Source organism: Lissotriton helveticus, chromosome 9 (assembly GCF_964261635.1).
Source record: "Lissotriton helveticus chromosome 9, aLisHel1.1, whole genome shotgun sequence".
Lineage (NCBI taxonomy): Eukaryota > Metazoa > Chordata > Amphibia > Caudata > Salamandridae > Lissotriton > Lissotriton helveticus.
This window is the reverse complement of record NC_136070.1, coordinates 311,072,170-311,144,258: the sequence shown is the minus strand read 5'-3', so window position 1 is coordinate 311,144,258 and position 72,089 is coordinate 311,072,170.

The window sequence follows — 72,089 nt, the reverse complement described above, 5'->3', positions numbered from 1 at the left end:
GCTGCCACGCCTCGGCCAGGAGATCCTAACGTAGGGTGTAGCCGGAGGAGAGGCCGAGACCAGCGGGACCCGGCCAGGGGATTGCCTTTACAACGCTGAACAGTTGCAGGGGGGGGGAATGTCTCCTCGACCCTCCCCTCTCTCTCCCAGTCCGGCCGCGGTGGCCCTTGAGAGTTGCAGGTAGTCCCGCCACATGCTCTTCCGGTCCGACCACCAACGGTCGGGGGGCCGAGGCCGACGGGATCCGGCTGCAGCCGATAAACCAAGAAACCCGTTCATGGGGCCAGAGCCAGGGGCGTCCGGCCGACATCCACCGGAAGCCCGGCCCGAAGACGGACGGGACACTTCTTTCTTTTATAATGGCTGCGACAACACTGGAGGGGGATGTCTTGCACATGCCTCCGACCCCCCCCTCGTCCTCATCGCCTGGTCCGGCCATAACAAATCTCAAGCGAGACGCCGTGGGGTGCACTGGGAGGGAGAGACGGTGCGAACAGGCCTCTCCCGCCTCCCCAGGTGGAGGCTTCCCAGCTGCACCCTCAGCGCTCCAGGCGGTGGCATCCTAACAACTACAGTGCTGCACAGTTTCGGAACGACCTAGATAACGGTTCTTCCACTGTGGCCATGCTGCAACGTCTCGCCCGGCAGGGTGGAGCCCGTCCGCTCATGTGACCCCGCGATCGCCGGTAGCTGCCGAACTCTCAAAATGGCGGTCGACCTGGCAAGAGCGGGCCCAACATAAAGAAATGGCCCGGTCACTGGTTGACTCCACCACCGTAGTCCTCCACGACCTTGAAGATTCTAGAGGAGCCGCGGGAGTCTCCGACCCCCGATGGGGAATGACTGCCATGATCGCCCGTGGAGTGACGAAACTGTATCCGCGGGACGTCGGCGCTCCCATGCTGGCGCCAGCCTCACTTTGAATTACTACAATCCTGCAGACCTCACTTCCGGTGAAAGCACAGTGTGACCCGGTAGGAAAAATTATTGCACCCCCTCCCCTTTTTGACTGATAGTTCAAACCACCGATCCTTTCCTTTGCCCTTTTAACGGAACTTTGGACTGCCTCCCCCTCTTTTACATTTTCTAGAGAAAACAAAACATTAACCACTACATTAGCATAGCAGTTGACACCAGAACTGTTTTCAAATTGAAAACCAACAACATCTTCAACAGAATCCTTTTTGTTTCTGCTGTGACCCTGCTACAGCACAGGCATTGTCCCCAGCAGTAATTCTGCAATGCCGGTAAGAATAGCTGTGGTGCCTACTGGACTCACTCACCCCCGCGGCGCCCCACGCCGTTTTTTGCTGGGCGGCAACTTACTAGACATCACTTTTGTGCCATCTAGATTTCAGCGCGTTCTGCTGCCTTGGAACTATTCGCACAACAGACCGCTACTGACAAGAATATTTCATTATTGGTGCTGTCAATTTCAATAAATCTATTGGATAATTAAAAAGAAATTGCCACGGTCTCTTCGTTGTTTAAATGTTTTTACTGTTTTTGTTTTGTTGTATATATTTATATGTTATTAAAGTTTTATATTCCTACTACTTTGTTGGAGTGCTATATATTTTTAATGTGACACATAATTGTAAAAACTTTGATGTACAAAGAGTCATTCCTGGAATCTTCCGCTTCAGGCTCGGTCCCCTCCCCAATCACAATACAGGATGGTTTTCAGATAGTAGGAACGCGTGTGCTGTGACGGATCACATCGGGTGTGGGCCTTGATCTACTATAACTCCTTTGAAGAGGGGTGATTCTTTACAGCTGGGGCCATAAACTACATCTGCAGGGCTAGCTGATAGCCTAGGACCGGCCTGGACATTCGGACACAGAGGAAGAGGAGTGTCAGAGGGTGCGGTAGTGAATAGGGCGAAAGGGAGGTGTCGGGCGGGCACAGAGTGTGATTCTCAGGGAAGAGCAGCGCAGATGGGGCAAGGTTTATTGCCCATGCATAAGACAGAGAGCGGTGGTGACCAGTGCCTGGGGTAGATGCTTACGAGGGTGAGGAGCCATGCTACGAATCGACAGCGTGCAGAGAGTGGGTCTGGTCAAGACATCTAAAATGGCTGCCGTGCACGACAAAAGTGTGGCATTTCAAAAAAGGCAAGATGGCGCAGACAATGTTTTTCAACACTTCCTCATTTCCTTCGAATCGAACGTTAACAGACGTTGGGGCATATTACCAAAGTTAAGCGATATTTATCGCTAACGATGCTTACCAACCAATTTTTTACCACTAAGCATCGTCAGAAATTATCGAAGATAAACCTTACTATTATCAAGGTTTATCGCAAATGCGATAATAAACGGCCGCAATGCATGAATATCGCTAAAAACTCAGCGATATTCATGCATTACCGAGCTAATACTCTTAGCCATGTTATCCACCTCCCATTGGATAACATGGCTAAGAACTGCTCAGGGCAGGTGTTACTTTTTGGAGATATTCGCGCTTAGCGCGAATATCTCCAAAAGTTGGTAATAGGAGATAGATATCTTGCATGTTGTAATGCAAGTTATTGTGGTATATGGAACTCATACCATAATCTCTCAGGAAAGCAGAAACTGATCCTTTTGGGACAGCCTAAAAAGGCCTAGGGGGGGAGGAGTACTCTACTTTGCCCCCTTTTCACGTTCCGAACTATTTTATTTTACTCTCTTCTGTAATTACACAAAATACCAGCGATAAGATGCATCGGAGACACACACTGAGAGAAAGGAGGCCGGAGATGAAGAAGACATGTCAAATACACATTGGAGATAATATAGTGGCAGAAGGGAAGTAAATATGAGTAAACTTACCATGTAACATAAAAATGTTGCACTCTATACTATAAGTCTCATTTTATACTACAATCACTTCGCTACAACCTCATAAATTAAAAATAAAAATAAATAATGTCTCAAACAATTTTTGATTTCTAAATATAAATTTATTCTTCAGAATTTTCTAAATTTGAAACAACTAGTAACATGTCCTCATCAGTAATTTCCTCTTCAATCATCTCATCTGGAATCTCCTCATTAAAAGTCTGCAATGATGATTCTTGTAACTCTATGGTCTCCAAACACTCGATAAATTCGCCATCAAGAGATTGATCAAAAAAATCATTCAAGTCATCTCCTCCTTCTGACAATATTTCATTATTGGTGCTGTCCATTTCAATCAATGTAGTGGAATCATTCAAGTCATCTCCTCGTGACAATATTTCATTATTGGTGCTCTCAATTTCAATCAATGTAGTGGAATCATTCAAGTCATCTCCTCCTTGTGACAATATTTCATTATTGGTGCTGTCCATTTCAATCAATCTAATGGAATCATACAAGCCATCTCCTCCTTGTGACAATATTTCATTATTGGTGCTCTCAATTTCAATCAATGTAGTGGAATCATTCAAGTCATCTCCTTGTGACAATATTTCATTCTTGGTGCTGTCCATTTCAATCAATCTAATGGAATCATACAAGTCATGTCCTCCTTGTGACAATATTTCATTATTGGTGCTCTCAATTTCAATCAATGTAGTGGACAATTCAAAAGAAATTGCCACGGTCTCTTCATTGTGAGCCATTTTATTTTGAAATTGCTTGCTGTAAATTGCAGAAAAAAATAATCACTTTCATTTATCGTTTTTAGTAATACATAATATAAAACTAACTTCATCAAGTATTTAGTATAACAGAAGGACTGCAAATAAATAACAGAAAACATTTTTCAAATTATCTTCAAGTGTACAACATAGTTCCCCTTACAAATTAACAACTCACCTTTTTAAAAGTAGCAGAAGTGTTAGTACTGTGTAAATCAAACACCAGAAATTCACCACCAAAAATTCCTCACAAATGTACCTCAGACAGTAGTATCACAAAATGGCTGTGGTTTCCTCTCATTTGACATATATACATAACCAATTAACTTTCATCACACACAAATACAAAACCAAAGTAACATTTTAATTGGTTCTAAATTTCAACACTTTCAAATGTGTTTTCCCCATGCAATTTTCCATAGGACATTTACATACGTCTACAGCCTGAATGGCTGAACGGAATTACACCAAACTTGGCAAAATGGTACATCAAACCTAAGAGGTAAGGAAGGATCTACTATGCCCCCTTATGGTCATTTCCCCCTTCGCTTTGGCCTCCTCTTGTCTCTCAATCCTACCGAGGGACAAGATGGCGGCCGCTACGGACTGTTTGGAATGTTGACAGACGCCGGAGAACCAATCAGCTTCGCAAAGCTCCGTAACGCGAAAAGTACGCGAAGCGGAGCGCTGTTACAGATATATATCTTTTTTTCAACGTTAATTTCTCAAAATCCACTGGAGCACATATATTGAGACCTAGCAAAGGCACATCGGGCTACCAGTCCCTAATATTTTGCCAAGTTTCGTGCAAATCCATTCAGCCGTTCGATTATTATTATTTTGTTTTTTTTTTGCCCCGCGGGGCCCTTTTAAAACCTCCACATCAAACCTAGGGGGTCAGCGAGGATCTACTATGCCCCCTTATAGTTATTTCCCCCTTTGTTTTCACCTCCTCTTGTCTCTCGATCCTACCGAGAGACAAGATGGCGGCCGCTACGGACTGTTTGGAATGTTGACAGACGCCGGAGAACCAATCAGCTTCGCTTCACAAAGCTCCGTTGCGCGAAAAGTCCGCGAACCAGAGCGCTAACCGGTCCGCTGTTACAGATATATATCTTTTTTTAAACGTTAATTTCTCAAAATCCACTGGAGCACATATATTGAGACCTACAAAAGGCACATCGGGCTACCAGTCCCTACAATTTTGCCAAGTTTCGTGCAAATCCATTCAGCCGTTCGGGCTAAAAGTGAGGCCAACCGCCCTATGGAAAACTCAATGTTAAAAACACGTTTTGGGACCCCCCTTTTTTCTCGGCCCCCACTGGACGAACCCCCCCCAAATTTTCAAGGGCTGCTCAGAAACAAAATGTGCCATTTTCCTGATAATTTCAGCCGATTCCGTCCACAAACGCCAAAGTTATTAGACATAGAATTTTCAAAAAACCCATAGAGAAAAAATCCTAACTATATATACCTACTGGCGACCGCCAGTAGGTAATATATATATATATATATATATATATATATATATAAAGAAGGACAATTGAACATTGAAAATGTTTAAATGTTGTGTGATTATGAAGGAATTTGTCATTGGAAGCAAAAAACAGTTAATCAAATAGAAAGTAGTAAGGAGGATGAATGGTCTCAAATTGAATTTAGAAAATCTCCAATTCTCCCATTAGAATTTAGATTTGTTTATTATATTTGCTTGAGAATTAAATATTTCATCATTTGTATGTTAATGTGATGAATCATTGTTTCTGCATTGTTGTGTATTGTTTTGCAACTTAAGTTATTGATTTTGCTTGCACCGGTGTCCATGGCTTGCAGTAACTTCTCCGTGATGGTCCCGGATTCCAATAGTGATTGAGTGAGGTTTCCCGGACTCCAGTAATGATTAAGCGGGATCCACAGTAGTCAAAAAGTTAAGAAGCACTGCTCTAGATGAGCGGTCTTTGGGTATGTGATAGAGGGGTCGGTGCACTCATTAGTTTCTTGTCAATCCCGCTGGGGCCAGAAGCAAGAGTTAAGAGCATTGCCATTACAAGATTCACAGAAATACCACAGATCTATACTATTTTACACAGACATTCTGACTACTAAAAGTACGGAGTAGAAAGGTGCAAAGGTGAAAAAACTGGGAAATTGAACCCAGAATTATCATACTAATTCCTTGTTTCTAAGGTTTCTTAATAATACTCTTCGGGGCATATTAGCTAGAACCTTGTTAAAATTATCACCGTTTTAGCGGCAGGAAACTGGCGCTAAAATGGCGATAATGGGCTTGCTAATATGCGTTATAGAATTCCAATAGAAGCACAGGTTAGATGTGGAGGACATCTATCCTGGGCTTCTATTGGAATTCTATAACGCGTATTAGCAAGCCCTTTATCGCCGTTTTAGGGGCAGTTTCCTGCCGCTAAAATGGCGATAATTTTAACGAGGTTCTTGCTAATATGCCCCTTTATTCTATCCTACATATCTGGTGCCGCAGAATTATTGATGCCCGTGGTATTATAACAAGATGCTGGTGGGGACCGAGTGAGACACCAGGGACCTCATCGTAATGGGGCCCTGAGTCTATTTTATGATATGGCTCTACGGTACCTATAATAAAATATCACAGGGTCATGAAATCAACACTTGTTTTTAGTTGAGAGAGAGCAGATATCAGACTTACAGACTGGAAATTAATGCTCCTTTAACTTGGTGGAAATAGTATGCCTCTCTACTCAGATTAAAAAAATGCTTAGTTTTCTTTAACTTTGTTTTAAATAGTATAGAAGTTGTTTGAAATCATCCTTTCTCTGACTGTTCAAATATTTCACTGAAGCAATGTTTATAAATGGCCTTCAGCCTGATGTTGGGGCGAGGACTTCTGAGAACCCTGTTAAATTAGAATTAAAAGGCACCGGTTGAACCGCGCTTTGAAACATTCTGTTCTTAAAACACAATTATTATCTTTTCAAAGACACTGCTCAGCATTTCATAGTGTACATCGTCTCATTTTAGCTCCCCGAAGACAACTGTATTTCAAGGCCAGCTTGGCTAATGTGAAAGAGCTGTTCGGGGCAGATAGCAGAGTGAAATATGCATACTGCAGAGTAATTAAAAGTCTAATTCGGCATTTCCTGCGATCAATATGCTCCTGAAATCAAGAGAGCGTCTGTAGCTGTAATACTACAGCTCAGACTGATTTCTATCAGGTTTTCCTTATTGATCTGACAAGAAGATATTTCGCAAACTCTTGTTCAGTAGGAGTTAGAAGCCGCCCTGCATTTGGAGTGAAATCAACACCAAGAACTCTGTATGTTCTCAAATGTTGAAGACGAGTTTTGCTCTCAGTACGTCATGTTGAATTGCAGTATTGTGTCCGTTAATGCCTTTGTTGAAAATTCAGTTGAAACGTTTCTGTGCTGCAGCAGCCTCAGTGCCGGATTTTGATCATGGCGGTACTCCTGCCGTCCATCCGTGGCAGTGGTTTCAAGTGCACTTTGAGTTGACGGAGTCCTGCCCACCGTATTTAGATGTGTGCTGGTTTTGCTAGTTTTCTGGCACCCTCACCATCAGACCGGCACAGGGCCGGACTGGGAACCAAAACCGGCCCTGGCAAAGTGCTCGGCCGGCCCGCCTCCTCCCCCTGGGGGAGAGGGGGGAATGCCACCAAGCTCTTTACCAGGGCCGCTTTTCCACCGAATTTGTTACAGGGCCGATTTTACAGCTTTGCTGAAAAAACGGCCCTGTCACAAAAACGGCCCCCAGGGGGCCAAAAACGGCCCCCACCCTTGCGGCCGACCGGGGAATTGCCCGGTGCCCGCAACGGCCAGTCCGGGCCTGGACCGGCAGTATAGCACTGAGCCTATTCAGATGTCCCCGTTGTTCTGGCGTTGTCCCAAACAGCGGTTTGGTGATAAAGTGAGCCCCTGGTGGAGTGGAAACTGGTAAGTACTGCTTATTTTCATGTCAGTACACCTATATGTTATGCTTGCCTCAAAAACATAGGTAGGTAATGTGTGATGCCCATTTTTGTTACATATTACATGCCATACAAACAGTATACACATGATATTGAATGCACACCCACAGACACCACAAGCACAACATCTCCAAGCGCACAAAATGATTTTCTTTCAAATGCCAATACGGGTGTTTTAATTTTATCTTGATAAGTTGGAAAATGTAAAAGCAATGCAAAAATATACAAGGCTACAGCAATCGTCAACACATGATTTATAGTAAGACAATTTCAAAAGTTGCTTACCTTAGATCCCAGTGACAATGGAGTCGTTTGGCATCATGGTGGAGTCGAAGCTGAAAAGACTGGACCCTGACTATGGCGTTCAAGGTGGAAACGGGAGTGGAAAACAGTAAAAAAGGTATGTTCTTACCTCATTTACTTTAATTCCACCACCTCCAACTAGGAGTTATTCCAGACCCAGACTGAAAGGCAAATTGTGATTTCCTCAGCGGTCTTCTTGGCTGGACTCCCGCTGACAGACGCTTCTGCCTATGATGCCATTAACGCACATCATAATTCCTGGCGGAGTCTGTGGGATTCTGGCAGTCTTTCATTGATGGACCCACCGACCACTAAATGGAGTGGGTGGACCGACAACTAGGTGGACATAGAATCCATTGAAAAAGTGACAGCGGGACCATTGCCACCAAGATCTAAATCAGGCCCTAAGTATATGCGGGCTAGCTATAGATAGCTACAGGATACAATTTTAGTTGAAAAGAGCTTTGCTCCAGCTGCTGTCTCATTACTTCCTTGTCAATATCAGTTCCTTTTTATTTATTCAATGCCTTTCCTTCCTATTTATATTTGTTCCCCCCTTGAACAATTGTCCATTAACCCCTTCCACGCTCATGACGAGCTGGGCTCGTCATGCAGTAGCCTCCTGCTACGCTCATGACGAGCCCAGCTCGTCATGAATAATGGGGTTCATGGGTTTCCAGCACAGGGGAAAAATCCCCATAGCATTCAAGAGGTTAAAGTCAAATTTGTATGATTGAGTTGCATCATTCTAATGCTGTTTTATTTGTGCACACTTAGAATGTGCTCACTCTCTTTCCCTTGCTGCCAAACCTCCACACCTTGCTTTTGACTTTCCATGCTTTTTTTTTTAGTTCTGAGGCTATAATTGAGCTTGATACCTTTGCGAAGCACTATGTGACAGGAGATAGGATGGGGAGCACTTTTGATTGCGGAGGTCATAGCCATATTCAAGCAACAGTTAATATAGACAATGGTTCTGTCGGGTGAGAAGCATGAGTAATTCAAAAATACTGTTGTTGAAATTGAGGACCCCCTCTTTTGACAACACAATTCAAGAACCTCACAATTAATGACTCGAGGTCTTATTCATTGCATTTTATGTGTTTATCTGAATTAAATTCATTCAATTGATTTTGCATATAATACAAACAAGAGACTGTCCAAGTGAATTTAAAGTGCAAAAATAGTGACAATAGTGAATAGTGATCATGTGGTGAGACAATATGTACAGTGAGGGATCCAAATCTATACACTCAATCTATACATATATACACAGTTCAGTTTAAGTAGGCCGTATCCTGGTAGGTGTCTAAAGATTCACAATGTTTCTTTTAGTTTTTTCGGAATCCTAGAAGTAGTGGGCCTTTGTGGGATGTCGACGTTTCGACCCTACTGCGCCTGTGTGTGAGGTTGCGGCGGGTCTTTATCAAGACAGGGATGTGTTGCACGACAGTCCACGGGTTGCAGGTCGTGTTGAATCGCCTGTAAGGTAGAGGCTCAATGGCCGTAAAATCCACTTCCAAGTAGTGAAGGGATGGGATCGCTGGCTCAGAGTTCCATAGATCCGCTGCCTTCTGCCAAGCGGACAGAAGGCAGATCCCCAAAGACAAAGCACTGGATGTCATCAGAACCACACTAGACACACGGCCGAGACCACACTGAGATTGCTATGAAAAATAACTATTTCATCTTCAAAAGACAATTTTACTATCAGTGCAAGGGAGTGGCGATGGGGGCTACCTACGCACGTAGTATGGCTAACATCTTCATGGACCACTACTTGTACAGTCATGAAAATCCATACCTCAACCAGATTGCGGTATGGAACGATACATTGACGACGTCATAATGGTGTGGTCTGGTAATACCAATGAACTGAACGAATTCCAGAATTGGCTCAATACCAGGACAAGGGACATTCAATTCACAATGACAAGCAACAACGAGGCACGTAGAGGAAGGCTTACTGTATTGTGATCTCTACCAAAAACCAATGGAAAGAAATACATTGCTGATGTATCAAGCACATCATCCTCAAAGCCTGAGGGACAATTTGCCCTATGGGCAATACCTCAGGCTGAGAATAAATTGTACCAGGAGGATGGACTTCTTTAAGGAATCAGAAACCCTCACAAGCCGTCTGAAGGAAAGAGTATACCCAACTGGACTACTGAAACGGACAAAAACAGTGCCTGGTACTGCCCCTGTGACCAGCCTTTGGAGGTCAAGGAGAAATCCATGGAGTCAGACAATATTGTTTGCATAACAACATTCAATACCAAGAGTAATGGCATAAAGAAGGTTGTGAAGAAGTATTGGAATCTGGTTGCAAGTGAGTTACAGACTAACCGAGACCCAATCTTCGCCTTCAAGAGAGGCAGAAATATCAAGGACACTGTTATCAGGGCATTCTTGGAACCCCCCCAAGCAGCCAGACCTTAGAAGTCACCTGGGTCTCCCACCTGTGACCGGGCATCACAAATGTGGACAATGCAAAGCGTGTGATCTATGCCATGAGGGAACCACTTTCAAACATAACAACAGAAAGCATAAGCTACCACATTTTACCAACTGTAATAGCTCCCACATGATATACGCTATCCGTTGCCCCTGTGGTCTAATATATGTTGGAAAACCACCCAGAAAGCCAAAGCTAGAATTCTGCAGCACATGAGAAGAATAAGATGCAAGGTACAGGGTGCACCTATGGTCGAACATTTTGTGACACACAACCCTTCCCCTGACAATGTAAGATGGTGGGTCATAGAGAAGATCACTCCTAATGCCAGAGGAGGTTCACTTTCAAGGGTTCTGAATTATAAGGAGTGTAGATGGATCCACTCGCTCAACTCGGTACAGACTGGGTTGAACGAGATGGAGGAAACCGCAAGACAAAGGAGACAGCTCTAACTACCTAGGGTCCCCATTCAACCTTGACTCTGACCTTAACACTTAAAAGCTTACTGTAATGCTGGAGATAATTGAGAAATCAATCACATTGTATATATTGTGCACATAATGCCTAACGTATGCTCTCTATTACACTGTATAAATTGTGCATGTTAATTTTCCATTACACTGTACATACATTCACAATTTAGGTTATTGTGATTATATTTTCAAACATGCACGTAATGCGAGACATGATAAGGAACTATGCTAAAAGGTTTGACGTCATAATGCGCCTAGAGACCTGAAATATATGTAAATCCATTGTAGGGGTGCGTGAATTTATTTTAACTTGGACCTTCATACTGTGAATACAAGTGCTTTTTTCTCCTGATGATTATTGAAAAATGTATCATAATGTATATATTGTGCAAATAACCCCTAACGCCTGATGTATGTTCTTAACCACACTGTATATATACATACACTCTTTAGGTTAATGTGTACCTATCGCCTACCCATATGTCTTATGCATGCAAGTAATACGCAACATGATGAAAATATGTATGAGACCCGAATATATGCCAAACATATCCGTAATTACAAATCCACTGTAGAAATGCGTGTTCTCATTCCAATTGTAAATATGCACATTGATCAAGTATGATTAATCTTGGCCACTGAACCCATATCTAAGTAAACGCCAAAAGAGGTTAACGCGGTTCGCACTCACCGTTATCACCCCAAATAGTACTATTTACGAGGCTGTTAGTGAACAAGCCATGGCGCTTCTCCATAAGTTACCTAGCAACCAGACCTGCCCCCAAGCGCATGACGCAGGCACGAGCGACGCTCTGAATGTTTCCTGGCAGCCAGCTGCTGACGTGGTTGCCTCGCAAATGCGATACGTACATGCACACGTTCAACGTGCCCCGACTGGTTTATTAAGCAGACTCGCAAGGGAGTTAGCTGTCGCTACGAACCGGCAACATAGGACTAATGCTTGGGCTTGCTTCCGAGTAACCGGAGCCTCTACTAACTCCTTGAAGAAGGTGAGTGGAATATGAGTGTAATGGGACAATGTAAGCATGCCCTTTTTTACACAATCTGGTCATAAGAGGCTAATTAATTCCTCCTTCCCCACAGAGCCTTGCTTGAGCCCACGAAACATGAAGTGTGATCGCACCCACTGCTCAAGACTGGGTGAGTCATCACATCATGCATCTGGGTATACCCAAGATAGCGACCTCATTAATGGGACAGATTCTAATTTACCCACGCATTTCCCTTTTATCCACGTCTAGAAATCCTCACAAAGGAGGCCAAACAGTGTGGATGAGACTCATGCTCGCACAAGGGCATCTGCCACACCTAAACGAGGAGTTTTAAATGTTATCATGCCCTGCAAGCCCAACTGGGCATTCTTAGGTGAGTCTTTTATCACCATGTGTGCCCTGATTAGTTTTAGCATACTATGATTGGAACACACCTGACCAATGCATCTTACTACTTACAGGCTGTCACTTCCCTGTCCCTGTCCTGATGAAGACCCGCACTGACTAGATAGTAGATAGTAGTGCAGACCCTGGGTTGAAACATCGACAAATATCCCCTAGACCAGTTGAAAGACTCTGCGAAAAGACTTATTTATTCAGTCCGCAGATCTTTTTAAATATTCAAATCCTTCTTTCAAAAAAATCTTTCAAATCCTTGAATCACTAGTCACTCTGTATATATTGCGCACTATCAATGTATCACTAAGTACCACATGTCACCTAGTCACATATTATATTTCACTGTGTGCCTTGACAGCCCTGCAAATGTAATTTGAGTATTTATAAATGACGCAATTTATAAAACTGTTAAATACCCCATATGGTCTTTGTGTGAGTTGCTTATGACTAATTGTTTTCCTATGAATAAACCAATGATTGTTTCAATTGGAGGAGTTGGGCTAACAGCTAGGGTGCTCGACCTCGGACCTGGGGATCTGGGTTTGAGTCTCGGTAACGGCGCCAAAAACCTACTGCGATTCTGGGCAAATCACTTATCTCCCCGTGCCTAAAATGAATGCGTGTCCTCATGTAATGTAACTGGTGCTATGTAAAGCGCTCTGATACCTGATTCAGTTCGGGTCTAGTTCGCGCTATATAAAACTCTGCAAAAAAAAAAAAATTGTTTAAGAAATAATCTTCACCCGACAGAACCAACTGTTACTTTTGTATTCAAGCAGCAGGGCATTCCTCTGAGGAACCAAACAAGCCTCAATAAGAATGGAAGTCCTCTACAGTTTTCTGGTAAAAAAGGCAGCCATCAAGGAGCAGGACAGTCCCCTGGTAGCAGCAGGGAAGTCCTCTGAGAAACAAGGCAGTCCTCAAGCAGCAGAGCAGAACTCTGGTTAACAAGCAATTCTTTTGTCTTTAATGTACCCAGGTCCAGTTGTGTACTGAACAAGTGTTCTGAGGGTCCAATATTCTTACCTGGTGTCATCTTTAAAATGGGGAATCTTCCCTTCCTCTGAAAGGATCCAAGATGTCTAAGGGGACAAACAACTAGTGTCAGGTTCCTTTGTGTGTGTATGCTGGAGGCAACCCTTTGGTGCAGGAAACAGACTCATCCTGCCAACAGCTTGTCCCCTTTGTCTCGCTATATGGGAAATGCAAATGTTGCATACAGACACTCAAATCAGGATAAAACTAGGGGACGACTCCCATTTGTTCAGGCGCATACCAACAACAGAAGGATTAAAACAGGACTTCATGTTGGCCTGAGCTCAATTTAATCTGATTGTTAGATCTGGGGGTCTCTAATTGGCAGAGGTAAGTACCTTTGACCAAGTAGGGACCCTTGCTTCTAACATTAGTGGCAAGAGCGGAGGGAAGTGCGTGGCACCCCTCCAACCCTTTCCTGTGGTGAGCACCCCTTTTGAGCGGGTGGGCATTGACATCGTGGGGCCCCTGGACCCCAAGACAGCCTTAGGCAACAGGTTTATCCTGGTCTTGGTGGACCATGCCACTCGGTACCCGGAAGCCATCCCGCTCAGGAGAGTCACAGCCCCCGTGGTGGGCCGTGCCTTGATGGGAATCTTTTCCCGTGTGGGGTTCCCCAGAGAGGTGGTCTCCGAAAGGGGGACAAACTTCATCTCTAGGTACATGAAGTCCCTGTGGGAGGAGTGTGGGGTGACATACAAATTCACCTCTCCTTACCACCCTCAAGGAAATGGGTTGGTTGAAAGGTTCTACCGCACATTGAAGGGCATGATTATGGGCCTGGAAGAGCCCATGAGGCGGAAATGGGACGTCTTGTTACCATGCCTGTTGTTTGCCGACAGGGAGGTGCCTCAGAAATCCTTAGGGTTCAGTCCCTTTGAGTTGCTGTATGGCCACCCTGTCAGAGGACCTCTCACTCTAGTGAAGGAGGGGTGGGAGAAATCCCGTGGGAAAACCCCTCAGGATGTGTTCAGCTATGTGCTGGCCATTCGCAACCAGACCAAGCGCTTCAGGAAGCTCGCTCAAGAGAACCTGGAGGCTAGCCAGGAGGAAATGAAGAGATGGTATGACCAGAACACTTCTCTGGTTGAGTTCCACCCTGGTCAGAAAGTTTGGGTGATGGCGCCGGTGGAGCCTTGTGCGCTCCGTGACAAGTGGACCGGGCCATATGAGGTGGTAGAGCGCAAGAGCGAGGTTACCTACTTGGTTAACCTGAAGACTCCCAGGCAGCCCCTGAGAGTGTTACACGTGAACCGCCTCAAACCCCACTTTGAGAGGTCTGAAGTGACAATGCTCATGGCTACAGATGCTGGAGGGGAGGAGGATAGTGATCCTCTCCCTGACCTCCTGGCAGCCAAGGAGCAAGATGGTTCAGTGGATGGTGTGGTCCTCTCGCCCACCCTGACCCCAGAGCAGCAGAAGGACTGTCGCCAAGTCTTGGGTCAGTTCGCCCCCCTGTTCTCTCTGACCCCAGGTGTCACCAAATGGTGCGTCCACGATGTGGACACTGGAGATAGTCTGCCTGTGAAACAGAAGTTTTACAGGGTGGCTGACAAGGTCAGAGCTAGCATCAAGGAAGAAGTTTCCAAGATGCTGGCACTAGGGGTAATTGAGCCCTCCAGCAGCCCCTGGGCTAGCCCAGTGGTCTTAGTGCCTAAGAAAGCTGCTACCCCCGGTGGCCCCCCAGAACTCCGGTTCTGCATGGACTACCGTGGGCTCAATGCGGTCACCAAGACTGACGCGCACCCCATCCCCAGAGCTGATGAGCTGGTGGATCGGTTGGGAGCTGCCCAGTACCTGAGCCCCTTTGATTTGACTTCAGGGTACTGGCAGATTGCCTTAACTGAGGGGGCCAAGGAGAGGTCAGCATTTTCAACGCCAGAGTGGCACTTCCAGTTCCGTGTCATGCCCTTTGGGTTGAAAAATGCCCCTGCCACATTCCAGAGACTGGTCAACCAGGTATTAGCCGGGCTGGAGGAATTCAGCGCAGCATACCTGGATGACATTGCTGTGTTCAGCTCCACTTGGGAGGAACACCTGCAACACCTCTGCGCAGTGTTGAAGGCTCTGCAGGAGGCAGGCCTCACTATCAAGGCCAGTAAATGCCAGATAGGGCAGGGATCAGTGGTGTACTTGGGACACCAGGTGGGGAGCGGCCAGGTGGCGCCCCTACAGGCAAAGATTGATAGCATTCTGGCTTGGGAGCCCCCCAAGACTCAGACTGAGGTGAGAGCCTTTCTAGGTCTCACCGGGTATTACAGACGGTTTGTCAAAGGTTATGGCACCATTGTGGCCCCTTTGACAGAGCTGACATCTAGAAATCAGCCCAGGAAAGTGAATTGGACTGAGGCCTGTCAAACTGCTTTTGACACCCTCAAAGCTGCCTTGTGCACAGCACCGGTGCTTAAGGCACCTGACTTTTCCAGTGAGTTCATTGTGCAAACTGATGCTTCAGAGCAAGGCGTGGGAGCAGAACTCTCACAAATCAATGATGAGGGCGGAGACCAACCAGTGGCTTTCATTAGCAGGAGGCTACTCCCCAGGGAACAGAGATGAGTGCCATTGAAAGAGAAGCTTTCGCTGTGGTCTGGGCTCTGAAGAAGCTGAGGCCCTACCTGTTTGGGACTCACTTCCGTGTTCAGACCGACCACAGGCCCCTCAGATGGTTAATGCAGATGAGGGGTGAGAATCCAAAACTGTTGAGGTGGTCCATTTCCCTAGAGGGGATGGACTTTACGGTGGAGCACCGCCCTGGTACAGAACACGCCAATGCTGATGGTCTGTCCAGATTCTTCCGCCTTAGTGATGAGGACTCCCAAGAGGTTGGGTAGTTCTCCCCACTTTCAGCTGGAGGGGACACGTGTTAGACCTGACACCCTTGGCGTGGTTTTCCCCCATCTTTTTGCCTCTGTCTACTGTATTTTTGATGCTGTGCTGGATTTCGTTTTTGCTGGTTTAAATGCTTTGGACACTCTGCCACTGCTGATCAGTGCCAGAGTGTAAGTGCTCCCTATGTAAATTGTCATATTGATTGGGTATACCTGATTGGCATATTTGTTTCACCATGAAGTCCCTAGTAAAGTGCACTGTGTGTGCCAGGGCTGGTGATGCAGATGCTACTAGTGGGCCTGCAGCTCAGATTGCGCCGCCCACATGAGTAGCCCTAAAATGGTGTCTCAGGCCTGCCAGCGCAGTGCCTGTGTGCAGTCAGTGGACTGCCATGTCCGCCTGGCCAGTGTCCCCACTGGCTGGGCCTAACCCTTCCCTGTCTGTACACATCAGTCACCCCTATGGAAGGCTCAAGGTACCCCCCTGGGCAGGGTGCAGTGTATGGATAAGGTAGAGCATGTACTAGTGCAGGTCACATGCTCTGGCAGTGGGCAGCAGCCATTTTGTGTGCTCACTGCTGTAAGGTTATCTTGCTCCATAGAATAACATGGGGGAGGCTGGTCCCAATGGATACCAGCCTATCTTCTCATAGGAACAAGATGGGACATAAGTGATTGATATCCCTGAACTCAGAATTTAATAACACATCTTTTAGGAAGGGTTGTTTTTAAATTCTGTGTTTGAGAATAGTACTTTAAGAAAGTGGCTGTTCTCTTGTCTAACCTTTCTGTGTGCCTGGGCCTGTTTGTGGATTGACTGTCTGGCCTGAGTGTGACAGGGGCTGCAGAGCCCCCAGGAGGTTGTCTGAGTCAGCCCGTGGATGAAAGGCAACATCTGCTGCCAGGGAAGTGGTAGGAGATCGCACCTGATAGTGATAGGGCTGTGCCTGCCCGACCACAATGCTGGCTCCACCCCCCTGGTGGGCGACTGTCACCTCTGTCCCTGATACTGAGAGAAAGAAGGAAGCCAGGAAGCCCAAGGGCTCCAGCAACACCCAAGAACTGGTTTAGACCGGGTTCAGGGCCCACTTGCACAAAGACTTCAAAGACTTTTCTATGTATAAGAAGGGGCTGTGTCCCCTACCAAAATGTTCTTGTTTTTTGGACTTGAATCTTGCCAGGGGCGTGTTGCTGCTTGGGCCCAGGGGAATCCCTGGGCCCTGCCCAGCCCCTGGACTCCTGAAGGACTTGGTTGCTTTATTTTGGCATCTAACGCCTGGGAGCGCTTTCTTTTACTTACTGGGCAGAGCGCTGTCATTTTCCCTTAGAGGGAAGCGCTCCTGCCCCTTGATGCTTATTTGCATATATATTTTTTTGTATTTTATTGATGGGTGCCACCCCATTTATTTAATTGTCTAACGGGTTCTCACCCCGTTTCTACTCTTATCTTTTCAACAGAGGGTGCCCACCCCTCGTTGTGCCTCTTTGAATCACCGCCGCTGCCCGGAGATCGATATGGAGGCTCTGCGCCCGCCTCCCTGCCAAGGGCCGCGCTGCCATTGGCGGCCCTCAGCACAGGAAGTCAGGCGATCTTCGTAGGGACAGAGGTGGGGCTTCGCAAGGCCTGAGGGAAGTCCCGCCTGCTGACCGGAAGGCAGCCGAGCCTCGCTGGGCTCCGTGAGGGAGGAGTGCCGGGTAGGAAGGAGTATGGCGGCCGAGGCAGGCGGGGCTCCGGTGGTTGAGGAGAGCCCTGCGCTGCCCTAAAGAGACCGGCGTGTGAGGACGCCCGAGGAGGAGCTGAGCCCGACCGACGAAGAGTCCGAGAGGAGCCCCGCTCGAAGAGAGCAGCCGGTTAGTGAGATAGGCTGGGGCGGGCTCTGAGGTGGCTACGGCTGGTGCGTAGGACGGGCATAGCAGGAAGGACATGCAGGGCGGCCCCGGAGGGCAGTGGGCTGCCCCACCATTCTCAGTGCCCACATTTTTGGTATTCAGCTGCCCTCGTGTTGGCAGGGGTCAGCTGCAACGAGGGCCTGATTGCTTTGGGGAGCCAGAATGCTCCGAAGGGCACACTGTTCTAGAGCCCCGAAGGCTCCACCGAGGGCCCGTATTTGTTTCAAAAGTCCCTGTGAGGGGCTTGGGGACCATGCTTGTGTAGAGCCCGAGAAGGCTCCGGGGGCCATATTAGTTAGAGGGGGCGTTGGGGCACATTGCCGGTGCCTGCCCCCTCCTGCCTGCGAGGGATCTGTTCAGAGCCTCGAGGGCTCCATGGGCCATAATTGTTTAAGAGTCTGTGTGGCTCCAACGTTTGGGGCACGTGACATGCCCAGAGCCTGTGTGGCTCCAGCAGTGGGTGCAGTTTGCGCCTAAGGGTCAGTGAGGACTGTCGCAGTTTTGATTCACAGCTGCCCAGCAATTAGTGGGCAGCTGCACCGTTTAGGTATTGTAATGTTTCCAGGTGCCCAGCAAGTAGTGGGCACCTGCAATGTTTAGGTTTTGCGCCAGTGGCGCACCCCTGACTGGCGCTGCATGGCAGCGCGCCCTGACATTCTGGACACAGGGCTCTTTAGTCCCTTTATTAGATGGGGGCTGGTATGTGATTTTATTTAGGTGTGATGGTAATTGCCTAATGTGAGTTTTGTGCAATGTGATATGATGCTAGGAAATGTAATGCATTTAATATGATTACGCACCTTGATCTTACACCTCTGAATGTTTTTGGGCATCATGTGTTTTTGCGCTATTGAGTTATGTCTGGCACCTCTGAATGTTTTTATGCATCATGTGTCTTCCTGGATTTTACAGCTCTGAATGTGTTGGTTTATGCATCATGTGTTCTTCCTTCCCTGCACCTCTGAATGTTTTAGGCATCATGTGTTTTCTTTCCTTACACCGCTGAATCTGTTTTTATGCATCATGTGTTTTCTTTCCTTACACCTCTGAATGTTTTATGCATCATGTGTTTACCTGTTTCCTTCCCTACACCTCTGAATGTGTTTTTGATGCATCATGTGTAATGTGTTCTTGCTGATACCCCTAAATGTATTTTATTCTTAGGTGGTTGTTCTTTCCAGTACAGGTGGTCCTAGTGAGGTCCTGGTCCCCTGCGTGACATTCTCCTAAGGTGGTTAGGGTTGCGTAGGTGGTACTTACCTATTCCCAGTAGTTACTGGATGTGATTTATAACTGTTATTTTGTGCTACAGTGATTTTATATACTTATTCTAATTTCTAAAAGTGTTGATTCTGACAGTGGCCCATGTGGCCCTGTCCTGTACATAATCCCTTGTGAATATTGCCCGTGCCAGTTGGCACAATGTACATGTGTGATTTCTAAGCATGGGCGGATTTTGCGAATTGGCAATCTGCGAACTTGCTTATTTACGGATTCGCAATCCGCGAAATCAGCGAACTCTCGCAAATTTGCGGATTTTTTATTTTTTTGTGTTCGCAAGGGTTTCTGCCAGTTCGCGAGGGTTGTGTACCAGTTCGCAATTGCGAACTTACTTGTTGGCTCGCAACGGCCGCGACTATGTTGTTTCTACGTCTGGTTCATCATCACAGGTTCACAGCACCCTCTGTTTCACCACTGCCACCCTCTGGTACACCCATGCCACCCTCTGGTACATCACTGCCACCCTCTGGTTGGTTTATCAGTGTAGATTATGGGGGTGAAAAAAAGCAAGCACACCTGCCCTGCTTCAAATGACATGAATTAATTTGGGGTTGATTAATGTGTCACTGAATTTAAACTTCCAGTCTGGCTGGCACCTGCTTCCTTATCTGTAATTTGCTTTCTGTTGCAGTGCAATTTTTTTTCACAGGACCTTTGTGGCCTACTTGTAGCTATTCTCTGAGCCTGCTGTGAGGGTCAGAGCAGGGTCATAGAATAGTTGCAAGTAGGCAACTGAACTCTGAAGGGGCCCCTCAGGAAGCACTACAGGGAATGGTTACTAATGATAAGATTGAACTTTTGCACCTGCTGAGAGCTTTCAGTTTTGTCTGTAATTGCTTTCTGTTGCAGTATAATTTTTTTAACAGGACCTTTGTTGTATACTTGTAGCTATTCTCTGAGCCTGCTGTGAGGGTCAGAGCAGGGTCATAGAATAGTTGCAAGTAGGCAAATGAACTCTGAAGGGGCCCCTCAGGAAGCACTACAGGGAAAGGTTACTAATGATAAGATTGAACTTTTGCACCTGCGGAGTGATTTCAGTTTTGCAAAAATCCAAATATCCAGCAGCATCCACAAAAAGTAACCCTTCCAGGTCAAGATCCAAATCAAAGTGACCAGCACATGAAGAAAGCACTGGGAGGAGCCTGCTGGACAGGAATAGGAAGTTGGAGACTGTGGGGCACTTCCTTCCCCCCCCCCAAAATGGACTCCTTGCAAAGAAAAAGTGCAGGCAAATGTCAACCTGAGGCGTTATTCTGATAAAAATCATAATTTTCAAGGTTTATGCTGCCTGCTGGTGGATTTCTTGTGCGAAATTGCAAATTTTGCAATCTCGCAATTGCGAGATTGTCGCTGCCCGCCGCATCTACGTGTTCGCAAGTGCTTACTCCCGCGAAATTGTATAGTATTCTAGTTGGCAAGTGCGACCAAGCAAAAAATCCGCTTCGCACGGATTTTACGAATTTTCGGCAAGTTCGCGAGAGTTCGCGGATTGCGAATTTGCCAAAAATCCGCGAGCGGAATGGATTTTACGCCCATGTTTAGTGTTTTCTATCTGATGTGATTTTGACAATACAGAAGTTATTTTTATATAACCTTGTGTGGAGTTCCTTTTGTGGTGTGCCTAGGATGTTGTTGCTGTTGTGTGCTGGCGCAAATGCTTTACACATTGCCTCCGAATTTAGCCTTACTGCTCGTGCCAAGCTACCAAGGGGGTGAGCAATGGTTATCTTGGCGTGTGACTCCATTGCCCTGACTAGAATGGTGGCTTCTGCCTGGCTTTGGCGTCAGCCTTAGCCTACCAGAAATAGCCAGGTCTTACACTGATCCTTTCAGATTTCCCGCTCTTAATAAATAAACGTAACAGGCAAGTGCCGAAATTGGGAGGACTAACCGTATCAAACTTGCTGTTATCAGTTGAATAAAGTTTTTGTTAGCAGGTTGACTATTAATGTGAAAAAGACCTAAACACTTACATACCCAAGGAAATAGCTGAAAAACCACGAATGGCACCTGGGCACTGAAGAGGTGGAACAAACTAATGTGTACAAATTTCTCTGAGTTATCTTTCATCCTAATGGAGGGGTTTGGATCTCAAATGGAGGAAATCAAAAGGAAAGGCAAAGCACTATGAGCTGGCCTGGGCTTGCTGCATAGGAAAATGAAGGGCTCTTCATTCTTTCCAATTTGCAGATGGTGCAAGACAAAATCCTCCCCATGTTAGCCTATGGGGCCGAGACAATGTTACGCTTGAATCCACAATTTCAAAAATCTTCAAGGCTGTCTGCAATCTGCTGGTGTATACATCCCCTGCACAAATCTGGTTGGAGTTTGGCATAGTAAGACAAACCTTGGACAGACGTGTCTTCTGTGAGCTGCTGCCAAGGACTCAAACTTGCTAAGGAGGGCTCATTGGGTCATCACCTGTGGTTGGATATACAGGGGTATATATATATCACATAGTATTTACATACATCTGAATGGAACGCCTCTCAGAACGTACAACTTTCAAGAAAGAGAGCAACAAAAGGAGGCAAAGTTTTGAGAGGCTGAGTATTGTGTTTTCTTTATAAGCATGAGAAACTGGGGAAAAGATGGGTAAGGCTCAGGATACAAGAGAAGAAAGGAGCAAGTCCATAAGGCGAGTGAAAGGGCAAGGGGAGAGCCGCCCAATTCCTAACACCATTGGCAAATTACTGGAAAAAACTCTATGGATAGTAGATCAAGTTTGCTTGTTTCAAAGGTTGTATGTGGGAATATAGTTGTCAGAAATATTGTCTGACAAAATGTCATATACAAAGATTGTTTAAAAAGTACCATCCCATTGGGTGTATCTTTTCTATAACAATCTCCATGGTGAAATATTGTCCTTAAAACTGCGCTATTTTGGTACCATACCAATTCAAGACTGGTTACATCTACTCTCCATGTTCCATACGTATCACAACTAGGCCTAGCGGGTAAATTCTGTTCCGCTCGCAGAATTTGCATAATTTGGGTAATTTTTCATTCCGCGGAGAACAAGAAATTACCACAAATTCCACGATTAGCGGAATGTTTTGCTTGTTCATGCTTTCAAAATGCGTGTTCGGGAAATATTTCTCCCCGAACATGCAAACAGCGTTCGCGAACAGGAAAAAAGCATTGCGAACGGGTGGAACAAGCAATTCGGCATGTTCGCTAAACTTTCGCGTGCTCGCTGAGATTTTTTACCATTTCGCAGAGGTTTGCGTAGCGCCACTACGCAAATTCCGCCCACCACTAATCACAACCTATAAGACATCTAAGCCACTTTTTAGTTGTTTGTTCTTAAGTACAATCAAGAATCAGGAAAGGAGTCTCCTGACCCCATTCAGCCCTGCATTCACTGTTATCTAAAGGAGTTAAGGATGTGGCACTGAACAGATATTTCCTGGAGGTAATGAGTCATTCCAAAAATTTCAAAAGAGCACCAGGCAAAGAGCTGGTTGAAAGTGATATGAAACTGCCCCAGCTGTGCTCCCTATCTTGGAAAATCAAACAAGGGAGTATAGAATTAAATCAGTAAAGTCTAATGCTGGGCGCCTAAAACGTATTACAGGATCACCTGAAAATAATGAAACCATAGGTCAAACTTGTAGACTGAATTGGTTTGTTCAAAAATGTAAGGTGCAGAGATAAAAAAATATGGTAATTGATAAAACATAGAATTTGGTGCAAAGGTGCCGAGCTCCACATAACGTATAACTGGGAGGTCAAAAGTGATATTGACCAAGAGTTTGCCTCTATTGCCACTGGTTAAACAGGAGAGTGAACTGCAAAATAAATGGAGGGTCTCTTGCACAACATCATGTAAGAGGACAAGCCATCAATGCAGGCACAGGAAGTTAATAAAAAAAATGATCTGGCGGCGTCACAACATAAAAGGACACAGCAAATACAAGTTGATGTATACCATAAGGATATAATGCAGAAAATAGAATGAAGATTCTAGAACACTGCTGTCAAAAAGGAGCAACAAGTACTAATACTTGGCTTCATAAGCCAGTGAGAAAACAAAGATCTAGAAACCTTCTCATGATGCTCGAATTTGTGTCTGAACCCAAGGGGAAAGAGACCAATGTCTAAACGGAAGAGTTTGCAAGTTATCTCATCAAAGTATCACTGCTACTGGAACATTTTATTTTTTTTATTTTTTAAAACAGTTTTTATTTGAGTTTCAAGTTTAATACACATTTACCCTTTCACCCATCCCGCCCCCGAAGAACAGGTTTCCGTCGGTTTTCTTTTCGTTACAATATATGCAATAATAAGCAAGACAGTTTTTAAGGCAAAGAAACATCATGCACTTGGAGATATATCACATTTATAACATTTATAGTGTTTACAGCGGATGGTCCATGTGTGGTGTTTTGGCTCTTAAACATCCTTAATCCAAGCTAGCAGTGGGGCCCAGATTTTCATACCCCTTTTCCGCTTATCCCTCCCTTTGTTACTGTATATTGCAGTCTCCAGGCTGCAAGTCGCAAGCAGACGGGCTCTCCATTCTGAGAATGAAGGAGGTAACGGATCTATCCATGCTGAAGCGACGCACAGTCTGAAGACCGCCATGGCTACAAAAATCAAGCTTTGTATTTCATGAGGTCGGGCGATGCTAGTTATGCCCAACAAAACGTCTTCATTAGTGATGTCGATCTTGCTGTGTGCGATGCTCGAGATAAAGTCGGAGATTTCTGCTAAAACTTTAGTTAGATTTGGACATGATCTAAACATGTGAGTTAAATCTGCAGCCTGATATGCGCATCGTGGACAGGATGTTACTTTCCCAGTTCCCCATTTAGATAATTTCCCAGGAGTATAATAAAGGGAGAAGAAAGTTTTGAAAAATTGTGCTTGAAGTTTCATTGAGATTAAGCAGGTGAGTGACATTTGGTAGGCTGCGAGAGCGATTTGGGGATGGACCCCCACCCTTGTCTGCCATGCCACCCCATGTTTATTCATATCATCGGGTAATAATAAATTCAACCCCGCATATATTTCACCAATTCTCGGTGATTTAACTAATATTAATTTATCTATGATTTGAGACTGTTGAAATTTGATACGGCCGCCCACCTTCTTTGATATAAAGTCCCGCACCTGGAGGAATTAAAAAAAATCCCGGTTTGTCAGATCGTAATCATTTTTCAGTTCGTCAAATGATTTCAATCCATTAATAGAAAAGAAACACCCTAGCTGGGTAACACCTAATACCACCCATCGCTGCATATAAGCATCTTGGAATATTACAGGAAAATCCGTATTCTGTGACACAGGGGTATAAAAGGAATAACGACCTAGGCCTAGTAATTTTTTTACGTTGCCCCATACGTTATAGACACTAGAGATAGTTTTAAACTTCACTTTTTTAAAATAATCATCATTGATGTGGCGCCACAGACAGCCGGCACTTCCATCACCCAAGACAAGTTCTTGCGGTGTAGGGATATTACGGCCAAGGGAGTTGGCCGCAAGTAGGTTAGCACTGTATTTTAACACTGTGGCCCAATAATATAGTTTAAAATTAGGTAGTGCCCAGCCACCTCGTTCTCGGGGTAGCGTAATCATTTTGAGTGCTCTGCGTGGTCTGTTGTATCCCCCAGAGAAAGCGTGAAAACATGGTGTCTATGTTTTTAAAAATTTGTGGGGAAAATTCTAAACATATGGCTCGAAAGAAATATAAAAACTTAGGAAAAAATAACATCTTGACCATTTGAACTTTTGGGTCAGAGGGACTTGACATTTGCTAAAGTGCATTAAATGCTACTTTAAAAACCAAAAGAAAGGTGCCCTTTCTGATAGGGTAATGAATATAGTTAAACCATCAGCCTCATATTCCTATGGAGTATTCTGTGTGAGTGGCAATTTTTAGTGCTTGGGCGCGGATAATGCCCAAGCAATTTTTCAGGAAGCAAGTTAATAATAATGATAATTACTTTTGTTTTGGTGTAACATAAGGAGGAAAAAGAACACTTTTAATGTGATAAACCATAGTTTTGCTTAAAATTGCGTTTGACTAGTTGGTAGGCTGATATGTGTATGTGTTATGTCAAATAGAGTTGAGCTGGGCATGCACTACGACCATATCGTTTGGCTTAGAGTGTGAGCAAACATGGTAACTGTAAAAGTATTATATGTAAATTAATAAAAAATACATTTAAAAAGTCATTTGTACAGCTCATGCCTACTTTGCACCAAGATAAAGTGACCCAGATCCCCACACACAGACTATAGAGGAACCCTGGACCATTATGCTAATGTAAACAGCCAAGTCTTTAATTATTTGCGGAACAGTAGTTCTTAAGGTTCCTGTCTACTTACCAAAGGCAATGAGTTCCATTGTTTGGCTGGTAGAAAACTAAAGGTGTGTCCTCCAATTGGCGCCTTTTTAACAATAGAAACCAATGCTAGCCACGGACCAGCAGATCTTAACCTCCTAGTAGTTACATAGGGCTTAAAGAAAGGGTGCAAGTAGCCAGAACACTTGTCCTAGAGAATCTTATGACAGTAGCACCTAGCTTTAAAAGTAAGTCTTTTCTCAAATGACAGCCAGTGCAACTTTGAAAGAGCAGACCCCAAAGAAGACCACCTAGGGAGATTCTGTAGCAGGCGAGCTGCTGTGTTTTGTACATGCTGAAGTCTCATCAACCCAGACTGTGTAACTCCCAGATAAAGGCTATTACTTAGTCTAGCCTTGAAATGACCAAGGCCTCGACTACTGTTTTTCTGGAAACCTCAAGGAGGAGTCCAAGATTCATGCTAAAGGATTATAAGATCCTGAAGCTCTTGCCTGCATGGGCTGTGATCTGACTATCGAAGGAAAGCTTGGTATCGAACCAAATGCCGAAGTTCTTTACTTTTCAGCTTGGAAAGAGTCAGAGGTCCAATCACGACTGCCCACCAGCAGAGGGCCAGCTAGATGGCTGGTGACCCAAGATTAGGGCTTCAGCTTTTCCAGCATTTAGCTTGAGACAACCGAGGTTCATCTACTGACTTACCTCCGTCAAATAGGCCCTTAACAATGCAGCAGCGTCAGTTTCATTTTGTGACAGTGTGATAACCAATTGCATATCATCAGTGTACGAAATTATTTTAAATCCAAATCACTCAATGATATCAGCCAGGGGGCGCAAATACAGATTAAATAATGTAGGGCTCAAGGAAGAACCCTGGGGCACCCCCTTATGCAGTAGGAAAACCTGATATAGAATAAGTTCTAATGCCACCTGAAAGGAAGGGTGCTGAAGAAAGGAGGCTAACCACTGCATGGCAATTTCTCCAACACCACATGCCCACAACCGTTCAAGCAGGAGGATTTGGGACATAGCAAGATGGCGCCTGACTGACAGCCGCGGTGATCACAGCTTGCTGTCAGGCTACTCTTTTTGTGGTTAACGTTTGCCAAACAGCCTAAATGTACCGCGAATAAGGGACGACTATACTCCCCCATGACTTACCGGTGTAGAAAAGGCGAGGCTAGCCTTCTTGCTGCAACCGAAGCACTTTTGGCGGCGGTGCTGGTAACGGCTCGGCTGGTGCTGGCGGAGCTTTGCTGGATTACTGCGGCTGAAAGTGGAGTAAGAGAAGGGGCGGACCCGTCTGGAGTGTCTGGGCGGTTAGCAGCGGCAAAGCACTCCAAACAACGCAAGTCTGCAAAGATGTCTCCGAAGTCTATCCGTGGAGCCGGAGTAAAAGCTCCAGATGCACAGGCGTGTGCTGTAGTCCGGGACAATGCGGGGACTGCGGTTTCCAAGAAAGCCAGAACTGCAGGCCCTGTCAGTGTAAAAAGCTTAGTCTCCCAGGGCTCTCAGTACTGCTTATCGAAAGGTGAGAGCTTCAAGGCATTTAAAAAGAAGGAAATTAGTGCCAGTGGTACAGGAGCTAAAGGGGCAACATGGGGTTTAACCTCTCCTGTGCTCATGACGAGGTCAGCTCGTCATGACCCACGGTGCTCGTGAGCTCATGACGAGCTGAGCTCGTCATGACCGTTGGAACGCTCACACACTGGGCTAATGACGAGTTGACCTCGTCATGAGCACTGGGGCGCTGTGCACGCCCCCACCCCCCCAGCACAGCGGGGGAAACAGCCACTCAGCCAAGAGGTTAAAGACCTGGGCAGAGGGAATAGCATAGCAAACCTTTTTTCCTTTCCCCCCACCAGCAATGAGAAAGGAGACCCCTCTACAGGGAGAAAATGGGCAAAATGAGGCAAGGGAGGCAAATATTGATGAGCAAGCCAAGCTGCAATTCAACCAGATTGACTTTATGTTTGGTGCACACCCTGCAGCTACTTTAGTGAGTATCTCCCAAGGTGATCTCTCGGCTGAGCTCCGTCTAACAGGTGGAAGCCATAGCCCACTAGAAAATGAGGATTTGAGCCTTGCTCTGGTAATGGAGGTAACAGAAGAAACACAGCAAGGGAATACTTCTGCACTAAGTGTTGTGTTGGAAGCTCCCGCAGCTACCAAGGACCAGTTGAATACAAGTAAGTTAATAGACGAGATCATAGTGAGTAATGACCCAGAAGACACATTAGATCTCGACCTCAATCTGGGGGACAAGTTTTATTCAGTGACTGATGGCTCTGAGCTTAGTCCATTCGAGGCTGAAGGGAGCAGCAACATTCAGCTCTCCAGCTCTACCACCAGCCCTGCCACACCACAAAAAGATACAGTGGTTAGGAAAAAAAAGCTTATGAAGAAGCAGAGAGATGGCCAAGTTCTGGAAAAATGTGTGGGGGGCTACCGTAGAGAAAGCAGAGGAAGTATGGACCCTGCTCTAAAATGGGAGTATTCCGCCACCAGGAGTATTTATCCGGACCAAACAGGTCGGGAGGGTGACGGAGACGACAAGTCTTCACCCTCTTTTAAAATGATTTTTGATTCTATTAAACAGCTGCAGGAGGAGACTCGAATTGACGGAAAGAAAAACAGGCTGGCCACGAAGAAGCTTAAAGGGGCTGTAAGGAAAATGGCAAAAGCCTGTACAGATATAAATGCAAGGCTGACCCATATTGAAGAACGTACAAGTACATTAAAGGAAAATGTAGAGAAAGCCCAGGTACAGGCTGAATCATACGATAAGCAGCTCATAGATCTCCAATGGAAAATGAAGGATTTTGAGAATAGGCAGAGACGTAACTACCTCCGTATTCTTGGTATTAAAGAAGGTGTGGAAGGCGATGACATCCAGGCGTGTATTCTGAGGTTGATGAAAGGCGCCTTTCCAAAACTTCACCACTGGAACTGGGAGATTGAGATTCAGCATGTTCATCATTTTCCCATGATGCTGAAAAAATCGCCACATTCAAACAAGGATGGAACTGTTATGCCAAGAGCAATTTTAATTAACTTTGGAAACTTTTTGCTCCGTGAAGAGATGTACCCTAAAGCACGCCCAAATCCCAAACGGGCTTTTGAGAACCAGTCTTTCTTCACCAGGCCTGATTACTGCCATGTCACTGTGGAAAGACACTGGCGATTAACAGAGCTGATTCAGCCATGTCAAGCTATGGGAGCACAAGCTTATTTGATGAACCCTGCAAAACTAAACATTATCTATAAGAATACATCCAGGGTTTTCACTTCAGAGGTTCAAGCAAAAGCTTATATAGACTCTTTGAAACTCTAAATTGTAGGCCAAATAAGAATTCAATGTTTGAATCACAGAGTTGGTTTAGCTGGGCTTAGGTGGGCTATTTGAATCACTTACAAAGATTGTAAAATTTAAAGAATAGGAAAAGGCCAAACGATAGCTAATGGGAAAAGTCCTGATGGGCTTGAGAAGAGGGGGAACTGTTGATTCCGATAGGAATAGCCAAAGGCATTATATTGATGAAATGTTTGGCACTTAGGAAATAGGCAGGAGCGCAGCAAGGGGGGTCAACTTTCAGGTTCCATCACAGAGACCTTAGGTCTGCTTGCTTCTCAGCATAGGCTGGGGAGGGGGGAGGGGGAGAGGGCTGGGGACTGGGAGGGCAGGGGGGGTTAAGAGGGGGGGTTTGGGAGTGGTAAACAAGGGGAAAAATTCACCATCCAGTAAAGTAAGAAAATGTGGAGTCCAGACAATCAAAAAAAAGGTAACAGGAGTGATACACCAATTGCATGGTATTATGCGAATAGTAACCCTTAATGTATGTGGGTTAAATGATGATGCTAAAAGAAGGATGGGAGGAGAATATGTCAAGACCTTGTGGGCTGATTTAATTTGTTTACAGGAGACGCATGTTGAGGGGGCACAAAAGTTTCTCTTAGATCAGTTGGGTTTCCAGCTAATAGTGTGCACCTCGCAAGGAACTAAGACTCGGGGGTGGCAATACTAGCCAAAAGAAGTGGGTTAACCGTTCAAAAAAGTATGGTCGATGGGTAATTTTGGTGTGCCAAACGCTAGGATTTACTTTTACGCTTTGCTCTGTTTATGGCCCCACGGTGAATGATGCCGAGATGTTTAATTGTGTAAATATGCAGCTTGCTAATTGGCCACTCCCGATCATTGTGTGTGGGGATCCTAATGTCAATGGTTTAAATGGGCTGTGGAAAGGGGATTAGGTTAAATTTATAGGCCGTAAAAAGAAATGTCACAGAGCCTTGATCCAAATGATGGAGGATAACGGGCTTATGGAGGTAAATCCCTTGGAGACGGGCAGCACGTATTACTCAGCACCTCACAGGGCCGTGGCTTGCTTAGAATATTTTTTAACTACCTCTTCCATTCTCTCCCTCTGTAAAATTTAAAAATTACCATGACTGGTATCCAATCAAAACCCTCTGGTCTTAGACATTCAAATTCCTGCAGGGGCTACACAAGTAGCAAGCTGGACGTTTGAAGAGCCCTACTACAGGATGTAAAATATGTTGAGCACATGAATAATTGGCTTAAAGAATTTATTGAGGTTAATTGGGGGAGTGCCGAGTTTGGGGTAGTTTGGGACGCCCTTAAGGCAGGCATTAGGGGGGAAACTATGAGCTACTCTTTGAGACGGAATAAGACGGAAAAATTGGAGAGGTAGGCTACACAGATATTAATTGCGGACCTAGAGGAGGAGCTGGTAAGAGCAAATCATTCCAGTCTTAATATTGAGGAGATTTTACAAATGTTGGCACTAGCAAAGGCTGTAGCAGGGGATGTTATGGCCGCTAATGCAGCAGGTAAATTTTTGTCATGGAAACGAACCCATCACAAATTTAGTGAGCAAGTGGGGCACATATTGGCAGTAAGGACCAGACAGATAGCTACTAGAGGGGACATCACGTAGATTAAAACACCAGATGGGACGATTGTTACCACCCCTAAGGACATCTGTAAGGCTTTTCATGTGTTTTACCATAATTTATATAGTGAGGACATGGCTAGGGATCCTAAAGATATAAGGGATTACCTAGAGCTAGTCCCATCCGAGGCTTTTTCTATAGAAGATTCTACAGCCTTGGAAGAGAATTTTCAGATGAAGAAATACACAGAGCCATTGCAGATTTGCCGTCGGGCAAGGCGGTAGGTCCTGACTTCATCCCGCTAGAATTTTATACAACTTTTTTTTCTTCACTAAGCAAAGTTTTATGTTGTATAATGCGGCAGGTTCAGAACGGATTAACGCCTCTGCAGTCATGGGGAGAAGCTACCATGATTGTATTTTTAAAGAAAGGCAAACCCCCTAGCAAACCTGGATAATACAGGCCAATCAGTTGAATAAATAGCGATGCCAAAATCTACTAAAAAATCCTAGCTAATCGTCTAAGCACAGTCATTGGAAAAGTGATTTCAATCCGACAACATGGCTTTATCCCCGGTAGGGGAACAGCAGAACATATCAGGAGAGTCTGCGCCCTGTTTGATGGTTCTTCTGTCGAGACCCTATGGCACTTATTCTGCTCGACCCAGAGAAGGCGTTTAATAGGGTCTTGTGGAGCTTCCTCTGGTCGACACTAGAGAAAGTAAATATTGCTAAGGGGTGTATAAGAGCCATACTGGCTCTTTACAAGAATCCTAAGATCTGTCTCTGTGTCATGGGTGGACAGAGCGACCTAATAAATATCAAACTAGGAACTAGGCAGGGGTGCCCGTGTTCTCTCCTCCTTTTTGCTTTTTATATCGATCCGTTTATCAGGAGGATAGAGCTAAACAGATGCATTCCACCCTATGCGGCTTAACGGATTCGAAACAAAGATTTTGTGATATGCAGACGACCTGGCAATTACGGCCACTAACCCTGCTGTAGCACTGGGCGAAATTGAATATGAGGCAGATTGCTTTGGGGCAGTCTCTGGCTACAGACTCAACCGGGGGAAGACGCAAATTGCTGTTAATGAGAAGACCAGCTTGGCAGACTCACGAGTGACTAAGTCAGCCATTTATTTAGGGGTTGCTATCTCATCTGATTTAACTAAGGTCGTTGAAATGAATCTTGCACCTGTGATCCAGAAAGCAAGGAGGGACCTAGATAGGTTGAATAATTTAATTTTTTCAATTGTGGGAAGATGTACAATCATTAAGTTTTATATTTGTTTAGGAAGATACCCCTGAAATTTGGTAACTGCTGGTTTAAGGAAATGGAGAGAATGATAAAGAGGTTTATCTGGGCACAAGGGATGACGAGAAGGGCACTTAAGTTCATGAGCCTCCCCAGGGAGAAAGGGAGATGGGCAGTCCCTGATTTAAAATCTTATTATTGGGCTGCAGTATTACAATACACGCTCAGGCTTTCTGGGGGGTATTATCGTCGATAGGTGGAGGGATGATAAAGCTGTACATGATGTGTACAATCTACTTATAGAAGGCGAAGCATGTAATTGGTTACTGAGGTTCAGCGAGACCAGCTATTATAAAAAAGTAAAATTTAAGACCTTTAGAGTGGCAGTATCGGTTTGGTCTTCGGTCTGAAAAAAGCTGGGATTGGGTAGAATGAATCGCTATACTCCCCTACATAGGAACCCCTTTCTGTCTGAGGCAGTTCATGACAGCATAATGAAGTGATGGGATAGTTTGGGCGTTAAAACAGTTGGAGATGTTATAGATTCAGATGGTAGAACTACATTTGAAAGATCCCAAATCCGGTTTAATTTGGAGCGTAGGGAATTTTTTTAACTTTTTACAGATTCGGTCACCCATTGATAAAAAAAGTGGGGGAGAAAAAGCATTTGACAGAGATGCAGTTATGGAAAGGGTGCAAAATCCGGAAGGTTGATCCATCATTCAGATATATAGTGAGATAAGTCAATACCAAAATGATGATCTTGAAAAACACTCTGAGAAATGGCGGGGGAAACTTGGTATTGAAGGGAGTGGGTTTGTAGCTTCGCTTAAGATAGGATGCACGGTATTGAAAGTAGCGAATCTACAAGCCCAACACTTCAAAACGATATTTGATCTTTATTATACCCCAGCCAGAATAGCTCAGTGGGAGGGACAATGGGGATCTGTTGCCCGTGCTGCTGTAGCACGGAGGCTGATACGGTACATATGTTTGCCACCTGCCATAAATTTGATCCTTTGAAAAGGGCAACTGAACACTTTATGGGACAATCCTAGAGGATTAAAATAAAATTAACCAATGAACTAGTGGTTCTAGGTATGTGCAGGGAGGGAGCTCCAGTAGCGCATCATGAATTTTTATTTATCGCCATGGCGGTTGTTAGAATCTGCTTGGCAGCGGCCAGGAAAGATTCCAACCTTTCCACCTTCCAACAATGGTAACACGGCTTTTAGCTATCTATAGCCTGGAAAAAGGCCTCTATGAGAAGAAAGGGTAGAAGGCTATGAAATTGGGGAAACGTATTTGGGCCCCGCTTTCAGATTGGAAGGCTAGATTGGAGCAACCCCGGCCATAATTTTTGGTTACGGCTATGTGCTGTATAAAAAAACTGCACCTGTAAAGATGTAATTCTGCTCTTTTACTTTTTGTTGGGTGGGCAGGCGTGCATAATGTTAAGAAATAATTGGATTATGTATCATTGGGCTGTCCTGCGAAAGATACTGTCTTTAGATGGCTTGACAATGCTTGTTTTCTATTACTTTCTTTTCGATGTTTTCCTTTGGTGTAAATTAATCCTGTATATTGTTGTATGGATTTTCTCTTTTTTTGTAATGATTGATGAAACACTGATGGTGAAAAATAAAAATATATTTTTTTTAAAAACATGCAGCAGCGTCAGTTTCATTTTGTGACAGTGCGATAACCAATTGCATATCATCAGTGTACGAAATTATATTAAAACCAAATCACTCAATGATATCAGCCTGGGGGCGCAAATACAGAATAAATATTGTAGGGCTCAAGGAAGAGCCCTGGGGCACCCCCTTATGCAGTAGGAAAACCTAATATAGAATAGGTTTTAATGCCACCTGAAAGGAAGTGTGCTGAAGAAAGGAGGCTAACCACTGTATGGCAATATCCCCGACACCACATGCCCACAACCGTTCAAGCAGGAGGTTGTGAGACATAGTGTGAAAAGGCTGCACGAAAGATCTAACATCATCAGCACCGTCAATGCATTACCCCCTGTCCATGACTTGACGGATGGACTGACACCAGAAGTGATGCCCGACTGAGTCCTACCAAGAAGCTCCTTTGTGGCAATAAAGATGGAACGCCTCCTGATTTATCCATTTTTCAGCCACCTTAGAGGCAAAAAAGAGAAATGACATTGGCCTGACATGTTCAGGCTTGGACGGATCAGACCAGGCTTCTTTAGAAGAGGCACCACAGTGTTAATGCGAATGAATTGTTACCTATTAGAAGAAGTAGGTTTCTATTACTTTTTTAGAGAAAAGTAAATTGTATGTGATCTTGATATAAGAGACACACCTTGTTTCTTCATCTGGTAAGGAGCGCGGGTTAAATCATCAGGAAGAAGCATTATATAATTGTGAAGTGGCAGTGAGGAGATTCCAATGGTAGGTGCCTGAACCAGTAAGCTATATTTACGGGCAAAGGTGAGCTACAGTAAATCATTATGGTGTCTTAAGCAATGGTCCACTTTTACTGAAAGAGCTTATGCTGGAGCTGCTAATGTTTCTCACTCCAGAAAATATGGATGAAGACCTTAACGTTCCACTTAGACTATGGCATTGGTAAAGCAGATGAGACACTAAATAGGTTTACAGAAAAGAGTTTACCTGCTGAGGACCGCACAGAAACTATTATAAACCAGCTACTGTTTGATCGACATCTGGCAAGCAGTACATCAGTATGTAACTGTATTCATTTTTTAGTTAGAAGTATAATTGTCGTGCTCAATTGATTTTATATTTGCTTTATACCCGTGTGATTCAGATAATTCACCCATATATTATTATGAGATTACTATCTAATTTTTGTGGATTCAACATAGGAAGACGGAAACAATATTGTTATTAGACTTTGAGCAATAGGCAAAATATAGGCGGTTCCTTAAAGAAGTAAACCCCTACAACGATAAGGTTCATGTTTTGATTAAGTTACACGAGACAGTTAAGCAGACCCACACAAAGTTTGAGACAGTAAATAAACAGACTTCCAAAAGGTATTTGTCGAAGTAAATAAGAGTGGTAAATTGCTAGTCCAGTTAGCAAAATCCCTCTGTTCACAGAAATAGTGTAAAAAAAGAAAACTGTAAATCACACGAGCAAGGTGGTTCAATTTCTGTCGTCTTCCAAATTAGATTACATAATCAGTGAAGGCCAAAAGGCACTAACAGACCATATACATACAGAAGATATTAAATCAGATACACAGTCGCTTCCTGCTACCAAGTCCAAGGGGAAGGAGTAATTCCTGAGTAAAATATATACAATATTCATGTGAGTTCTTGAAAGGATTTTATACCCATCAAATCAAAAAAATATATATATATTTTACGCTTGTGGTAAGAACAGCCCCATGAACACAGGCCGACAATTACACAATATAACATCAGCACAAATATCGCATGTATCATCTATTTTTTAGGCATATGTAACATTTTCCATTACATTCGTCTGCCAGGATAGTGTTTGTATTAATCCCATCATTTATGTTGAGGCCCAGGCATCTGTATGTGATCGTAGCATCTCAAACTGGTCAGGTTCACTACTTTGCTGCATATATTCCCGATATATCCTTCAGCCTGGATTTCAGGGGCTACATAGTGCCAATGGCTTCAGTATTAGTGGTACATGTGACAAACACTATTGAGCCACCTGGCCCCCGATGACACTGGACCCCTTATCCAATGTGTTTATGAGTAATAGTAGTTGTGCTATCAACCTCCAAGCCGCTTTGGGTATCTTGTCAACATACCCCAGGAGAGTCACATTAGGCTATAGTCCCACGGGAATATTAATTATTTGTGTCATTATTTGTTGTGTCTCCACCCAAATCGCTACTATATTAGGGCATGCACATGTCAAGTGTAGAAAATTAGCATGTTCGGTATAACACCTGTTGCACTCAAGAGATCAGTTTGAGAGTATTCTATGTAGTTGTTTAGGTGTGTACTAAGTAAGTCCTATGTAAAAAAAAATAATATATTAGTTTGCGTACATGGTTCATCGACATGTTTTAAAAAAAAAAATATGCACAACAGTAGACCCATTTTCCCACAGCAACATCGTTGCTGTATTCTCCAAAGTTCTGTTATCACTCAATATGTTACATAAGTGAAAACTCTAGCCTCTGATACACTCCAGTTTCAACAACTTGAAGCGTAGGGTAAATTCTGGAGATTCGTGTGGATGATATTCATAGCAGGCTCTCAGAGCCTACCTATAGCTATGAGATATAATCAGGGTTCTTGGGATGATGCTTAGTAGAGGTCAATGCTGGGGCAAGACGGTTGTCAAATTCACCTCACTGTCTATGTAAAACATGTACTTAGCGCGATAGGTTGCGACCTTGGTTTCGAACTGCAACACATGCTGTTAAAAGAAAAACAGTCCGGGCTGCATGGAGCTCGAGATGTTCTAACCTTGCTGGGCGGTCTATAGACAGGCAACCCCTTTAGTGAAAGCAACACACACATTGTTACTAGTTAGAACTGTTGTGCATATGGTTTGGGCCAGCGCAGTTCGAATAGCTGGCCCGAGTATTGTAGAAGTTAGTTAGTCATTTTTAGGATCTGGCCGTCCACTTGCGCTACCCGGAATATTGTTGCTTCCCCAATATCGCATGTGTTTTACATTAGTGCAAATTGAAAGAGGTGGTATGCACACCGCATTTCTCGCAATAAAGTCATTCTTTAGTACATATATATTTTAACAATCTTTGCAATTTGCGTGCGAAACTGGGCTGTGCCTTGCCCTAAATGCACCGTAATTTAGTACAAACACGTGGGGAGCGCGTGGTCCACGCTCCACTCCCAGACGCACTGCATGTTGTGGATACTAGATCCAACTATTAATTTTCCATTTGATCATGTTCATCATTCATCCAATTTTGACCGTAGTGTTTACCATACTTTCTTCTTCTCTTTTGACTAATCCACATATAAGACATTATCAGCTAGATTCATCAAAGTCCCGTTTTGCGAGTCTGTAATAGCGATTCATAAGGAATCGCTATTAAGGATTTGCAAAACGGGATTCATGTAGGAATTGCAAAAAATATTACGATTCCTACATCTTCCTTATTTGCGATTAGCAAATTGCTAATCGCAAATAAGGAATAACTCCCCATTCATTCCTATGGGCCTTAGGGAGTTATTCCTTATTTGCGATTAGCAATTCCTTATTTGCGATTAGCAATTTGCTAATCGCAAATAAGGATGCGATTTCAAGGGTGCCAGGGGTGTCCAAAGGACACCCTGTAGCACCCCTGAAAAGCAAATGTAGCCAGATGTTGCGCACACACATGTCCAAAGGACATGTGTGTGTGTAACATACCACTCAGAAAAATGCACTAAAGTGCATTTTTCTGAGTTTTCGCTATTTACCACGAAGTCTGACTTCGTGGTAAATAGCGGCCAGGAATAGCGAATTCGCTAATAGAAAATGGTTAATGAATTGCATTTAAGGAATCTCAAATAGAGATTCCTTAAATGCAATTCCTCGCAAATATGCGATTTCGCAATTAGCGATTTTTGCATTTGGGATGATGAATCCCAAATGCAAAAATTGCGCTCGCAAAGGGCCATATTCTGAGAATCTGGCCCTTTGCTAGCCGATTTTTCTTTCAGAGTCTGCGCCCTGTTTGATGGTTCTTCTGTCGAGACCCTATGGCACTTATTCTGCTCGACCCAGAGAAGGCGTTTAATAGGGTCTTGTGGAGCTTCCTCTGGTCGACACTAGAGAAAGTAAATATTGCTAAGGGGTGTATAAGAGCCATACTGGCTCTTTACAAGAATCCTAAGATCTGTCTCTGTGTCTCTGTGTCATGGGTGGACAGAGCGACCTAATAAATATCAAACTAGGAACTAGGCAGGGGTGCCCGTGTTCTCTCCTCCTTTTTGCTTTTTATATCGATCCGTTTATCAGGAGGATAGAGCTAAACAGATGCATTCCACCCTATGCGGCTTAACGGATTCGAAACAAAGATTTTGTGATATGCAGACGACCTGGCAATTACGGCCACTAACCCTGCTGTAGCACTGGGCGAAATTGAATATGAGGCAGATTGCTTTGGGGCAGTCTCTGGCTACAGACTCAACCGGGGGAAGACGCAAATTGCTGTTAATGAGAAGACCAGCTTGGCAGACTCACGAGTGACTAAGTCAGCCATTTATTTAGGGGTTGCTATCTCATCTGATTTAACTAAGGTCGTTGAAATGAATCTTGCACCTGTGATCCAGAAAGCAAGGAGGGACCTAGATAGGTTGAATAATTTAATTTTTTCAATTGTGGGAAGATGTACAATCATTAAGTTTTATATTTGTTTAGGAAGATACCCCTGAAATTTGGTAACTGCTGGTTTAAGGAAATGGAGAGAATGATAAAGAGGTTTATCTGGGCACAAGGGATGACGAGAAGGGCACTTAAGTTCATGAGCCTCCCCAGGGAGAAAGGGAGATGGGCAGTCCCTGATTTAAAATCTTATTATTGGGCTGCAGTATTACAATACACGCTCAGGCTTTCTGGGGGGTATTATCGTCGATAGGTGGAGGGATGATAAAGCTGTACATGATGTGTACAATCTACTTATAGAAGGCGAAGCATGTAATTGGTTACTGAGGTTCAGCGAGACCAGCTATTATAAAAAAGTAAAATTTAAGACCTTTAGAGTGGCAGTATCGGTTTGGTCTTCGGTCTGAAAAAAGCTGGGATTGGGTAGAATGAATCGCTATACTCCCCTACATAGGAACCCCTTTCTGTCTGAGGCAGTTCATGACAGCATAATGAAGTGATGGGATAGTTTGGGCGTTAAAACAGTTGGAGATGTTATAGATTCAGATGGTAGAACTACATTTGAAAGAGCCCAAATCCGGTTTAATTTGGAGCGTAGGGAATTTTTTTAACTTTTTACAGATTCGGTCACCCATTGATAAAAAAAGTGGGGGAGAAAAAGCATTTGACAGAGATGCAGTTATGGAAAGGGTGCAAAATCCGGAAGGTTGATCCATCACTCAGATATATAGTGAGATAAGTCAATACCAAAATGATGATCTTGAAAAACACTCTGAGAAATGGCGGGGGAAACTTGGTATTGAAGGGAGTGGGTTTGTAGCTTCGCTTAAGATAGGATGCACGGTATTGAAAGTAGCGAATCTACAAGCCCAACACTTCAAAACGATATTTGATCTTTATTATACCCCAGCCAGAATAGCTCAGTGGGAGGGACAATGGGGATCTGTTGCCCGTGCTGCTGTAGCACGGAGGCTGATACGGTACATATGTTTGCCACCTGCCATAAATTTGATCCTTTGAAAAGGGCAACTGAACACTTTATGGGACAATCCTAGAGGATTAAAATAAAATTAACCAATGAACTAGTGGTTCTAGGTATGTGCAGGGAGGGATCTCCAGTAGCGCATCATGAATTTTTATTTATCGCCATGGCGGTTGTTAGAATCTGCTTGGCAGCGGCCAGGAAAGATTCCAACCTTTCCACCTTCCAACAATGGTAACACGGCTTTTAGCTATCTATAGCCTGGAAAAAGGCCTCTATGAGAAGAAAGGGTAGAAGGCTATGAAATTGGGGAAACGTATTTGGGCCCCGCTTTCAGATTGGAAGGCTAGATTGGAGCAACCCAGGCCATAATTTTTGGTTACGGCTATGTGCTGTATAAAAAAACTGCACCTGTAAAGATGTAATTCTGCTCTTTTACTTTTTGTTGGGTGGGCAGGCGTGCATAATGTTAAGAAATAATTGGATTATGTATCATTGGGCTGTCCTGCGAAAGATACTGTCTTTAGATGGCTTGACAATGCTTGTTTTCTATTACTTTCTTTTCGATGTTTTCCTTTGGTGTAAATTAATCCTGTATATTGTTGTATGGATTTTCTCTTTTTTTGTAATGATTGATGAAACACTGATGGTGAAAAATAAAAATATATATTTTTTAAAAACATGCAGCAGCGTCAGTTTCATTTTGTGACAGTGCGATAACCAATTGCATATCATCAGTGTACGAAATTATATTAAAACCAAATCACTCAATGATATCAGCCTGGGGGCGCAAATACAGAATAAATATTGTAGGGCTCAAGGAAGAGCCCTGGGGCACCCCCTTATGCAGTAGGAAAACCTAATATAGAATAGGTTTTAATGCCACCTGAAAGGAAGTGTGCTGAAGAAAGGAGGCTAACCACTGTATGGCAATATCCCCGACACCACATGCCCACAACCGTTCAAGCAGGAGGTTGTGAGACATAGTGTGAAAAGGCTGCACGAAAGATCTAACATCATCAGCACCGTCAATGCATTACCCCCTGTCCATGACTTGACGGATGGACTGACACCAGAAGTGATGCCCGACTGAGTCCTACCAAGAAGCTCCTTTGTGGCAATAAAGATGGAACGCCTCCTGATTTATTCATTTTTCAGCCACCTTAGAGGCAAAAAAGAGAAATGACATTGGCCTGACATGTTCAGGCTTGGACGGATCAGACCAGGCTTCTTTAGAAGAGGCACCACAGTGTTAATGTGAATGAATTGTTACCTATTAGAAGAAGTAGGTTTCTATTACTTTTTTAGAGAAAAGTAAATTGTATGTGATCTTGATATAAGAGACACACCTTGTTTCTTCATCTGGTAAGGAGCGCGGGTTAAATCATCAGGAAGAAGCATTATATAATTGTGAAGTGGCAGTGAGGAGATTCCAATGGTAGGTGCCTGAACCAGTAAGCTATATTTACGGGCAAAGGTGAGCTACAGTTATCAACCTGGCCTGGTTATCATCCTTCCTCAACAACAGGTCCTTCCAAGTAGCGGACGGGTACTCCATCTCCTCTGCTAAGCCTCTTGGGTGTGGTGTGCCGCAGGGATCTTCCCTGAGCCCCACACTCTTTAACGCTTATATGGCTCCCCTCGAGGATGTTGTAAAGCCGTACGGCATTAAATCAATAATGTATGCTGATGACACCCAGCTGATCGTCTCCCTTAATCAGGCGGACAATGCCCTGTCCAACCTGAGCAGCTGTCTAGAGGGGGTGCATCAATGGATGTGCGAATCAAGGCTAAAATTAAATGGGGAAAAATCAGAAATTCTCCTTTTAGGGACCCCCAACAAAATTCCCACTTCCCTTCCTTGGCCTCCGTGCATGGGAATACCTCCCATCCCCAAATCCGAAGTCAAGAGCTTAGGGATCTGGCTTGATCAGGATCTAAGCTTCAAAACTCAGGCGAGAAAAACGGCGGGAACTTGCTTCGGCCTGATAAAGATGGCTCGGAAGATCTTACATTTACTGCCACTCCAGTCCAGGAAACTCTTGCTGCAAGGGCTTGTGAACTCCAGACTGGACTACGGAAACGTCCTGTATCTGGGAGCCCCAGCTTCGGTGACCCATAGACTTCAATGCGCTCAGAACGCAGCGGCGAGAATCCTCACAGGTACTTCAACGAGGAACTCAGCTAAACCAGCTCTCAGAAGTCTACACTGGCTGCCAGTGAAGGAGAGGGTCAATTTTAAGACCCTGTGCATCACCCACAGAATTCTGCACAATGAGGGCCCTCCCATACTCAGGACATTGGTGACTCAACAACAGTCGAGTCGCCATCTTAGGTCCAACTCTCTTTCCCTCGCCAATGTCCCCAGAATCAGGAAGGCCAGATCAGGCGGTCGCCTGTTCTCCTATAATGCTCCTAGATTGTGGAACGCCCTCCCCCTTTCCCTGAGGCAAGAACACAACTACCTCAGGTTTAGGAAACGCCTTAAAACTCTACTGTTCCCCTGAGTTCACCTCCTGACCCTTCCTTCCCTCAGCTCCGTAGTCTTCTCCAGCGCCGGGATGCCCCAGGGTAGCTGCGCGCTTAAGAAAACATAAAATCAAATCAAATCAAATCACAGTAAATCATTATGGTGTCTTAAGCAATGGTCCACTTTTACTGAAAGAGCTTATGCTGGAGCTGCTGTTTCTCACTCCAGAAAATATGGATGAAGACCTTAACGTTCCACTTAGACTATGGCATTGGTAAAGCAGATGAGACACTAAATAGGTTTACAGAAAAGAGTTTACCTGCTGAGGACCGCACAGAAACTATTATAAACCAGCTACTGTTTGATCGACATCTGGCAAGCAGTACATCAGTATGTAACTGTATTCATTTTTTAGTTAGAAGTATAATTGTCGTGCTCAATTGATTTTATATTTGCTTTATACCCGTGTGATTCAGATAATTCACCCATATATTATTATGAGATTACTATCTAATTTTTGTGGATTCAACATAGGAAGACGGAAACAATATTGTTATTAGACTTTGAGCAATAGGCAAAATATAGGCGGTTCCTTAAAGAAGTAAACCCCTACAACGATAAGGTTCATGTTTTGATTAAGTTACACGAGACAGTTAAGCAGACCCACACAAAGTTTGAGACAGTAAATAAACAGACTTCCAAAAGGTATTTGTCGAAGTAAATAAGAGTGGTAAATTGCTAGTCCAGTTAGCAAAATCCCTCTGTTCACAGAAATAGTGTAAAAAAAGAAAACTGTAAATCACACGAGCAAGGTGGTTCAATTTCTGTCGTCTTCCAAATTAGATTACATAATCAGTGAAGGCCAAAAGGCACTAACAGACCATATACATACAGAAGATATTAAATCAGATACACAGTCGCTTCCTGCTACCAAGTCCAAGGGGAAGGAGTAATTCCTGAGTAAAATATATACAATATTCATGTGAGTTCTTGAAAGGATTTTATACCCATCAAATCAAAAAAATATATATATATTTTACGCTTGTGGTAAGAACAGCCCCATGAACACAGGCCGACAATTACACAATATAACATCAGCACAAATATCGCATGTATCATCTATTTTTTAGGCATATGTAACATTTTCCATTACATTCGTCTGCCAGGATAGTGTTTGTATTAATCCCATCATTTATGTTGAGGCCCAGGCATCTGTATGTGATCGTAGCATCTCAAACTGGTCAGGTTCACTACTTTGCTGCATATATTCCCGATATATCCTTCAGCCTGGATTTCAGGGGCTACATAGTGCCAATGGCTTCAGTATTAGTGGTACATGTGACAAACACTATTGAGCCACCTGGCCCCCGATGACACTGGACCCCTTATCCAATGTGTTTATGAGTAATAGTAGTTGTGCTATCAACCTCCAAGCCGCTTTGGGTATCTTGTCAACATACCCCAGGAGAGTCACATTAGGCTATAGTCCCACGGGAATATTAATTATTTGTGTCATTATTTGTTGTGTCTCCACCCAAATCGCTACTATATTAGGGCATGCACATGTCAAGTGTAGAAAATTAGCATGTTCGGTATAACACCTGTTGCACTCAAGAGATCAGTTTGAGAGTATTCTATGTAGTTGTTTAGGTGTGTACTAAGTAAGTCCTATGTAAAAAAAAATAATATATTAGTTTGCGTACATGGTTCATCGACATGTTTTAAAAAAAAAAATATGCACAACAGTAGACCCATTTTCCCACAGCAACATCGTTGCTGTATTCTCCAAAGTTCTGTTATCACTCAATATGTTACATAAGTGAAAACTCTAGCCTCTGATACACTCCAGTTTCAACAACTTGAAGCGTAGGGTAAATTCTGGAGATTCGTGTGGATGATATTCATAGCAGGCTCTCAGAGCCTACCTATAGCTATGAGATATAATCAGGGTTCTTGGGATGATGCTTAGTAGAGGTCAATGCTGGGGCAAGACGGTTGTCAAATTCACCTCACTGTCTATGTAAAACATGTACTTAGCGCGATAGGTTGCGACCTTGGTTTCGAACTGCAACACATGCTGTTAAAAGAAAAACAGTCCGGGCTGCATGGAGCTCGAGATGTTCTAACCTTGCTGGGCGGTCTATAGACAGGCAACCCCTTTAGTGAAAGCAACACACACATTGTTACTAGTTAGCACTGTTGTGCATATGGTTTGGGCCAGCGCAGTTCGAATAGCTGGCCCGAGTATTGTAGAAGTTAGTTAGTCATTTTTAGGATCTGGCCGTCCACTTGCGCTACCCGGAATATTGTTGCTTCCCCAATATCGCATGTGTTTTACATTAGTGCAAATTGAAAGAGGTGGTATGCACACCGCATTTCTCGCAATAAAGTCATTCTTTAGTACATATATATTTTAACAATCTTTGCAATTTGCGTGCGAAACTGGGCTGTGCCTTGCCCTAAATGCACCGTAATTTAGTACAAACACGTGGGGAGCGCGTGGTCCACGCTCCACTCCCAGACGCACTGCATGTTGTGGATACTAGATCCAACTATTAATTTTCCATTTGATCATGTTCATCATTCATCCAATTTTGACCGTAGTGTTTACCATACTTTCTTCTTCTCTTTTGACTAATCCACATATAAGACATTATCAGCTAGATTCATCAAAGTCCCGTTTTGCGAGTCTGTAATAGCGATTCATAAGGAATCGCTATTAAGGATTTGCAAAACGGGATTCATGTAGGAATTGCAAAAAATATTACGATTCCTACATCTTCCTTATTTGCGATTAGCAAATTGCTAATCGCAAATAAGGAATAACTCCCCATTCATTCCTATGGGCCTTAGGGAGTTATTCCTTATTTGCGATTAGCAATTCCTTATTTGCGATTAGCAATTTGCTAATCGCAAATAAGGATGCGATTTCAAGGGTGCCAGGGGTGTCCAAAGGACACCCTGTAGCACCCCTGAAAAGCAAATGTAGCCAGATGTTGCGCACACACATGTCCAAAGGACATGTGTGTGTGTAACATACCACTCAGAAAAATGCACTAAAGTGCATTTTTCTGAGTTTTCGCTATTTACCACGAAGTCTGACTTCGTGGTAAATAGCGGCCAGGAATAGCGAATTCGCTAATAGAAAATGGTTAATGAATTGCATTTAAGGAATCTCAAATAGAGATTCCTTAAATGCAATTCCTCGCAAATATGCGATTTCGCAATTAGCGATTTTTGCATTTGGGATGATGAATCCCAAATGCAAAAATTGCGCTCGCAAAGGGCCATATTCTGAGAATCTGGCCCTTTGCTAGCCGATTTTTCTTTCATGAATCTAGTCAAATGTATTTAAGAAGCTACTCGTATTGACGTCTGCCCATCCTGGCCTCCTCGAAAATACAATCCCAATACAAAAGATAGTTCAGAACAGCATTTCTTTATTCAGAACCTCATTTTGGGCTAATTTCCAGCCCTTCGTCAGGGGTAACTGAAAGTCAACAATTAAAAAAATAATATAATTAATATTTGTTGCCTTTTATCAATTGAAATCACATGAATTTTAGTTGGGCTTTGCGCATATAACATTTTATGTACCATCCGACAATACCCATTGCATTAATTGAATTACACAGATTTTATCTAGTATTGAGTCCCCGTCCCCTACCAACTCAAATTGCTCCCTTCCATGAACGCGGTGAAACATCAAAATAAACTGTGTGTCATTTCATATACTCTGTAGATACACCGCAGCCTTCTGTGAATACTGCCAGGGTTTGTACCAGGCACCCCTCGCTGGTGAAGGAGGCCCTTGATGCCTTTTTAACTGATGTACTGTTTCCCCCATTTCGGCGACAAATCTGTCAGGTTACAGACCCTTGTCCCTACTCACAACCGAATATAAAATACTGAGTAAGATCCTTTCTGGCTGCCAACTCCCCTATCTACACAAGCTAATACACCCTGAACAATGCGGGTTCGTGCCGGCGCGGAGTGCCTCACTAAAAATTAGGAGACTATATCATGTCATGGCAGCCACTTCCCCGGCAAGAAGCAATGCCGGGTGCCTCACCTTAGATTTGAGACAGGCATTTGACACACTCAGATGGGACTATATGTTCCGAGTGCTCGAGAGATACGGCATCCCCCTAGATTATCTGAAATGGGTTAGGCTCTTGTATACGGACCATACTACTAGGGACCGCACAGGGTGACACATCTCTCAGGAATATCCGATTGGTCAGGGCACACGCCAGGGATGCCCTCTGTCCCCACTGTTGTTTGTGCTGGCTCGTAGATACGAATGTCAGTGGCTCAGATAGGAATAAGCTTGGGCCAGACGACACACGCAATCTCCGCGTACACAGACAATATTATTCTGTATGCCGATGACCTTGCCACTCTGACACCCATCCAGAACATCTTCGCCTCTTTCGAGCGGCTCTCGGGCCTTAGTATAAACGATAGTAAGTCCTATGCCTTCTTTTTTCACCAAGGTGAACGCCCAGAGGCGATCCAGTTCAGCTCCCACTCATTGACTCTCGCTGCAAACACCTTCAAATATCTTGGTATACTGTAGTGTAGTTCCTATATTCCCAATAGGCTCTGCGCATTGCAATAATATATCCCATAAATGTGACGTAGGACTTAAGTCGACTAGGTCTCTATCGAATATATTAGACTTTATTGTGAGTGCCAGCTAGCTCAGAGGTCACTAGAAACTTTCTCGAATAAACAAGAAGGGATTAGTTTCTGACAACCGCATAAACATGACAACTTTGTTTACCCAAGATAAAACTGATCTTCAGAGTCGTGGAAACAATAAATAGATATTTCACTCAGACAATCACGCATTCTTCGTTTCACCAGAGGTGCAGAGAAATAGAGAGGCAGGCGTTTTCAAGAAAAGTATTTATTGAAGAGTCTTCTTTCTCATGCAAAATAATTGAATTGCTACAATCGTAATACTGGCTGTAAAGTGTAATGCGTACAGCAAGAAGAGTTTTATAAAATAATACTGTAAAAGCAAAGTATGGTTTCTAAGCCATAAAATACATACATAAATAACAAAGACTAAAAGTACTCAACTGGTGCTTCTAAAATACGCCTACCCCAATGTACCTAACCTAAGTCTAATACGATGGGAGAAGTAAGTATGGGTTTAGTTTCTTTGCCAAGAATCTACCCAAGATTTCTCAAAGGCTCTAATCAGGTCTGTACCTTGGTTTTAGAATGAAGGAGGTCTGGTATCTCTGTCTCAGGACTCGATTTACCAACACCCCGCGAGGGGAGCTTAGAAACAGTGGAGCTGGATTCTCAGCGAGAGAAAGGCTGTCAGTGAGTCATCTGGAGGGTCGGCTTCCTTCGGCACTTGCTGTAGCGAGATGCGTAGGGCAAGTAGATAGTCGAACTGCTCCAAACACTGTGTGTTTACTAGGGCAAGTGTGGGCATATTTCTACCTGGAAGGTGCCTGGTTTGACGTAAAGTCAGACATAATAACGTCACCAAAGAACCCCAAAAGAATGGTAGTTCCTTGAAAACGCCATGATTTCTAGGACAAATCAATATTCAAGAAAAGGGATGTCCCTGACTGCTGAAGCCGAGTTTTCCAATAAATCGTTGTGTCTTTTTGAAACTAGTGGAAGTAGCCATGCCTGTATTAGGACTGCGTGGGCTATGTCTAAATATGGGTATGATTTGTATGCCTATATAAGGGCAATGTGAATTATACCTATATGAGGGCATGAATCGGGAAAATTACACTAGGGTCCTAAAATGCTATACAACACCCACTCCACTTTATTATGTTTGACATTACAAAATACTAAGCAAAAACATATCTGAAGCATGTGTTTACAATCCCACCCAAAATACATAAAAATGCATTCGCAAATGGTTGCACACGAAAAACGAGCATCTGTGCTGTACACATGTAAAAAAACATTATTTTCATTCAAAGCATGTAGTGTGACATTGGGAAAAATGCTTATCATAATGAGTCATGAAAAACATTGATGAAAAGGCTCTGAAATACAGAAGAAAGGCGAGACCATTCCATGACCGAATTTAACATTTTTAGTGTTCAAAGAATTCTTGTTCTCTAAGAATAGTTCTACTTTAAGCAGATTACTTTGTGCCAAAATAAATTCAATTTGGAAAAAGTTAATTCGAAGAAAAAATAGAGTTCTAAAGTTAGAAGTTTTGTTTTGAAAAGTGAAGGAAAAATTCAGAGTTCATCATAACGCTGTGTGCTAACTTCAAAAGTCACTCTCGCTGTTGGGAAAAACATCAAATCTTCTAAGTTTGAAAAGAATTTGTCTACTACTGTAGGTGAAACTTGGACTACCTCGTTAAGCAGATCAATTGTTCACAGATGAGAAGCATCGCCGTCAGTCGCATTAGCAATGTTCGCAGTAGATGGTACCTGTGTGCCTGTCGGTCCACGTATCTCACCATCAGCTAGTTGTGCTGGTGAGACCTCCATGAATGTCGTCATTAGGATAGGTAGCCATTGGGGACAACACAATGCATGAGCCGTTACCAAACCAAGCAAAGCGTCAACATCCGTTGGCAGTGCTGATGGAAGTGTTAGACAGATGTCTAGCACGCATTCTTCTCCACATAGCAGGCATCGTAGAACAGGTAAGATGCAATCTTGCCAGATTGGTCTGAATGAAAGAAACCAAGTGGTATTCAGATCTCTTAATTGAGCCAAGCCCAACCTTTGGATTATGCGCTCATGACTTTTCATTGCCAGTAGAGTGTTCTCGATGGTAATCTGGGCGTCGTTGGTGGATTGGCTTGCCATATCGAAGCAGAAGTAGCAAAAATGTAATTCCTGCTGCGAGTCCCAAAATGAGAGGCAGTCCGCCAAACACAGAGTACACAAAGTTTGGAAATATGCTCAGGACTGCTTCAAAGGGTGCTAACAGTCCCGAACAAATCGTATTAAATACATGTACCATACCACTGGTATCAGACATGTTTAAGATATGACTTAACATTTCTGCGAAATGTATGGGGCGGTTTGTTGATAATAAGGCATGTATCTCCACAGAGGACCTTGCAACTTGCAGATCATACGTCTCTTTGGACAAGGTTAGTGGCACAGTTTTTTGTAAAAGAATGGCTTTCATTCTGCTTAAAGTATCAATTTGAATAGAAGAGATGTTCAGTGAAGGCCATAATGGCGACTTCCTGTCTGTCTTGCTTTTAGGAAACAATACTTGCATACAACAAGTGACTGTGGCTGACACACTTACGAGATAGGCAATTCCTGGCATCATTCCACAACAGCTGTGATCACTCAACATTATGTAGCTCGCATTGGAAAGCTGCCTAAAAATGTGATCTATCACTGCTGCCGGAGAACCTTGCAGGTGGCAGGATAAGTTGGTCGAAGAACCATCACAGGCTCTGTGTAAATTAATAACCTGACATGAAAGTGTACCACTTAATGCGCTGTTACATTGTGTACCACTAAGAAATACTTCTTTTCCCCCACTCCAACATTTGTGTGTGTATGGTAAATCCCAGGTTGACTTTATGTATTCTTTACCCAACCTTTCATACAGGCCTGCTGGTACGTGTTTCAAGCAATACTGAAACTGGAAAATCGTCACTGGCAATGTAATGGTGCCATGTATTATCCATTCTATGGCTGGTTTCTCAGAAACAGTCAATGGTAATCTTTCCAGTTTTTCTATGCTCAGCACCGTGTAGTCTTTTCCTCTTTGTGCCAATGAGATTTTTTTATGTTATGTTATGTTATGCATTTTTATTAGGCGCACAGATGCTCCAGCCAAGGAGCGTCCTGGCGCCCGACAAGGCAGCTGCACAACACAACGAAACAATAATCAAACACAATTAAACTAAGGGAATAAAAAGGTTTTCACCGCCCTGCGAAAAGAAAGCAGATCCCCAAGGGCACGAATCGCCGGGGGAAGGGAGTTCCAAAGCACCGCTGCCCGAACTTTAAAGGAGCGCCCACCAGCTCTACTCCGCTTAAAGCGCGGGACAACAGCCAGTTCTAGATCAGCAGATCTTAAAGCTCGGGCTGGAATGTAATGGGCCAAAAGTGTCGACAGAATCACAGCTGGAGACCCCTTCAGAATCTTGTATGCGACACAGAGGACCTTAAACTGGATCCGCTGGGCCACCGGGAGCCAGTGCAATGAGCGCAGAGTACTGGAAGTGGAGCAAGATCTAGGTAATCCTACCACCGATCTTGCTGCAGCGTTCTGGATTCGTTGCAGACGTCCAATCTCAGCCTGGTTCAAACCTACCAACAGGGAGCTCGCATAATCCAGCCTAGAGATGACGGTGGCTTGGATCATGAGCTGCCTCGTGGAGGCGTCAAAGAACTTGAGCACTGGACGGAGCCCGCGCAGAATACCAAAGCAGCAGGCCGCCGTACGCTTGGTATGGCAAGCAAACGTAAGGGACGGGTCCAGCCAGACCCCGAGGTTTTTAAGCTCGGCAACTGGGATGGGAATCGGACCCAGATCCCCTGGCCACCATCTCTCTCCCCAGCGTTCCGGTTGTTTGCCAAAAATCATGACCTCGGTCTTACTAGCGTTCAACTGGAGACAGTTGGACGTCATCCAGCCGGCGACCGCCCGCAGTCCTTGCTGGAACCTGGGGGCATCAACATCGGCATCCCCGCTGATCGTAACCGCTAGCTGGGTGTCATCGGCGTATGACACCATTGTCATACCCCATTGCCTGACAACCTCAGCTAGCGGCCTTACGTATAGATTGAACAACGTAGGACTCAGCGAGGAGCCTTGAGGAACCCCCAGGTCCAAAGGATGGTATTTGGACTGGTACGGCGGGACGGTCACGCTAAAGGCCCGATTGGCTAAAAAAGACCGGAACCACTGGAGAGCGATGCCGGTGACACCGACTTCCTCTAAGCGCCGCAGAAGGATCGGGTGCGATACGGTGTCAAAGGCGGCGCTCAGATCTAATAGCACCAGCGCCGCCGTTTGACCCGCATCGAGCACGGAGCGAAGATGCTCCACCATATACAGCAGAGCCGTCTCCGTGCTGTGACCGGCCCTAAATCCATTCTGCGTCACATCGAGGACGTCAGCATGAAGTAGATGTTCTGAGAGGACCGCGTTGACATGCGCCTCAGTCACCTTAGCAGGCCATGGTAAGAGTGAGATTGGTCGATAACTCTCAGGCTTGCTGCCATCCAAATTAGGTTTCTTAAGGATAGGACGAACCACAGCTTGTTTCCACTTTAATGGGACTACGCCGGAAGTGAGCGACGTATTGATCAACGAGCATAACGGTGAGGTGTCATGTACCGCTAAGTCTTTAAACACCGATGAGCAAAGCGGATCCACAGGGGACCCCGACTTCACTTGGTGAGCCAATTTATCGAGGCTTTCCGGTGTTAAAGTGGGGAAGGAATGCAACCCCTCAGATGTTAATGGCTTTAGAGGTGGATTAGCCGAGGGAGTCGTCAACGGGAAGGCCCGATAAATGGCGTTGACCTTTTCCAGGAAGAAACCAGCTAGTTTTTCACAGTGCTCAACAGAGCTCTGGTGGCTCGTCGTAACCTTTTTAGCAGTGAGATCTTTCAGCACCTTGAAGATAGCCTTAGACGGGTTAGAACTCGTCCTGAATTGTGCGGCATAGAAGGCGGCGCGGGTTCTGCACACTGCCCGGTGATATCATTTCACCGTAGACAGGTACAAGATTTTCTTCCCACTATCATAGAATTTGCGCCGGGCCCGCTCTGCTCGCCTACAGGAAACCTTCAATGCCCGCAGCGAGTCATCATACCAAGGGCTGGATTTACCAGTCCCCACTTTACAGCATACAATTGGGATGAGGGTGTCTAAGGCCCTGGTGACCCAGTTACAAAACCTATCATAGACCTGATCAGCTGACCCGATGGTGTCAAATGGGTCGGTTGATAAAAGATGGAAAAATTCATCCAGCTTTAGCTTGTTCCAACGTCGTCTCGGGATGGAACACACCACTGACTTAGGTTGTATAGCCGGTGTCGGGCAGAGGATCTGTATCAAATAATGATCAGTCCATGCCAATGGTGTATAGCTGGAAATGCAGGCTTCCGAGAGGTTGGTAAAAAGCGGATCGAGGATATGGCCCCCTGAATGGGTGGGCTGTAACACCAGCTGAGTCAGCTGGAGCGCCTCAAGATCTGCCAAGAAACTGGACACCGTAGGGCTAGCTAGATTATCAAAGTGCATATTTAAATCCCCTATGATGGAGAAGTTAGAACACCCTGCAGCCAGTACACTAATGGCATCTGGTAGCGCCGCTCTAAAAGCTACTTCACTCCCTGGAGGCCGATAGATCAGAAGCCCCGACAGGGTGAAATTAGGTGTAATGGCTACCTTAAACATTGCGCTCTCACAGCCCGAAATTCTTTGACCCTGCCAGGTACAAGAATAACAGGACTTAACTGCAAGAGCTATCCCTCCACCTCTGGAAGCTCGGTTAAGAGTGAATACCGAATATTCTGGCGGAAAGTCCAAGTTGACAACGGCCGTATCGGCATCCTGCAGCCAGGTCTCGGTCAGGAAAAATAGGTCTGGAGAGACATCGCCTAGCAGGTCAAAAATGTCTAGATGATGCTTGACAAGCGACCTAGCGTTTAGATTCCAAATGCTGATAGAGGGCTGTGAACTAACAGCCACAGTGCTGCCATCCCTACAGCCCCTACTTAAGGGGGCGGGAAGAGTGAAACATCCACACCCACACGTAAAAGGGCCGCATAAGGGATCAGCCAGAGGCGTGCCACAGACCCCCCGTGAATGATTGATGGCAACAAGACTATCTCTAGAATAACACAGCATGATGGACAGGGAAACAGCCAGGAGCGAAGTCAGAGCCCAGCCACGTCCAGCGCGTCCTGTCGTGGACGGGCGCAGACGGGCAGGACTCTGGCACGACTCCGGCCACGCGAGGACGCGCCCGCTGCGCGTTACCGCTGCGCTAAGCTTTAAGTACCTGCCCCTCCGTAGCTCCTGCGCACTAGAGCGCTCGCCGGAAGTAGTCCCTGCCCACTCCACTACCACACCACTCCAAGATGGCGGCCAATCCAAAAACGGACCCCACCCCAGAACCGGACCCGCACAAGCGGCGGTGCTCTCACGATAATAGTGCAGGTAAGGGGGCACACAAACAGGGGAAGATATCCCAGATAGAATAAAATAATTCACAAGAAGTTTTAAAAAGCTTTCTAGTCAGCAGTAAAAAGCGCCAGTAACAAGCGCCAAGCGCACAGCAGCGTAGCGCAGCGCTACCTTGTCTGGGCGAGCTCCAGGGCGACTCGCCTTAAGTACCTGCCCCTCCGTAGCTCCTGCGCACTAGAGCGCTCGCCGGAAGTAGTCCCTGCCCACTCCACTACCACACCACTCCAAGATGGCGGCCAATCCAAAAACGGACCCCACCCCAGAACCGGACCCGCACAAGCGGCGGTGCTCTCACGATAATAGTGCAGGTAAGGGGGCACACAAACAGGGGAAGATATCCCAGATAGAATAAAATAATTCACAAGAAGTTTTAAAAAGCTTTCTAGTCAGCAGTAAAAAGCGCCAGTAACAAGCGCCAAGCGCACAGCAGCGTAGCGTAGCGCTACCTTGTAGCGCAGCGCTACCTTATCTGTAAGGTTAAATCCAGTAAACAATGACGTGGTGTTGATTAGACGCCAAGGCACATAGCCTGAACGAAGATTTTATAACGTCCAGCCTAGCAGCATTATAGAATGCAATTGAGACTGTCCATGTTGTAACATGAGCAAGTCCTGTTCCATTATGTCTATGGCAGAGGATACAATGCTGTTCAAAGAATAAATTCTGGATGACAGAGTTGTTAATCCATTATCAACTACAGAGAGAGCTTTCTCTAAATAATACAATCAATTTCTCGTATTCGTTCTGCAGTTTCCATTTGTGTGACTTTCCATGCTTCCTTATAAGCACCGTAAATACCGGCGTATATGAAACGTTTATGACGTGGTTTATTAGGCCCTAGTAAGAAGTCCATTAAATCAACGCCATCTTTAAGTAATGTTAAGTGTTGTTTTACCTCTGTAAGTGTAGATTTTTGTAGCCACTCGAGGCACAGTTTTCCTACACTGTAAGTTGTTACTATCCCTGAATGTTGTCTCTGGACATATCTTGGGTCCGGCCTAGTTACTGTTAACCCTTGCGTTTTTTTCGGGAATCTGTCTTGACAGTTATTCGTGTCTGTTGGCCAGATTAACAATTTTTTCCAATCAGGATCTGTTCTGTTTTCTAGTAAAATAGTTTTTAAGTTGACCCCTCCCTCTAAAGTGTTTTTACTATCAGCTGTAGGTACAGGTATGGACGGTTTGTTTAAATCTTTTTTCTTGGCTAGTCCAGGACAGGATGTTTGTTGAACAATGTCATTTAGAAACATTATTTGTTCAGGAATAATACAGGCTCGGAATAAGCTTCTATTCCCTGTACTTGCCAGTCTTTTGAGCCCCAGACAGTTTTTGTTTCTATGGTGTCACTCCAAAAGTCGAGGACAGCTGGGCATAAAAGGCTGCTGAATAAATTTGCTTTGTGTTGGTTAACATACTTTTCATTCCTGTCTTATTAACATTTTTAAAGTAAAATGTTTCCGGATTTGAGACATTAAAACCTGAGAAGTGTGGAAATTTGTTATAGAATGTTTTTGAGCTACCTTTTAGTGGCGTTGGACAATGTTCCCATTGATTGAAAGTATAAACATTTCTAGGGTTTGCAGATTTATGCAAATAATGTTGACCAAAATGATTGTAACAATACATTTATTCATAATCTGATGAACCTTCTAAATATTCATGGTTTGTACATTTTGCAGACATCTCGAAATCGGACATCATATTATTAACAGTCTCAAAGTCCCAATCATCAGAAAATGTGCTGGGTGAAACAAAATCACTTAAGGAAACCTTGAATTGATGTGGAATCTTCAAAAGTTCGGCAGGACCATAAAATTCATAATCAGTCTGTCCTATGCTATACCACCAAGTATAGGAATGGCAGTGAGGTTCACTGATGACAGGTCTCTTTGTTCACGATGAGATGATTTGTGTGGTTTCAGGAGCAAGTTTTTTTTTTTTTTGCAGAGTTTTATATAGCGCGAACTTGACCCGAACTGAATCAGGTATCAGAGCGCTTTACATAGTACCAGTTACGTAGAAAAAGCTTTATTCGAGTTATACACTCATAAAAGCAAACACATATAAATTGCATACATTTCTTAAAAACATCAAACGTTCTATCACAATTAATTTGTAGTTAAAAATACATAATACACAAGCATAAAAATTGTTTATCAATTGAAGCTAAAATAAGCTTTTTCATAATATGCGGAAACTAAATGCATGTTACAATAAAGAAACCTCCGCGTTACGGACCATTCCCGAGTTTATGCAATAAAAACTCATACCATACGTGTTAGCCGCATTTTAAAGTTAAAATTAATATATATCTCCTAATTGCTGTCTGCAAGAAGAAGTCATACATGGGAAAATGGGAAAATGTAGAATTCAGAACACATTAGTGGATAGAGCCCTCCTCCTTAAGGACCATGCCCACCCTAGGTATTTGGCAGTTCCGAGTACGATGGACATTTCAGTGGAGGAGCAAATAATTCTCAGCCCCTCAACACCACTTAGGACACCGAGGTTCCTGCAAACTGGAGCTAACCAGGATTTCCTTGGATTTACATAAGCCACACACGAAAAAAGAAAATGTGCGATGCTTTCATTGGGGGCCCCACATGACGGACAGCACGCACTACCACCAGTTTTCCACCTGGACGTCATACCCCTCAGGGGGAGAGAGCCTGCCCTTAACTGGAAAAATAATTTCCTATCTGTTGGAACAGTTATACAGTCCCAATACTTTTCTAAGGATGGTTTTTGTTTAATTTCCAGGAATCTACCCCCCATGGATTCCGAGGTTACGCTCCTCCAAAGTTTTTGATCAATGTGGTTCCAATATAGTTCTTTAATACTGGATTTACTAGGGAATACTTCCCCGAGGGGGTTTTCCCACAATTTGGAGAGCCCAAGCTCTGCAAGGACATCCCTTAGCATTTTTAACCATATAATTTTATGGAAAACATCTAGTTTGGCTAATGCTAAGAACCCCTCAGCGTAGTGTCTTATTTCCACCGTAGTCCATAGCCGTCTCCAACAAAGGATAGGCCTCAAACGGGCACGGTCACTGAGCGATCTTCTACCTAAATCTAAACCAAGCGGTATCAGTGGGGTACTTTGAGGGAGACTAGTTATCCCTCTCACAAACCTGTTCTCAGATCTTTGGAGGGTAGTAAGACTCTCAAAGCCCCAGACTTCAGCCCCGTAAAGGGTTGCGCCCAGGGCTTTTGCGTCATAAACCATGAGAACAGGTTTTATAGGCCTGGTTTTGGATTTTACTTGCTCGACCCTGAGTGCTCCAGAAATCTGCTGGTGTTTCAACACCGCCTTCTCTATGTGTCTTGACCAACCGAGTTTACTTGATATCTCGACCCCAAGGTATGTAAAAACATCTACCAACTCTAGATTGATATTGTTCAAAAATACATTGGGTCGGGATTGACGCTTTTGCCCAAAGGCCATCAACTTGGTTTTATTTACATTGACCTCGAGACCCCGTTCTTTACAAAATGAGTCAAAAATGTTCAAGGCTCGCTGGAGACCCGACGGGGTTTTAGACACGATCAAAGTATCGTCAGCGAACATCAGAATTGGAACTCTGATGCCCGCTAACGAAGGTGCATCAACCATTGCGTCCAATATCCTGTCTACGATGCCATTAATGAACAGGGAGAACAGCAGGGGTGCCATAGCACATCCCTGCCGGACCCCCCGCTCAACTGGGAAGTTGGTGGTGGATTCCCCATTCCTCCCCCACTGGACCTTTGCATAATTGCTTTCATGCAGACGCATTATCAGCGTGAGCAAATCAGGTGGGACCCCTATTTTGTACAGAACCTCCCACAGCGTGCGCCTTGGCACCAGATCAAAGGCGGCCCTGAGATCTACAAATGCTACATAGAGCCTGCCTTTGCCCAGGAGTACAGTCCCCCACCGCAGCATGGTGAAGCGAAAAATTTGGTCAACCGTGCTAGTTGCACGTCTGAATCCTGCCTGGAAGGGGGATAAAGCATTGTTGTCATCTACCCAGGCCATAAGTTTGTCAACCAACATCTTCCCCACCACTTTTTGCATGGTGGCCAACAAACGTATTGGTCTATAATTTGCCGGGAGTGACCGATCGCCTTTCTTAAAGATCGGTATTATTATTGCCCCCTTCCATATATTTGGGATTTTTGCCCCTTTCGCTAGGCCATTTCCCAACAAGGTCGCGTATTTTGCCCACTGGGCCTTATCGTGTTTAAAAATGTCTGAGGGGATTCCATCTAGCCCAGGGGCTTTCCCCCCATGCAGACTTGCTATTACGAGTTCCGCGTCCTTGTATAAAAATAAATCACCCTTGCAGAATACCATAGGGATTGGTTCTGTGGCCATTAGATCCCTACTCTCAGCATACTGGGGTTTGAAATACTCGACCCACAATGCCTCATCGACATTGTTGTCGGGATTGTTGGGGGCGCCCCCTCTTCCCCATTTCACAGTTTTCCAGAAAAGTCTGGAATCCTTTTGCCCTGAAGCCTCGAGTAGCTCCTCCCAATACTCCTCATCCCACAACTTCTTGGCCTTACGGATACTATCATTATAATGTTTCCTAGTGGCACTAGAGGCCTTAACCCTACTTTTGAGTGCTCTGCCCAACTCCAGTCTGGCTACCCTGCACTGTTTGTTGAACCAGGACGCCATAATAATTGGTACTTTTCTGTTAGTCTTTGATGACTTGGTAAAGTGCGGTTTTATCACGGAGAAGAATGTGTCATGTATATTAGTTATTTGGGCAGAGTCTGGTGTTACCGGGTCTACTTTTGTCATTGCAGCAATAGCATTGTCTGTCTCCAGTTTAATGGACTCCATAGTGGACAAATTGGCCAGGACATATGGCCATCTCACCCGTCTTGAGTCATTAGTCATAACAGGTACGCTCCCACTACCTGGTACTGAGTTAGTTTGTGCGGCCTTCCACCATGAGTGGGAGACACAGAGGGGGTTATGGTCACTTTCTACTCTTCCCACAATTTCCATGTCACCCACGCCACACCATAACTCAAGACTACAGATGACGTAGTCAATCCTACTTTTATTATGTCCATTATCAAATGTGCAATTGCCACCTTGGTCGCTATTTGTCCTGCCATTAAGGGCCCTCAAACCATACTCTAGACATAACGCATTCAACAATAGAATATCTTTTGACCACCGCTTCACAGGTATGAGGTTTAGATTTGGGATGCCCCAAAGGGCGTCTTCCTCCATTCCTATAGGATATACAGTATTTTCTAAAGGCTCGAATGTCCTATTCAAGTCACCAGCCAAAATTACTCTGTTTCCAAGTGACTGGGATTCGAGGGAGGCAGATAAGACCTCTAGGGTAGCAGAATTACCAAGACTCTTGCCCCTAGCATATATGTTATAAATGTCTATCAGGCCACCCTTTCCTACAGATAATCTTAATAATTGTATATCCTTGCACCCTAGATCAATCATTTTTACTTTAACCTTTGAATTTTGCTTGATCCAAATTACGAGGCCTCCCATAGGTCTACCCCTGGGGCCTCTCGTAGCTGGTATACAAAAATTTAAGTATCCTGGGAAATATATTGGGTCGCAAGCCCACGTCTCTTGGAATAGGCACATTTCGAACCCACTTACAAAATCAATCCAATGCTGTGACAACAATCTAGCCCCCAGCCCCGCTACATTCCATGACAGAAATCTCTCCAGGGTATTTTCAATACAAGTCCCCTTTTCGACAAATGCCATGGGCAACAAATCATCCAGCGTCCCACAATCACAATCCTCTCCTATAACAGTGTTTATACAATTAACAGCTATTCCCTCCTTCATGCAAATAGTGGTTGGGATTGGTAGTTCACCCACACAACCCGCCGGGCTTGCAATAATACTCCCATCACTCGCATTCACTGCTTCAGATGTTAAACTCATTTCATCTTCATTGTTTATCATTAGTTCAACAGGGTTACTTCCCCCAACCATTTCCCCTTCCAGATGTAATTGCTCATCTGGATTCTGTCAATATTCCCACCTCATCTGTCCCTGCCCATTCGGTGGGATAAATGCCGGTATATGGTAATTATTTGTTCCTAAGGTGGACACAGCAGGGGGGACAGCCTCAACCCCAGTACAGAGACTAGATCGCAATTGCTCTCTACAACCCCCTGGGTAGATGACCGGTCTGGGATAAAAGAAAGTTAGGTCCACAACCCCAATCCCACCAATACTAATATTCCAACCAGGTCCCGTTATCAGCCCCACAACCCTTGGATCCTGAAAATTAATTATAATACACTCACCCCCCTGCTTCTTTAGTGTATTCCCTATCCAATCGACTCTTCTTACCCCAATTATCAGGCCATCCACTCCCCCTGGCAGGGGTCTATTGACACGAAGCCAATGCATGGCCTTGTTTTTTAGCATGTCATAAGTTTCTCTATGGCCCTCCATTAGGGGTGGAACATTAGTGAGTATGGCCACATATGGGTAGGAGTCCGGGGTGAGCTGTACTGGGGGAATCCTAGTCCGGAATTTAGTTATATGGGGTTTTGTTAGTGCTTGCTCTGGGAGAACACGGCACTGTGTAAGTATATTTTCCACTGCCACAACAGTATTAGTCCCGTTCCCGATACTAGGGGCATCCATCGTGAGACCACCACCCATTGCTATATGCGTCGTAGGCCCCACCTTGTTCCCATTGCCATTACTAGAAGGGATTTTATCATTGCCTGGCCTTTTGGCCATAGTTTTCCCCAATCCGATCGGCAAAGGTGTGGTATTTTTACTAGTTATGGCAGATGGGTTTTTTACACTAACCTTACAACCCCTATTGGTAGTGTTAATGGAATTGGTTTTCTCACTATTACTAATAATTTTAGTGGACAATGGGTTAGATACCTTCTTACTGTTCTCCCCTTTATTTTCCTGGACAGGAGTAACACTTGCAGGTGGGGATTGTAAATCTACCAACACGGCTCCTTGGTCTTTATCAACTATATGTGGTTGCTTCCCATTCTCTCCCAATCTATTGCCAGACTTAATTAAAGATTTAATAGTAAAAAAATTGTCTAAGCTAGCTTGTTCTAGGTGGTCAAGTTGTTCAGCTAGCTTTTGTAGTCTAAGCTCTACGGGATGTAGAAGGGAACGCATTATTTTTCCCACTTCTACCAGGAAATCATGATTTGGAGATAGTGACCCCGAGAGTTCTATAAGAGTTGGATCTGTGGCTGGAACCGCCAATATTGTAGAAGGCACCAAAATTATAGGGTCCACTTCTAGTTGGACTGCTATATCCTCCCCTATCGGCATTACTACGTCTTTCTTTGCAGGGACATGGCTTAGGGATGGTTTAGAACCCAACTTCCTATGCTTTCTCACAGGTTTTTGTGGTTGTGGTTTTTTAGCTGTAGCCCCCCATTTCCTTTTAACACCTGGCTTAGGTTTAAGCACTTCCAAATGCACACAGGGTTTCTCTAAAACTCCCTTCTCTTTAGACAATTGACTGGGTACATCAGAATGCTCAACAAATGAACTAGTTACTACAGTGACTGATGAAGAAATGTCAGCTAGCTCAGTATGAGAGGGTATATCAAATAGTAGGTCCTGAGCGACTGGTAGAACAATAGATGACAGTGGTGTAACAAGCGCAGGAAAGTTCAGACCTTGGGTTTTTTCAGGCGGATTTTTCAGAAGCTCAATCGAGAGCCTACGCCCAGCTCGTCTTTCCGCCAGGGCGATCTCTTTATCAATATCATGTGGCAAACGTTTGAAGTAAGAATCAAGAGGGCCCATGACAGCCGGCTCTGTCTCTGCCATTAAAGGCAGCAGTGTAGAGGTGCTTGTTGTGCAAGCCATAGTACATAAAACCCCCCTTCTGGCCCTCCGATGTATCCACACGTCACGAGTCAGTTAGTAAATCAATCTGTGGGACAGTACCTGGGATGTAGATGTTAATGGGGTGGCCCAGCCCGGCCTCCTCCGGCCCCGGACGGCCACAGACAGTCCCGCCCTTGTCCCGGGCTTCTCCCGGCGCTCCCGCGCGCTCCCGCGCAGCTGTGATGACGTTCAAATTTATCAGACGAAATGGGGAGGAGGGCGTTTCCTACAGGGAGAGCGGCACCAGGTGTTGATTCGGTGCAGGTGAGCAGCTGGGACTCTTGGGAGATGGAGTCCCACTGCAAACACGCTCGCAGCCCCGTTACACGGAGATGCCTTCACCCAGATGGCCCCAGCAACAGGCAAGTTCGAATTTACCGCGCAGCGGGACCCGCGAAGCGGGTCCGGCCAGCAGTAGCGGTAAGAGGAAAGTTTTTGCTCCGAGGGTCAGAAGCGCTGATAATTCCAACGGCGAGGGTCCACTAAAACACAATGAAGTCCCAGCAAGGTTAGGAGCCAAAATCCTTTTAAGCAGGCAAGAGGGGCGTCTCCTACAGGGAGAGCGGCACCAGGTGTTGATTCGGTGCAGGTGAGCAGCTGGGACTCTTGGGAGATGGAGTCCCACTGCAAACACGCTCGCAGCCCCGTTACACGGAGATGCCTTCACCCAGATGGCCCCAGCAACAGGCAAGGTCGAATTTACCGCGCAGCGGTAGGAGGAAAGTTTTTGCTCCGAGGGTCAGAAGCGCTGATAATTCCAACGGCGAGGGTCCACTAAAACACAATGAAGTCACCAGTTACGTTACATGTTAGGCACGGGGAGATTAAGTGATTTGCCCAGAATCACAGGATGTTTGGCGTCGTTACCAAGACTCGAACCCAGATCCCTAGGTCCGAGGTCAAACGCCTTAGCCGTTAGGCCAACTCCTCTGATGTTCTTACTTGCTGTGTCCATTTTACTATATTTTCCATCTATTAGCTTTCCCAAACTTAAAACAAGAATGAGCCAAAGTAGGAGAAAAAGTACACCTAAAACAATCCAAAATTCAACCCATGGTGAGACCAGATAAGTCTTTGCTAGTTGCTGAAAAAGTGCTGTTACTTTGTCTTCAAAAGCTGGCATTGTTTCGGTTTCACCGGGATCCTCAGAAAATATATCAAAATTGATGAAATAGCCAGAGGCAGTTCTGTCAATTGTTGGTATTGCATCCGGAGTACTTGAATTAGCTGGAGCAGCTTCGTCCCATGTCATATTAGTATAGTCCGAGGCTATATCATTGTAGACAGGAGTGTCTGGACAAACTTTTATTTGGGTCTCAAGAGGCACAAGTTCCATGGCTTTGTTGCATAGTCCTTCTTTTCTTGCTGCAGATTCTTCAAAGGTGATGAGTCTCTCAGTCTGAACCTCTTGGATAGTAGCAAGATTTGGTCATCTGCTACATCTTTGAAGTCCACTGGGCCTACTACTTATTATCGGCCACATGGTGTGGTTTTACCAGGTCAATTGATTCAAACCTGTTCTCCTTTCTTCCAGCAAGGGGTGGCAGTAACACTGTTCTTGATCCGTGGATTGCTAGCACAGGTACTGGTTTTCTGTAAGAAGACCCAAATTCCTTCTTATCCACGATCTTTTCTCTGACTAAGCGCTAGGTGTAGGTAAATAGGTTTTACCGATTCGGTATTTTAGAATCGGTAAATCCTATGTACGTAATTAATCGGTAAAAAATACAGAATTGTTAAGATTCAGTATTTACCGAATCGGTAATTGACATTCATTCCTATGGGCCTACAGGCCCATAGGAATGAATGTCAATTACCGAATCGGTAATTACCGATTCAGTAAATACCAAAAAATTCAAGGGTGGCAGGGTGTTACTTTGACACCCTGTTGCACCACTGATTAGTGCTGGTGTTCACATGTGGCATACATACATGCCCTAAGGGCATGTATGTCTGTCACATGGCACAGGTGTAAATGCACATTTATGCATTTACATAGGAATTCCTTACTTACCACCAACTAATAGTTGGTGGTAAATAACAAATTCTTAAAGCCCAGAAGCACTGTTTACAGTGCTTCCTACATCTCATTTACCGATTCGGTAAAAACCGAATCGGTAAATGATGATTCGTTAAATACTGAACCGGTAAATACCGATTCGTTATTTACCGAATTGGTAAAATAGCCTCCCACATAGAAAAAGGCTTTTACCGGTCGGTAAAAGGCCACCTACATATGGCCCTAGATCCCCAATCTTTGGTATCCAGACAGGCCTTGCTGGGACAGGTGGTTTTTCTTCAGTGGTCGTTGGCTTCTGTAATGTGTTGCTTAGACTTCTTCTTGTTTCATTTAAGTCCTGTAAAACAGCTAAACGGTCTTTTATATCAAAGGGTTTTTGTTCTACCACTGAAGGATGACAATCGAGGTCTTCGGCAATCATTCTAGTACCAAAAAGGATTTCATATGGAGTGATTCCACCCAGAGAATTTCTTGGCAGATTATTTAAACGACGTTGGACCCTTATTAGATGTTTGGCCCACTGGTCACCCGAACCTAATACCCTAGCTGTTATAGATTGCTTTATGTCCCGGGTTTTTCTTTCCACTACAGAATTTCCCTCAGGATGGAATAGACTTGAGTACCGCAATGCAACGGCCAAGCTGGCTATGGCCTCCTTGTAAGCTCGAGAGCTAAACGCAGGACCCTGGTCATAACATAGCGTGCCGATTACGTATGTGCCGATGAAGACTCGTAAATCTTTTATAACAGTTTGGGCGTCAGCTGAGCGCTGAGGCCACATCCAAATGAATCTTGAGCATGAATCCACTGCGACCATGATATATTGATACTTTCCATCCCTTTGTAAGAGACCACAGTGGTCCAGGTAAACACATGCTAATGGTTTATCTGAAATTAGAAGGGGCGTCTGCACCGGGCGTTTCACTGTTGAAACTTTCATTCTCTGGCAGATTTCACATTCCAAAACGTAGTTTTGGGTCTGTTTCCTCATGCGCGGCCACCAGTATCTTTGCTTTAATAATGACACTGTGGCGGAAACACCTGCGTGTGCAGAGTCAAGTCCTCCATGTGCTGCTAAGATTAGTCCTAATCTGTGTTCCATGTTTGGAATTACTCTATCCCCCACTCCAGGGATTCAAGCAAAAGGAACATTATTTACATCAGTTATATAGGAGTACTTGAGTGGAAAGCCTTTCGGTAATGTTTTACCGCTGTCTTTATTAGAAGCGTTTAATTATTTAGCCTTAATAGCTAGTCAGAATAAGGAAACACTTTTTCATCATATGACAACATCCTGTGTAAAATTGGAATTAAAAAGACAACCATCATACTACTGGTTCTGTGGTCTATCAATAGCAAGTCATCTTTGTTATATCCAGATAGATACATACTTGTGTATAGACACATGAATCAAACTTTTATTTTCTATAATTATAACTACTAATATCAGACCCAGTAGTGAAATAAGTGAACAGATATAGGTTCTGTCATTATCTGATCTTACTAGGAATGATGATTTATTTATCACCTGCATTAGAGGTCGCAGCATTTATCATCTCTGCTGTGTATTAGATAGGATTACTCAGACATCTTTGTATTTATAGTATGCATTAATGAGAAGTAGACAATTATATATGTCTATATTATATGTGCACTTGTTGAATAATATTGTATTTAGATATTTTAAGTTTTTAGCATTTTCTGAACTTAATAATGTTAAGAAACAATTATGTGATTTAAATTATGTATTTTATTAAGTTACAGAGTTTATTGTGGCTATTCCTGAAGAAGGCGTGTTGTACTCCAAAACGCGCGTCGGAGACAAAATTGAGATTCAATTGCCACCTTTTTAATGTTCATTTTTTATGACTGTATACCAATAGAGCACTTTATTGTTTTGTAATGCAATTTCCGTTTTGGGAATTTTTAAAGAAAATTATTAAAATTTGAATATATTTTGCACTTATTTCTGTTTAATTCTTCATATATTGCATACTGTTTCATTTGATTATCTATTTTGAGTCTGATATTCTAGATTGGCTAGGAGTGATATTATCCAAACATTTATTGGAAGCGTTGACAGCCTGCGTTATTTTGCTGTCTATTTTTGTTTTTGAACGAGTGATTGCAGCCACGGAAGCAGTTTGCACAGCTGCCTTCGCGGCTTCATCAGCCAATGAATTCCCTACAACGTGAACGCCATCACGCTGAGGACTTAGTGTATAGATCACGTGAGTCTTTTGTAGTTCTTACTGTAATTGAACTATTTGTTCTCAAAGCAACTTATGCTTGATTGTGCCACCTTTTGCATCTTTGAAACTGTTTTGAACCCAGTTCTGCAAGTATTCATTGTAAGACTGGACACAGTAATACGAATCGCACACTATGAGTGTAGGGAATTTGCGATCGATATTTTCAAGCGCCATCTTGAAAGCCTGTAGTTCAGCTCACTGAGCTGTAAAGTCTCCTAGGGATTCAGTTTTTGTGACCATAGGTCTGAATTTACCATTGCGCCAGCGACCTTTAACGATCGCGCTTGCAGCACTATAAGCTTGTTTACCCCCAATTGCGGGTTGTGCTGATCCGTCTGTATAAATTATACATTCGTACTGTTCTAGAGGCAGAATCTCAGTGGGAAGAGGACATTCTTGTTCGTATTGTAAAAATTCTTGAGTTTTCAAGTAGGGGTCAAAAACAAATTCAACGTCTGTTGCAGCAAGAGAGTTAACCCATTGTATCCATCTCAGATGTAAAGCCTTTGCATTCAGAATGCTTGCTTTTGTCACTGCCTCTAAGGCAGGTACAGGAGTAACGACTTTTATGCGTTTTCCCTGTGCTAGAGCTCTATCTTTTGCTACTGCAGTTTGAACCGCTGTCAGAATTGTTTCTGTTGAAGTGAATTTCATTTCAGCTTGTGTGTACAAGTATGATTTGTAAGCAATTGGTACTTTTTCACGTTCAGTAAAAGTTAAGTACGTAAATCCGCATCTCCTTGGGATGATTCGGATTAGAAGGTTGCGTAGGTTTACGCGTGTCTGTAAATGTGATGTTGGGAACATGTCTGTTTGCACTGAACGCAATATTTCCGTGTGTTTTTAAGTCCAATTAGTGGTTTTGAAATCAGGTTTGATTAATTCGTAGAGAGGTTTAACCCTTTCTGCGTATTTTAGAATGTAAGTTCTTCAGAAATGCAGGAAACCTAGAATTGACTGTAAGTTTTTCAGCGTTTTTGGAGGTTGGAGCAGCACACACTTTTCTAAAATGTTGGCTGCCAGGCTTTTGCCTTCACTTGAAAGTTCGTATCCTAAGAATAGGACATTGAGGTGGGCAATTCTTGATTTTTTAAAGTTGAATTTGTACCCTTCAGATGCGAAACCAAGTATTATGGTGTTCACCCTGTTCAAGTGCCTGTCCAAGTCATCGTCTGTTAGATAGATGTCATCGACATAAGATAATGACTCATCATCATACGTTTGTAGTAACTCAGTTATTCTGGCTAAAAATAGCCCTGGCCTATTCTTGAATCCGTTTGGGAGATGACAGAAGTGATGCTGTGTCCCCATAATTGAGAAAGTGGTCAAGTACCTGCTTAGAGGTGCGATATTTTGACAGAAGAAACCGTTTGAAATATCTAATGTGGTTTTATATTTTTTACGCACAATGTTATTCATCAGTGCTGTACTGTGTGCATTTTGTATTGCAAACGTTTTGCAACAAGAGTTTAAATGTCTGTAGTCTAAAACTAGACGATATGTATTGTCTGGTTTGGAGACAGGAAAGAAAGGATTGTTCATTGACGAGGTGCATGTTTCAATCACCCCTTGGTATTCAAGTTGATCTAATATCTCCCTGACCTGTTTTTTAGCTTCTTGCTTAACTGGATACTGCCTCTGAGCAGTTGGTTGATTTTTTAACTGGATTTTATGGTGAGGAGAATCCTCATACCATCTTACATGATTTTTATATAATGCTGGAGCCTGAACTACTGCCCATTTTCTGGCATAGGTGTATTTTAAGTGAATTTGAATATGATTAAAGAAGGCTGGCATAATGATGTCTTGACCATGTGGGCACTCCCTGACAAATTTTGGTGGCCAGTCTTTTTCAGCTAGAAGGATGTCATAACCCTTAGAGAGCTTCTCCCAAAAGAGGGCTCTTATTTTCCTAGGTATGTCCCCCTCCATCCGGAGTGTTACTTCATATAACTTATGGGTACACTAACCCTGGTATCAGCAGTTTTAACTTGAATGTACTCGTTCAAGTCCACTGTCTCCAATAGATCCTTCAGGATCTTGCGAGCTATGGTAACTTCTGCTGCACTGTCCAGCATTGTCTGGGCCCACTCCCCGTTCTTGAGCTGTATCCTCAAGATCCTCGGCATGTCTGATTTTTAGAGCTGCTGCCTTCTTCTTGGTGAATTGGGTTTTCTTATTTTTTGGAACATGTTGATCGTCTTTGGACTTCACGCACTCTTCCTTGTGTTCTGACCGTCCTCTTCTTTCCGATTTCTCTGAGGAAGTCTGAGAGGAACGTGTATCAGTATCTTGATATCTATCAGGTTTTCTCAAATTATCCCTATTGCAGAGGTTACACCTCTTTTAAGAGGGCTCCTTTTGAGGAGACCTACCTCTGGATTGAGAACACTTCTCTTTAGGAAGTGTCTGTCTAGTATTTTCCCACTTCTTTTTAGGAATAGTGAGAATGTTTTTAATAAAAAACTTTTCAGGATTTTTTGTTAGTTGAGGCTTTACTGGTTTCCCACCCAAACTATCTCTACCTAGTTCTTCGTAGGATTTTTCTATTATTCTGGCCAGTTCATATGGTTGCTCAGTTACATCAAGTTCTTTAAATTTTTGGCAGATCGCCACTGATGCTGCTTCACCTTTAATATTAGCTAATATTATAGCTGAGACCTGTTTGAAATCTTTAAGTAATTTCATACCCAGATTTAAAGCAGGATCTGCCCAGTATTCATTTTGAATTTGTTTCAGGACATCTGGTATTACCGCCATAGACGGACCACCGTGAGTTTTTGTGTAGATTGAAGCGAAGACTGTACCGTAAGTGTTGCAGTCCTCCAGGTGTGGTGCGATCCCCATTGTTAAACAGATTTTTTAAATTCTGTGTTTCTCATGAGGTGTACTATCTGGAAATACTGCCTCTATTTGAGTAATTTTTTGACCTAACCAGAATGTAATTTGTTCCCGTTTTGCGGGCAATTTACCAATGCCTGATTGTACAGTCTGTGGTGTAATTTTATTTGTGTTTCCCTGGTAAGGGGTGTGCTGCGGAATCCTTATAGGAGGTTGGACTGTTAGAGTCCGCATGACATATTGAACCAATTGTCTATGTATTTTTATTCATTGTTTTAGTTGAACTAATAGTTCTGGAACTGACATTTCTTCAATGGCAGGATGTGGTGCATTGCTGGCTAGTACCGGCAATGCTCCTGGTCTACCTAGAGGACCAAGGCCGGTAATGTGATTTTGATGTTTTAGGGCGCCTTTAAACCAGAGCGCATGCTATTGGTATGTTAATGGAATTTCAATGTCATCAAAAGGAACGTATTCCGTTGGAGGTTCCTCTACTTTGTAGAAGTGGAGCACCTGTGTCAGGGAAGACAATCCATGAATAGAATACCCCTGTCTGCCGATATTCATGTGCCTCTATGACAAAGATGACCCTACCACCTCTTGATGCAAGGCCATTTGTTATAACCTTTATAGTGATAGTTTTCCTTACATTTTCCAGGATGATTACAGCATCCGGGTCATTTTGTTGGAAACCTGTAACGTCTAAACCCGGTTGGGCTGCAGTTCTTGCAGCTCCACCATTCTCGTTGTCACTCGTTTTGTAGACTGCAACTTTGCAGAGCAAGTTTCAAGGAAACAAAGATAAGGTGCACAATACTTTGGAACACTGTATCCTTCAACGTTGAATCAAACCAAAAACTAATGCATAGGATTTTTCGTAGTACTCAGTAATGGCGGATATTTTATCTTTTAACCCCCTCCAGACGTCTATTGGAGTATGTTACGGGAAAAAGGTGTCTCTGTGAAAACCACGACTGAGTTACTCTAGTATCTAGCGTTAAATTAGTGCCTTACCAAACGTTGGGCGCCATGTAGTGTAGTTCCTATATTCCCAAAAGGCTCTGCGCATTGGAATAATATATCCTATAGTGTGACTTAGGACTTAAGTCCACTAGGTCTCTATTGAATATATTAGACTTAATTGTGAGTGCCAGCTAGCTCAGAGGTCACTAGAAACTTTCTAGAATAAACAAGAAGGGATTCGTTTCTGGCAACCGCATAAACATTATTCAGATCAAGGAGAGAGAGAGGACTAGATATGCTAGCCCGTATCCCCTGGGTTTATATGTAAGTATCAATGAGGGCTAGCTAACTTTAAGGGGAAGGGAAGAAGTGACTCAGGTACGTCAGACAATACAAGGAAAGCGCGATGTTTTCCTTTGAAAGCCCTCACCCACCGACCTAGTCGGTGGCATGCTTCATCATCGGGCCCACCACAGTGGCACCGAATGTGCCCCGGGTGTGCTGCAACGCCAGGAGACTGCGGAGCTGGTATATTGCTGAGTGTGCAGTGTAGGGGTGAGAAGTGAAAGTTTAAAAAGCCATACGAGTGGTCCCAGCACCCGAGGGTTAACAAATGTTTAATAAACTGGGCCTCCGTTGGTTGTTTAAAAAGGCAAGAGGACAAAGTGGAGTGGTTAATGGTCTCCCATGTCCTGTGTGGTCTCCCATGTCCTGTGTGGTCTACCAGCTCCGCAGTCTCCTGGCGTTGCAGCACACCCGGGGCACATTCGGTGCCACTGTGGTGGGCCCGATGATGAAGCATGCCACCGACTAGGTCGGTGGGTGAGGGCTTTCAAAGGAAAACATCGCGCTTTCCTTGTATTGTCTGACGTACCTGAGTCACTTCTTCCCTTCCCCTTAAAGTTAGCTAGCCCCCAACCGCATAAACATGACAACTTTGTTTCCCCAAGGTAAAACTGATCTTGAGAGTCGTGGAAACAATAGATAGATATTTCACTCAGGCAATCGTACATGCTTCGTTTCACCAGAGGTGCAGAGAAATAGAGAGACAGGCGTTTTATTGAACAGTCTCCTTTCTCAAGCAAAAGAAATGAATTGCTACAATCGTAATACTGGCTGTAAAGTATAATGCGTGCAGCAAGAAGAGTATTATAAAATAAAACTGTAAAATCATGGTATGGTTTCTAAGCCATAAAATACATACATAAATACCAAAGACTAAAAGTACTCAACTGGTGCTTCTGAAATACGCCTACCCCAATGTACCTAACCTAAGTCTAGTACGAGGGGAGAAGTAAGTATGGGTTTAGTTTCTTTGCCAAGAATCTATCCAAGATTTCTCTTAGGGTCTAATCAGCTCCGTACCTTGGTTTTAGAATGAAGGAGGTCTGGTATCTCTGTCTCGGGACTCGATTTCCCAACACCCCGGGAGGGGAGCTTAGAAACCCTGGAGCTGGATTCTCAGTGAGAGAAAGGCAGCCTCTCTGTCAGTGTGTCAGCTGGAGGGTCGGCTTCCTTCTGCACTTGCTGTAGCGAGATGCGTCGGGCAAGTAGATATTTGAACTGCTCCAAACCAGTGTGCATGCTAGGGCAAGTGTAGGCATATTTATACCTGGAAGGTGCCTGGTTTGACCTAAAGTCGGACATAATAACATCACTAAAGAACCCCAAGGGAATGGTAGTTCTTTGAAAACACCATGATTTCTAGGAAGGGGATGTCACTGACTGCTGAAGCCGAGTTTTAAATGAAATCGTTGTGTCTTTTAGGAACTATTGGAAGTAGCCATGCCTGTATTAGGACTGCGTGGGCTATGTCTAAATATGGGTATGATTTCTATACCGATATAAGGGTAATGTGAATTATACCTATGTAAGGGCATGAATCGGGAAAAGTACACTAGGGTCCTAAAATGCTATACAACAATATAGGTTTAAAGCACTACGCCGTACCTCGTGGAGGGTAACCTGGGAAAGGCTATGAGATCCCTCCGGTCGCAGGTCACCTTCTGGTCCTCCATACCACTCTCAGTGATGGGCCGAGTGACGATTTAAAAAATGGTGGTCCTGCCCCGGTCACTATACATCTTTACTAACCTACCGGTACTGATACAATGCCTCTTCTCAACTCCCTGAATGCTACACTCTCCGCCTTGATTTGGCTGGCAGGGCGCAACTTTCACAAACTTGATTACACTTCCACTGACATAGACCGAGGATGGCTACATACCCTGCTCCTACCGTTGGCCAAGATCCCAAACGCCGCCCGACACTCTTGCGCACAGCGCTCCTGTACTGGAGGAAATCTATGCATTACACGTGTAGCTGTCTTCTTTACTCTGACACCCGACCACTTATTGGCATCCCCATCCCCACGGGCCTCCTCACCAAAAGATGACTGCTTCCTTGGGCAGAGGGTGGCGGGACTACGGTGGGAGATCTATTTGATGAAGGTACACTTATGGATCAGGGTAACTTTGCCAGATGACAAGGAGTCACTGATGCGCAATATCTAACGCACGCTGTAGTTTTGCAGTATGTAAAGAAACATTGGGACCCGCAAAGAGAGGAACCCCCTAGGCACGAATTGGTCTTCATGACCTACCTAATGGGAGAAGGCCGTCATCTCACCAAGTGGCTCTACAATGGAATCACTAATCACACTAGAATCCTACTGACAAACTTCCGCAACAAATGATCCATGGACCTGGACACGGACCTGATGGATGGGGACTCAAACAGGACTCTGGCGTACCCTAAGAAAATCCCACGTAACGCAAAATTCAAATTCATTCAATATATGGTCCTGCATAGGGTGTATCTTACCCCACACCGGCTGCAACACATGTTTCCACCACACAACACTGCTGCCACAGATCTAAATTAGAGGACGCTGACTTGTTACATATGTTATGGCAATGCCCTGCGCTCGCACCTTACTGGTCGGAAGTACTCACTTTACTCAAGTCCACGGTCGGGATTCCTGTTCCTGGCACCCCCAAAGTTTGCCTCTTAGGACTGATACGCCGCCCCAAGACACAGAAAGTACATCTTCGCTTTATAGACTTAACCTTACTCCTGGCAAAACGGTCCATCATGATGAGGTGGAAATCAGCCACCCCCCCACATATTTATGTATGTTATTGTGAAGTGGTGAGATGGGGGGGTGCAGAGAGTGCTGCTATCCACCGGAAGGAGGCCTGGGGATTGCGCAAAAAGATTATATCTCTAGACTGGGATATCATTCTGGAAGCATATAAGGCCCTGGCTCCGCCACCTGTTCCTGTCACCCGGAATTAATGGCATATCGGCCACCCAGCCCCTCTTCCAGTTCACGCTAATGTAGTTCAACACTCTATGTAGAACCTGCACTGTACAGTATATTTATATGTCTCAGGTGTGTGTGTGCAATCGGGAGTAGCTAGTGGAACACGTTATCAAATAAGCTGTAAG